Source organism: Dermacentor andersoni, chromosome 5 (genome assembly GCF_023375885.2).
Source record: "Dermacentor andersoni chromosome 5, qqDerAnde1_hic_scaffold, whole genome shotgun sequence".
Taxonomy (NCBI): Eukaryota; Metazoa; Arthropoda; class Arachnida; order Ixodida; family Ixodidae; genus Dermacentor; species Dermacentor andersoni.
Genome location: NC_092818.1, coordinates 156,413,603 through 156,464,429, shown reverse-complemented (window position 1 = coordinate 156,464,429; position 50,827 = coordinate 156,413,603). Strand labels below are relative to the sequence as shown.

The window sequence follows — 50,827 nt, the reverse complement described above, 5'->3', positions numbered from 1 at the left end:
ATCATAATTTATTTATAAGTACATCACAGGTTCTAGTCTGTTCCGATCATATGCCTAATTGGAGAGAGAGAGAGACTTTATTCAAAGTCCTTGCTGGGATCAAGGGTGGCGGGGGGCCGGGAGACTGGCCCCACCGGACCTTCGCTGGAATGACAGTGGTTCATTCAGATTTCTTTTTGTGTGCGTGTTTTATCAACTCCTGATGAGTTTGTTTTGGGGCTGCTGTTTTCTAGTCTAGGTAGATGCACAGTCACGCGACGTTTTTAATATTTCGCGTGCTTTATTTTTCAACCGCAATGAAATAACCACTCAATTAGCATCTCGCTGAAGACATCCCGCTTCGATGTTATTGTTGTATACAACTCGTAATTACATTTGCAGTTAGAAATGTATTCTAGCAGTCAGGCGATTATTCTTAAATAATCGATCATCACTGACCAAAACTACTGTCGGACGATCAACTGCACTGTGATCAATTAGCACTTGGTTCTTTTCCTATAACATCACCAATCCTTTTTTTTTTATCTTGAGTGTGATATAGTTGGGGGGACACAGCAAGCTGCGGTTGGTGAACCGGACTCGGGCGGCGGCAGCCAGCCATGGCTACCTGGACTGAGGAGACCACCCACCTTTGGGCTCAAGAAGCCTGGTAAAGCAATAAAGTTTATTTATCTCTTTCTCCGCGTATAATTCGGGTTTCGGTGTCGTCAAACTAACATCTAAACATTGCTATATGAAAACAATTTGCTAGTGTAAGTATTTAACTATTTGGTCTAGTAAAGACCATCCATTAGGGCTGCGGGTACTGGAAGGTCTACTTAGCCTACTCATTCCTTATTGGAATGTCCGACACACCGATCTGTGACTCGAGCAACTGTGAAGAGACGATCGAGCACGTGTTGTATTTTTGTAATCTCTATGACAACGAATGCGACGTTCTTCAGAGTGTGTTAAACCGATTAGATAACAGACCATTTTCACAGACTAAGACTCTCGGACCATGGCCCCACGCGTCGCAGGCTTACAAAGCGACGCGGGCACTGCTACGTTTCATGAAAGCGACTGGCCTCAGTGACCGGTTATAGGCGTGAAGTTATGGACATCCTCTCGTACTCACACCGATAGTACCTTCTTCCCTCCCTCTCCTTTCTTTTCTTCCCTTAAACCCCTTCTCTTGTGTAGGGTAGCAACCCGAACGTGCGTGTGGTTGACTTTCCTACCTTTCCTTCCTTCCTTTTGATCCTCCTCCTCCTCCGTGCATTCTAAAATATTACCGTTCCCCTGAAACGAACATGTCGCACGTGCCTAAGTGGTCTACACAATTATATACTTGTGCTTAAATTACAAAACCCTGGTCTTCATGTTTCTACGGCGACGGTAGCCTGTTTAAAATGGTGCTGACAAGCGGTTACCTTCTGTTGGTTACCCTGCCCATACCTTGAACTCTTAGTTTTATTGCTCGAATGCTGAACCCCCAGGCTATTACATTTGGATAATTATCTCAATATACTCCACAAAGTTTGTCGAAATACAAATGCTGCCTGTTCGTTTCAAGTAACAAATAAAGAAATCGTTGAACTTGATTCGGAAACCCCCATAGATGCTTATCATTGTGTTTTTCTCATTTTCGATCTTCTCACCGACTCCGCCTTGACTAGGGCCTAAATTAATATTGCCCTTCAAGACGGCCCTTGGCGACGCTTTTACAGTGGAGCTGTTAGAAGCTCGCTGGGTTTCTCTTGACGTTCGCAGCTAGCTGGAGGAGGGAGAGCTGAAAGAGAGTGAAGGCAGAGTATAAAAATAGCATCGCGCAGCATAGCGACGCGGCGAGCGTGAGTGGAGCCTAGCGGGGGAGGACACGAGCGAGGAAGGCAGCCCGGATGCGTGCCCTCTCCTGTGGCGCGCGAGACAGGGGGATCAGGTGAGGGAGGAGGGGCGTTCTTCTCAGGCGGCTGCTAGGGTGACTCGATGTCCTCCTCGCCCACTGCTCCGTACCGAGCGGAGACAATCACGGCGTCGCTGCGCCGTGCTCCCTATTGGGCTGCAGAAATAAGTGTATTTTCCCACATTAAACCGCTACTACTACTACTACTACTCTACTACGGTGTTGGCCACGCGAATCGTGGACGCCGTAGTAGATGCCTTTGGCGGACGCGGAGGGACGCTTTGCCGGCGCTCGTTTGTCTTGTGTGCAGTTTGGCACTACTTCACTGGCCTTCCCCAGGCTCCACTGATCTCTGGTGTCTGCAGTAGCAGAGCCGCGCATAATTATTTGGTTCTGGTGATTTTGAGTAGTTGCTCACGTAGTTATGATTGCACGGCTCAGGTATCACTGACTATTTTCACTGGCAACACCTCAGGGGTGGTGCTCTGCGGAAACAGTGAATAGGTTCGAATCACTGAGCGCTGGTGACTATAAAACATTTTTTTTACAGACGTATACTGGCAGATTACTGTTGGCCAACTCGCTCATAAAATACGGCTTCTCAACGCATAAAGGCGCCGCATACAAACCGAGATTCCTTTTACAGTTGTCCTAGGTTCAAGACTGCCTGACCACTGACGTAGAACACTCATGAAGGTCTAGATTTCAGGGTCTTTTGGTGAAGCTCGTTCCTTCTTTCTGGATTGTTCATTTCTCTTTATTAATAAAAAAGCACTTATACTTAGAAGGAAAATAAAACAAATTACGTGACCCATGGTGGGATCAAGCCTCGGCCCCACAGCACAGCAACTCGGTGCTCTAGCCATTAGGCCACAATCGCACGTATGCTTGTATCGTACCAATATGATCGCCGCGTGGGTCACAATGCGCAGCGCGGTTCTGCCAGAGCACATGCGAGACGGCCAGTTTCCTTTACTGCAACAGACGGAGGAATGAAATACGCAAGTCTTTAATTAACCGCTTCACAAATGCTTCGTTTCACATATGTTCCAAGATGTAGGTTGGATGTGCGCAATTTTGTTTTCGTTGACGTCAACTTAGTTTCAACCTTTGTCCCTGAAATCAAACTTCTTATCTGGACGTCTGAACAGCTGAGATATCCAGGAAATACTGTTGTATGAATCTGTTGAACTACGCTAGAATAACTCAATAACAAAATACAAGTTCCAATAGCATAACGGCATGAAATGAAGCACCTATGGCTGACGTCACTGTTAGAAAAAATAGAGAACAATTGCAGTCGTATATTCAAGTTTATTTCGCTGAGAGTTTTGAATGAAAAGTAAATTTTTACAACATAAAATTGTTCTGTATGTACAACATATTCACGATGATGCTAGGACATAGTAATTTACTGCATTTAATAAAGCCCAGTAAGCTATAAAATATGAAACCGGTTTCATCTATGAGTGTTTCATAGAACCCGTTTCCCCAATTTGGGTACTATTGAGTTTTAAGCAGCGGCATGCTGGAAAACCGCAAGAAACAAGTGCCCCTAGGTGTCTTGAAATTAGAGAGACTAGTGCAAATTCACAACACACCGTCATCGATGAAGCACTACTGTCCGTGATATGTAGCAGCACCATCCGCACTACATGTGTCTATAAACATCGTATGTGATTAAATACATGGAACATTGGGAGCTTGATGAATACCCTGTATATAGCTTTGTTGCTATGTGACATGAGATGGTATTTTTTTGTTCAGTGTTCTGAAGGTTTCAAGCTCCAGAACTTCTTTTTCTCTTTCCAGCGCCTTTTCGTAAAGCACAAGAGATTCGCATTGAACTAGCAGATTTTTCAGCATCTTTTTACTGTGGATCTATATTAAATAATACGGCAGTAAGCAAATATAACGTTCACAAAGACAGAACATGACACTGTGCATGGTATTCAGGGCGCCAACATGCAAGAAAAGCGAAAACAACTTTTTAGGACTCACTAGACGTGAAGCACCCTATTTTGAGGACTCAAACTGACGAAGCGACCTATACCATCCTAAGCAAAACAACACCAATCACAATTAATTTCAATGTTTTTTTTTTTTATAATAACCAACTACAAGGTGCAGGATCAGATATCACACCCAGCAGCCTCCATGCTGACTGCACATATTGCGATGACGTTAAAGTTATGATCATTTTACAAGGGTGGCGCTATTATGACAGCCAAAATATGCGAGTCTCAATGTGAGTTGCTATGTCTCACTATGCTAGAAGTGGATCCTCACTCACCTGTCCAGTGTTTATTAAATTTCAAAGGAGAACTCAGATTTCTTTTAAGCAGAGCCAGCACTTAATAGGATCATGATTAGCGTTTCCGTTCCCTCTAACATTTTTAAATTCGTACTAACGTTGAAGATTGCCGCGCCACCACTGCGCATGGCTGTGGCCGATGACGATGGTCTCATGACGCCGACGCAGTCCATCCCAAACGATAGCCCCGTCATGAATTAAATGCTGACCTGCACTGAAGGTCATGAATGAGTGAATTATTGCTCACACTTTTTTACAAGGACAAGCCTACCTTCTCTATCCCTTCTTGACATGGTAGCACATAACATTTGCAAAAAACGCGAGCTCGACTGAGAGCAACAGGTATACTGGCTTCACCTCAACCCTTCATCACTTTCGCAATACATTTTGAATTGCGAATAATGCATGCCTCCTGAATATCCTCCTTTCTGGATATTGGGGCAAACAACTCCGATGGTGCTTGTAGCGTCAGCACTGTGGAAAGTACCCGTTCAAAGTTATTTCACAGCACATGCGAAGAGTACACGCCGTCAACAATTGTCACTCTCAAGTGTTCAACAAGGCCGGCAAAGCCTGTCTTATCACCTGAACGTCACTTGCGTTATTTCACTGGCTCTTCTTTGGCTTCGGGTTGTCCACCCCTCCGGTCAGGCGCATAAGCCGCATACACAACCACATGCGCACACGCCTTAAGTCCTTGAGCGAATCGAAGGGGTCGCACGGCGAGGTCGTAGGCATGCACGTGGACAGCACGGGAAATGTGTGATTACGAAGAGCATGCCATAGGCTTTTCTCGTCGCAGGAGTGAAAAGCAGTTCATGTCGATGAGCTGGAGTAATAGTTATAATGCCCCATGGCTCATAACCGGCACGACTGCGGCGTGACCTCCGGTAACGCGGTGCCAGCGCCGGCTGCCGGCGAAAATGGCTCCTGTCCCACGACGACCGTAGGTATGATGTGGTGCGTCTTCTTGCCGTTTGCGGAGGCCCAGCCCTTGCTGCCGGCCACGCCACCGTGCTTAGGCTGATGGTGTCCGTGCACAGTCTTCTCTATTCCATTAAAGGCCAAGAAGGTCTTCTCGATGACGCCCGTGGGACACTCGCACAGGATAAACAGGCAGTAGCTCATCAGGCAGCTCCACACGAAGATCGAGAACGTCGTCGATATCTGCGCGCCAAAAGAAAGGAAATAATAACTCAGGAATGCACTTATCGTGTCATCTTGGAAGGACGAACTTATGTGATGTAGGCTTTCGCTTTCTACAGAGAACTGTTCTCGTGTGGCGGTGAAGGCCGAAGGATCGGAAAGGGGGCGATTTGGAACCTAGCCATTATTGAGCAACGTACATAAATAATGCGTTTCTCGTGTTTCGTCTCTTTCCTCTTTTTTTTTTTATGTGCGCTGCCCAAGAACGGTGAACGCCGGCGTTCAACGGCGCGGGCGATATGAAATGTCAATGCAACGCAACGTGTGGCGGAGCTCCGAACTTGCCCCGAAATGTTGTAATGTATTTACCCGGAGCTTATTTCAATCGAATAAACAATCCATATGCGCGGTTTTTTAAACCAGTAATCAGTTAGCTTTGTTTCGCATGTCGCGTTACATGGACTCGATGTTGGAAGTCACCTATATGAGTTATCGAAACTGATGATGTGATGCTGCAACGCAGCCTGCGTCGGGGCCGTCACTATAGCAGTTGCTTTCAAACGCAATTAAGAATGATGGTAAAAATAAAGGCTGCCTTGTGTATACCCCACCGGAATATACAACTTCCTTGCACCGCGTCTTTTTTTTTTTTAAGCCAGGGATTGTTGATTATTAAAGTGGAAAGCTGGGCTAGTTGGTGAGTAACTATCATACCTTGCTGGTGAAGCAGCGCACTGACACGGACACAGTGAAGACACACAAGAACAGACGACACTACGACATATGATTGCGAGTGCAGCGAGTGTCGTCTTGTGTGTCTTCACTGTGTCCGTGTCAGTGCGCTGCTTCACCAGCAAGGTGTGAAGATTGTTGCTTCTCACGTCACATTTTGCTGCCTCCATGTTGGAGGCCAGCTATATGAGTGCATGGTTGCGGCGATGAAAGGCTGATGGCATTGTCCAGCTACGCCACCTGAGTAGGAGCCCTGAAGCGGTCGAATGACAAAGGCGTCGGTGATGAATGGTCATAAGAACCACCAACAAACAAACGTTAGTACTTCCGATGAGCGCGATAAGTCGCTTAAATATGATGCCTTCGACGTATGAGTTTCTCAGATGAAAACATATGCAAAGGAATATCTATTTATTTCGCTGTACGTATAAGATTTTTCGCTTGCCATAAATCCTTGTTTTAGTATTAATGAAGCACGAAGGATGTGGACACTACCCTAAATTTTCTGGTGAATGGCAGTAACTTGTGGTAAGGGTCAAATGCTCCCAACAGGAGGCTTTGTACGTTGGTTCTTGTCTACAGCAAAAACAAAATAAGCAAAACAAAAAGACTTATCTAAGTAAGCTGCAGAAGACGGAGCTCAAAAGAGAAACCACTCTTGTAGGTTAGAGTATTTTGTTTCACCACGAAGGTACGTCTACGTGCTTGAAGGAACATTACACTTCTCAGGCCTTTACTATTCTGCATAAATTTTCTACTTTTCACAAGGTCTGCTTGTGGGTGCTCCAATTACTTTTTATGGTCTCGTTTTAATAAGGAAAGTATCTTCGTGCCCAGGTATCATGACCGTCTTCACAGTTTGCAAATTATTGTCTACGATGCACCATGAACAACGGAAGAGACTAAATGCGAGTGTAAGCGGAACCTATGCTATTAGAGGTCACACGAATGCTTCAGGCGACAAACAAAAGCATCAAAACGCTTTACGACAGGCCCCCACAAGTCTGTTCTTACTCGTTGCCGAACAGCTATCGCCGAATGCTCACAGGTGGACAAGCAGAGAATTTCAAGATTCACACAACTCACCACTCCGAGCATAGAGTAGTAAATCCGTTCCCTTGAGACGAAGCACATGACGACAAAGTACGGCAGGTGGACGAGGTAGACGCCGAACGATAGCCGGCTGAGGGGCACAAAAACGCCCCACGACAGGAAAGTGGCGATAAAACCTGCAAGTGAACAGCACGTGAGTTTCCAAACAAAGGACACAAAACTGGTTGCATTTAAGTGCCTGCGGTACTTGGCGCAAGATGCCGACATTACAGAAACACGGTGGAAAAGAGGTCAACACACTGAGCCAGCTTCGCAACAATGAGCACCGTAAAGGAAGTTCTTGAGAGTTGATGTTTGCGGGAGGCAATCGCAAAGCCTGGTCGAATGTTCCGGTCCTAATAAAACCAACGCGTATAACAGCTACATAACTGATTTAGTTCAATGCACCTACAATTATTGCAGCTGAAGCTTTAGCGAAGTATACTGCCAATCAAGTCCAACAGAAAACGACTTTGTGATGCATAGAATCAACACGACCTAGCAACAGCTGCGCTAACCTCTATGGCTACAGCTTGCTTTGATTCCGGTACCGTCATTAGGATCCTCGATTCCATAAGCGCAGTTTTAAATTCGCAGCACAAATTAAAAAAAAAGAGAACTACATTCGAACACGACAGCAACATGTAGTAACGGCACTTCACGTTTCCCGTAAAGGCAACCTGATTATGTCGACAATGTTGTGCCTTTCTCCCGTCAAATCATTATACGTATTGTGCACCTCCTATATTTTGCCACAGAAACTAAGGTGAGTTCACCCACCTCCTCGGCCGCGTGCGCAGGCAATGACGAGCCAGCTCAGGAAACCGGACCATAGCAGTCGGTCGAAGAAGGCGAACGCCACGTCCTCCCAGGCGCCGGGATTCACGATGCCGGCGTTCCAGTGACGACGAGCTAAGATGCAGGTGAGCGCACAGGCAACACTGGCACACCACAGCACGACCTCTGTAGCCTGCGCATACAACAGTGGAAAATAAACAACTGTTAGCTATAATGTGTTTTAAGTTCGCTATTTTCAATCTTCACATCCTTAGGTAAGTCGAAACGACTGTTGCTAATTACTGTGGGTGAGTTCTTTTAAATGTCGCTGCACTGACCACTTTGATTTGTGTGTGCGACTTTCTGCAGTTACTCTTAAAATGTTTGCGGTCGACCCACGATTTCATTTCAGTGAAGTGCATTTTATGCACCCAGACACGTACCCACGACATCTCAGCCTTCTTGTACTTCTGCAGAAGGAGAACGGTGACGCATCCCAAGAAGTAGCTCGCTCCATGGAACGTTGCCATCATGTAGACATCGTTGAACGTATCTGCCATAGTCCTGCAAGCGTTATGAAAAGAAATGCAAATAGACAATAAAGAAGTCTGTCTCGCTATGAAAAACAAACATTTTGACTAATCAAACTTCACGGTTTTGTAACATTTATGCCACGAGACGCATTGGCGTGTTACGCCTGTCCTGTTACAGCTGCTCTTTGGGATAACCTCACCACATCTTGCGCGAATGAATAGTGCTTGAGAGCCAATAAAAACCCTATGAACCATCAGCAGCCGTCTTTGGAGCCATTTTGAGAGTTCCGAGAACCCAGCACCGCCTGTCGACATATAAACCATGGCAATGCATCATTGCAAACTCCACAGCATTTAGCTGTTGCGCCTAACCTTCCGAGTCAGTCTAACCAAGGAAGCAATGGTCTAACATAGGTGCCAGCTTGTGCGTCCAAATGTCTCACTTGTCGAATGTTTCACTTTATTATTTCTTTGTTTTTGTTTCGCACGAATTTTAGCACTTTTTTCACACTTACGTGAGATCTGCGACCACCGAGGGGATGACCGGCAGGTATCTTCCTGTCTGCATTTGCCAGGCAGAGAATGCACTACAGAAGAGTGAGAGGGCCAGGAAAGTCCACATCATCCAAGATTGCCGCCTGCGAAAACCCACACATTATTGTGGTGTCAACCAGCTGTAGACAAGCGCCAAGGCTGACAAGGCTGACATGGTTTCATTTTTCAAAGAGGTACTCAGGGCTTTGGAAACTCCTGTGTGCAGGAACACTGATTAATTTCCACCAGGCAGTATTTTTAGTATGAAGCCAAATTTAACTTTATTGATATGTTATTTTGCATTACATTCCTCTCCATTTCTTTCATTCGGGATCTTGGGAATATAATTTCAACCGACCCACAGAGTAGTGCACATAGCGTGCATGTCATCTTTTTGCAGATCCCTTAGCCTATGTACGATGTTTTACAAGAATTAATTGTTGAGCTAGTTGTTTTGCATAGCTTAACAAGTAGGTTAGCGCACACCCGCCGTGGTTGCTCGGTGGCTATGGTGTTGGGCTACTCAGTACGAGGTCGCGGGATCGAATCCCGGCCACAGTGGCCGCATTTCAACGGGGGCGAAAACACCCGTGTACTTAGATTTAGGTGCCCGTTAAAGAGCCCCAGGTGGTACAAATTTCCGGCGACCCCCACTACGGCGCGGCTCATAATCAGATCGTGGTTTTCGACGTAAAACCCCATAATTTAATTTTTTTCTTTAAGTTAGCGCAATAAAAGACGCAGATGCAAGAAAAGGAGGCAAAGACGAGCGCTTGTCTTTGTCTCCCTTTCTTGTGTCTGCGTCTTTTACTCCGCTAATTTACTTGTTCTGCTATGTGCAATGCTCAGCGACTGAAACGTGATAATCAGAGCATCGTGGCGGCCGGTGCTTTTTGCGCCCCCAGTGAGCGTTGGGTGATCGCTGGGGAGCCAACGTGCAGTCAAAATGCGTCTCAAGGACTCTCGCTTTCGTCGTACACCGCAATGCGTCTGGTCGTAGTCCCCAGACGAAACCCGTGGGGCAATAGAATTCTGGCAGAAACAATACCATGGCGAATGTCGGCGTTATAATGCAATGAGAATTGCAACAACGTAGCAACACAGAGCATCGCCACCTCTGAAACACGTCATATATGACACACGTACGCAGCCTCTTGTGTTTCGCGCCTCAGGAAACACGCAGGGCCATCTAGAAGCACTACCACGATGTCCGGGCGCGGCGCGCGTTTGATTGTATAGTCAGACAAAACTGTCTGAATATATATATATATATATATATATATATATATATATATATATATATATATATATATATATATATATATATATATATATATATATATATGTAACCACCGAAGGAAATTTTAAAGTTTTTTTTTTGTCGCTGAACAACGGCACATACCCACACTCTAAAAAAGTTTGCACCCTTTAGGGCTTATCTTGCCCCACAACAATAATCGTCATCTATCTTGTCCGCATTTCTTTAACACTGCGAGACCCGGTACTGCCAGGTCACGAATGGCATGCATGCGCGTTATCAGCGTGACATAGCATTCTCGACAGGAAAGTAGTGAGCGCCGAGTTTCCGAGAAAGGGAGCGCAAGCAAGGCAGACGAAGATTATCGTTGTGTGTCAACGTAAGCCCCCAAAAGGTGCAAACGTTTTCAAGCGTGGAGTCACCTAAGCGGGTTTCAAAGAGGTTCATCGAAAAGCGGCACATATACCCAGTTGCAGACACCCACTGGCCCAAGTTCGGGTGAAATAGGTTCACTGAAGAACGGTACATACGCATTCGCCAATACCCAGTAACTCAGTTAATTTGTGTCATTTATTTTCTCTCAGGGTTGGTAACGTGAGCCTGTTTCCACGGCTGGAAACACGTTCATTAAAGAGTGGCGCATACTCAGTGTCACATACAGAGGAAGTCGAGTTGGCCCTGCAGTTTGTTTTTAACCCGGTTCACTCGGCACAGCGGCCCGATAATCTGCGTGTTTCACCATGGATACCCGTTGACCCACGCTGGAAAAAGAGAGGTTAAGTACGGACACACATACATAGATAAGAGACACACGGCAAACTGGGTGAATTTCTGGAGAAATGCTAATCGCATTGAAAAGCACCGGCAGCCATGTGCTGCCAGTATCCCGTCTTAATTGCTCAACACTGTACCTTGTATAATATTCGTACTGGAATATAAATTGTTAACCTGCGAAGTCATAATGTCTTAGGCCTTCAACCTCACTTTGCTGTTTTCACTGGTATATTTCCGATCTATAGCAACTGGCTGAATAAAATGAAAGCTTACTTTCTCAGAAGGGCCAAGATACAAATGCAGATGACGAACAACTGGAAGTCAGTAGACAGGTACCAAAGGTGGGCGAAGCATTCCTACAAGAGTGAAAGGAAAATTAGTGAAACTTATCAACGAATATGCTTATCAATGCTCTCGCATACGGCGGAGTTTAGTACGCGTGGTTACAAAAGTCATGCCTTTTGTTGTAGTTACGTGAGTGACATGATGAACACTCGACCTATAATTTTAGAGTAAATAATGTAACATTCTGAAATGATAACGGTAAGAGATGAACGGTAGTTCTTGAATCTTACTTTTACGTTTATTTTGCTAAAAAAAATAAATAAGGGCCACCAGTAGGTTTTGAAGCCGGTGTACTGAAAGTCACATCTTGTTTAAGATATTTTGTAAACTAAGCATCCAGGTAGTAATTCCAACATTACGCTTTGTGTTTATTGTGAATATTCAGGTTCTTTTAAATTACATTGAATCAAACACCTAGTGTTTCGGTGCAAGCGTAGGGAGGCTCATGTGCGTCATTCTTGACATAGTAACATATAGTCGTCAGCGATAATGGGTCATCACAATGGTCAAATTATAAGTCCCTTGCTGATCCAAAATTCGACCCTAGTTTTTTTTTTTTGAAGACTTATTTAGGTAAGTCTCCATACTCCCTGCAATTACCTCTTCAATCGTTCAACCGCATCAAGCTACTTGATTAAGCAAATATGTTTTTTTTACTAAGGCTCTCGTCATATAAAAGCGGAGGTGTTCATGTTATCTTGTTGTTTTTTTTTTTTCAGCTTTTCATGACGAAAATGACAAAACCATGTCCCTGAGTACAACAAGAAAGTTGTGTCCCGAGGTTGACGTCTTTCTGCTACGACATAATTTTCCGCTCTCATGGCAGAGTTGGCTTTGTCGTTATGACAGGTTGTTATTCATACAGGAAAGTTTGCTACGGCTACCACACCTATGATGCCGTGGTATTTGACGTGAGGAAGTTAAATTTTACTATTAAAATTCTCACTGCAACAATGGCAGCTTCCGTCTTGACGACTGAATTACGGGCCAAAAGACGGCAGATCCTTCTGGCATCAGAACAGAAATTTGCCTTGCTCTTTTTTTCTTTTTCTGACTGGTTTTCCTCTGACTTCTTTTTATAACGCACATCCATATCCATACAATATAAAAATATAGTTAAACAGAAAAGTGTACTGTATTGTATTACCAACCATATCAGTGGAATTGTAGAAGTTGCGGATTTGTAGAAGCAGCTGCCACCAACGCTGGGTACTTTCTTCGTAGTAGCCGTCGAAGAGTAACTTCGAGTTCGGACCCGAGAAGAGCAGAGGCACCAGAAAGAAAGCCAGGATTACGTAGGCGACGGGGACCATGACCCTGTGGTTGAATGAAATCGACAAAGCATGCCAAAGCTCTTGTTAACCATTCAAATCATTGCTTCGAAGCAACAATAATAGCTACGCAGGGAAGATATCGCTTCGATTCTTTCCCCTCGTGAATACCTTTGAGAAGAGCGTGCGAAGGCCCGTCATGAACGCTATGCTGACGCCTCCCAGTTCCGTGTGGAAAACGATTCGCATATACAGGGCATCCTAGCTAATTTTAGCTAGAGTTTTAAAATACGCAAATGCCACGTATAGCTGCACAGAACAAACGTAATGTTGTTTGCCGTCGCTTAAAGATGCTCAAACTATTTTTTTCATTCCGCCTAATTAGATAATTGATCTTAATTAATAAATCAGCTTCTGAAATATTATAATTAGCTGAAAAGTGTCAATTAAAAATTGTAGAGCGACTTGAAATACTCCCGATACAGCTTTCTGTTGCTCAATACGTGCTACATAAAAGTGTTTTTCCGAGCGTGAAAGAAGCCCGCAAATGCATGTAAAATTGCCGCGCTACTGGCCGCTCGAGGCACTTTGCGTGTATTCGCAATTATGATAGCTTATTATAATGTAATACAACCAGACTTTCCTCTGTCACTCATATCGAACTTGTTCTACTATGCAGTACAAAAAATAACATGGAAAACGATCTGAATATCAGCCATTACACAAGTAGACATGACCTCAATCTATTTAGTGCACTCGCACTTAGACATGCATGCATCTTGCGAAATTTCGAATTTCCTTCTCTGGATAAATATTTAATATGGGAATAGCTGTTGAGGACCTGCTTATAATGATCATTTTGTAATGATCATGCAAAAAAGTTGCACATTGCTCACACACACACACACCTGATAAGTCGACGAGTCAAAGCGACGGCAATGATTATCCAGGCATCCAAATCCACCTTGATCACGTTGTAAGCCAAAAGAAATCCGCTGGAAAGATACAGCGATAATATGCACTGAACTTAAATCATAATGCGCGTTGAAAACAAGCACACGCCAAGCATTATTCAGGATTTATAGCGTCACAAAGCCTTCACGTGATATTACCACAAAATGCGAAACCGTGAAATGATTACTCAGTGAAGTTATACTAAACCCTTAATTAATATCGCGCGATGGCCACTTCATCGCTTGAAACCATACATGACTGAACATATATTCCTCCTCAACTCTTCTGAAAACACTATTTCTCACCAGCGCATTTATAAAACATTGAAATATATCATTAACGTTAGTCAGAATATATATGAATACAATTTTCAGCGAACGAACATTACATGTTCACTCGTAGAAGCTCTCACGATCAGCGTCTTTCCTGCTGTCTTTTTTTTTATGTGGTTACGAATGCCACACATTAGTCGTCGCACAGCGTTGCGTTAAACATAATTTCCGCACCCTCATTTTCTCTCCATCGTTTGTTCATGTTGCGAGTGCCATACGTTCAACCCAAACAGAGAAGCGTTTGAAACTTCACTACTACAATTAATTTTTTTATTACACATTAAAACAGCTGCGCTTGTTGTTGTCGACGTACCTCAGGAAGAAAAATGTATCAACGCTGAGGAAGGCCGTTGAAAAGGTGCAAAAGTACCAGGTCCCTGTGGCTTCCAGGACGTTCGCAAACCTAGCTGTAAAAGACACAAATACCGAAAAGCTGTAGCCAATGCCTATGCTGCCTTATTACTTAATTCCGCGTGGTATATTTTTAGCAACAGTTCAATGCGCTCTTCATTATCTTCTTTCACACACGACATCCTTGTGATGCGGGAAAAAAAAGCAGCGAATTGCTTCAATGTAGTACCGGTTAAAATGTGGCGCTCCTTTAGCCTCTCACTTAGGCGGAACACAGATAAGCAGGGTCGCTGTGCCAATACTGAAGCGACTAACATGCGTCTCAATTATAAGAGCCAGCAACTTCATACATTATTAAAGGACTTTGTAGAGTCTGCTGCAAAGGAAATTTGATTTTTTACGATTTCGCACTTGTAAAGGACATACTTCGACGTATCTAGTTAAGGCCATCACCCTTGCTGTAATTTAGGAAATATAGAAAAAGGTTAACCGGCTTATTACCACCAAATAAGGTGACAACGGGGCTAGATGATCTTAGTCGCATGCAAGCTACAAGCTATTTGTTTGCAAATACAGGCGCAGTAAAACATCCGACGTCAACCACTGCCTTGACCGCTAAACCTAACACATGGCAATAAATGCGGTATGCTGCTAATAGCTCGTGAAAATTAGACTTTGCACCTGCCATGGCAGGTGCGGTGCTCAGCTTTGTCGTCAAATGCGCAAGAGTTGAAACATGAGTTAGAGGGATGATGCCTGTTTCTTACATTTCATTGTTTCCGTATCGACAACCCAGTTCTTGCAATCAAGTACAACACAAGACATCTGACGATCGTGCACAACTCATAGCTAGAAACTTGTGACCGAAAGCCATCCGGCGCCGGAGACATGGTTCCGCTGGCTAGATGATGACTGAATCGATAAAAACACATGTACTACGCCACAGTGTACCGCCTTTCTATATCATGCACTATTTTTTACGTGGACGAATTTTTCGTTCTGTACATAGTGCATAGCACCTATTTAGCTGAAACCACCAAACCCCTATCGAAATATTCAACACAACCAAACAGACCACCCAGGACCGATTTCCCTACAAAATCTTGACAATTCATTAACTGAAATATCGTATCAAAAATCTTCTATGAATCACGTGAGTATGCGCGGCTACTGAATAAACCTAGCTCAACATGCCGTTGTAGAACAGTCGAACAGAGAGAAATAAGGCGAGAAATTGGAAAACCGATGACAAGGTTAACGCAAAACGAAGCCCTACCAAAATTTTCAATAAGAACCGAACATACGCTTTTATAGGAATTGGGGGCCTTATACTTACAGATGACGGGGTCGAATGCCATGGACGTGTGGCCGAGGACAATCCAGAACAAGCTGAAGAAGCGAAGGCCATGCAGGAACCGGTAGCAGTACTGCTCGGAATGGGTGTTCCTCGACACGTACAGCAGGATGTTTGTGTTCCGGGTCACCGAAAAGGCGCTCAGCAGCTTCACCATAATTGCTGCATACGCAGTGATACTTATGTTTCCATTGCTACCACTTAGGATGAGTTAAAAGGGAAAACAAGATAATTTCATCCTGAACTCCATTACGCAACAACCTTTCGTTCAAGTCATCGTTCAAGAACTGATGAAATGAAAACAATTCTCTGTTAGTCATTGGGGACAACTGGCAACATCGATTTCATGCACGCTGCTTTCTTTTTCTTTTCTTTTTTTCACGTGGAACAAACTGGACGTTAAAATAACAAATCAGGAAAACATGAGGTTTGGTCGATCACTTCATTCTGCTTTTCACTTGGCAAGGATATTTCACTCACTAATTAGTTCAGCAAGACACCTCGCGCAAATTCAGACAAAAATTATTGTTTAAAATAAAAGTTGGAAGCGTTATCTTTATTTTTTCGCAGAGATGTTCGCTCAAGAAACAAAGTGCACCAATATGGGTATTGCATTATTGTAAAACTATAGCCGCTATATTCCGCAAATTACTGCTGTAATGTCTGTAGCCTTTTTTTTTCATAATTGTTTAACACTTTGTATTATGTTGGCGGTACACTTGTTGTTGCCGGGGAAGTTATAGACAGACACGAGAAGGAGAGCCAACACTGCTTTTGGGAGTGGGTCATCGTAGCTGCCGCATGCCGCCACGAGTGGTCGCATGGCGGATGGTGTGTAAATAAGGCAAACTAACTTCGTGCCACTCACTTCTCTTCATGTTCTTCTTCTTGGCGTACATGTCAAACGAGGTGCTGCAGATCAGTAAGAGGACATTCACAACTGCCAAGGCTCTGCAAAGAAAAATAAAAGGAAGACACACGCACGTTACGAACTAGACGCGCATAAGGACTGCGAGCAACACATACTTGTGGTTGTAGCTGATCCCGTTAGTTAAAAGGATAAAAAAAAGCAAGTATGCCAAGAAAGCTGCTAATGTGGTCATCAAGTACTCGTGTGCAGTAAAGCCAGAAAGAGGTGGCAAGTTATATTGCAGCCGTTTGATAACAAAGGCGCAAATTATTCATCAGTTGACGATTCCACAACAACAAAATTTTGCGGCTGACTGTGAGAACGTATCTGCGGTTGTGTCTCCCTGGCGAAAACTAAAAGTTTCAAAATTATAAATGACTCGAAGGTGCTTTATACACTCACGTATTTCAATATACTCTAAGGACCTGACACCAAATGTGATATGCATCTCAAGTAAACAGATAGTTGCGGGAGGACTAGATATCACTTTAAGGCTTGCTTTGCAAGGTAGCGTCTGTTTATTGACCTCAAAACGCCAACTTATTTCTAACATTGAACATTTACACCGTGAAGGCAACACCTACTATAAGTGGCAGCTATTTTCATTGTACTTGCGAGTTACTCAGTACGAGCAAATTCTACCAACTCCCTGGTAAAGGCAGTCCAGCGTGAACGTGGAACCCCACGGATGCGATAGCTGGCAATGGTCTTAAGCATTACACGCTTACATGAGTGTTATCTGGAAGGGCGTGATGGACACAGGCTCCCCGGTGACGCAGTCGTTCACTGTGACCTTGGCTACTCCTTCGCCAACTGCAATAAAATGGAAATCAGAGTCAAAGAACAGTCAACGAATCCGATTTGCCGAGCCTCTCTAACAGTTCACACGTTTCTAGCAGTTATTCACAGCAACCGCGCTTAACTTAACACGCTGCGCATTGTTGGCGACTCAACGGCCACACTGCTACCTAAAGACTGAAAAGCAGGCACCATACCGGTGTTTGTATTGTTAGATATTAATTGAACGCTGCTGATTCATTTCTACAAATGTTCTCACAGATGTATATAACGGGCCTCACTTGTGCTCGCAATGGCCTGGATATCTTCTTTGGAGCAGTCAGACATGGTGCATATTCCCACACGGAGGCCCCTGACACGATCGTCATCGAGAAGCTGGAAGAGCTCCGTAGTCTGCACGGGACAGGAGAACAGCAACCGGTTAGCAAGACAATGCACGCCTTGGTAAGGATATAAGGCAAGGATATACTATACTGGCACCTTATGTAAATAACATGTTAGGAGACGCACGTCTCTAGTGAATCGCATTTCGACAATGGTTCAGGCAAGCAATCGATTCACTCAGAAATTAACATTGCATTCGCTTCCTTCCAGACTTGTACGTAATGAAGTACATGAAATTAATTAAGTAATTTTTGTAATTTAACGATTACTTTGTTTACTCTGTGACATTCACTGTAATTCAGTTATTTTTCTTTTGTAACTCATTACGTGTAACCCCTTACTTTCTTGACAGGACAAGTTGCAACAGGCGACGCAGCTTTGAGAACGTGAATTTGGCGGGAACTACAATATAAAGCTGGATACCGTGCCACGCAGCAGCCTCACGAATGCGCATGGTCAGAGAGGTGAACCCAGGAGCTCAGTGTTTGTTTCCTCCCCTTAACCGCTCCACCATATGTTGACCAACGAATTGAATCGGTGGTGGAATTTCTAGATATCGACTGCCACTTAAGACGTTATTGCCAGGAAATCACCTACGGACGATTTGTTTTTCAGCTCTCCATTGGCCCACCGGCGAGCGTCTTCTCCAAGTCCCAGTAACAATGAAGGGCTGCACTTCTTAGAGGGCCCAGATGCTGAGCAACGACAGCCTTGTGTGCAAAGTGTCAGTGCGTTATAACACCACCCTACCACCCTGTGCGTACATCGAGTTAGTTTTCAGTGTCGCTGCTGATGTCTTCACAACAAAAACAAGAGAAGAAGACCAACGAAATTTTCTAAAACCACTTTAGTGAACATGGGCAATGCGCGAAAGTCTTCAGAGAATGCACGGAAAGTGCCAGGCCAACTCGCTAAGTTTGCTGAATCTGTCCAACATTAAGAAAAGTTCGAAGGAAAGTAACGTAGGAGGAATCGATTACTTTTGAGTAATTCCTGTTACTTTCGTGGTGCAGTAATTGGTAACTGTAATCAATTACATCTTTAATGAAGTAATTTCAATTGTAATCGGTTCCGTTTTATCTGTAAGGTGTACAAGTCTGTTTCCTTCCCACATATTAGAGAAAAGAAAGAAAGGAAGAAAAATAGAAGAAGAAAAAAAAGAAAGAAGATAGAAAGCCTACGAAACAATGCATCAGCACTTCATATGGTACATTGTTTTTATAGCATATATACTATATGCTTTTTTTTTTACTGTATTCATTGTGTCTACCTTTGCTTTTGAGCTTATCTCTCTGCTCCCGCTTTCTTCTCTTCGTGCCATGGGGGCTTAGTGACTAAAGCATTCTGCCCCTCAGTACGAAGTTCCGGATTCAATTCCCTGCCTCAGCGGCCATGTTTCGGCGAGAACGGAATGCAAAAACGCTCGTTTTTTCCAACGTTGGACGCATGTTACACAACACCAGGCGGTCAAAGTCTACTAGGAGCCATTCACTGCGCCGTCTTTCATCAGACCCTGTTTTGTTTCGCGCCGTGAAACACCATCAATCCAATCGGCATCCATTTCTTCTCTACTTTCTTGCAATCGGCAGGCGTCTATCCGTTTGATTCATACCTTGGGCTTGTTTAACTCCGATATTACTGCACGCGAAGGGGTGTCGCAACACCGTTGCCTGCATTAGGGTCGCTCTTTCAGCCTTATGCGAAATCCAAATAAACGTTCGGGAAGCCACTGGCAGCGTATCTTTGAATGTCCGTCACTGGTTGCGAAAACGTGAAAGATTCGCGGATTCGCACTTTCTCAATGTTGTTTCAACGGCCATCGAAAAACGGGGAGAAAAACCCACTCCGTTTCTGATTACCTGCGAGGAACAAATACGCGGATATACATGCTCGACGATCAGGAGCCGCAGCGTGGGAGCTGCCCGCGGCATGTTTGTCGCGTGCCCTGCGACGTGCCTGCGCCTCGCCAAGCTTCTCATTGCGAAGCCACGTTCCTCCCAGGTCGCGTGGCGTTCGAACGTCGACGAGAAAATCACACGGTGCGCGGTGATCACGCCAAGTATACAAGAGCCAGGCTTATTGCTACACGACAACATGGATGTGTGCTCGGTGTGGTGCGATCCCAGTCTTACGTGTTGTAACGGCAGAAAACGAAAGCAAATGGCGTGCTGGTCTCGGAGAACCTATCCACGCTCACGCGCATTACCTGCCGCCGCGGGCCACTTTAATTTTCCCTGTATCCGATGTTTGTTTGCACTACGTCCGGCGCCTTTTCGAGTTGCACTATGTTCGAGATCAGCCCGCATTTTTAGGATACAAAATTGACGCGTCCTAGCGCGTGACCTTATTGTGACCTCGGGTCCGTCTAGGCAAAGAAATGCTTTGCATTCAAAATAAATAAATCATGGGGCTTTAGGTGCCGAAACCACGGTATGATTAGGAGTCATGCCGTAGTGAGGGACTGCGGGTTAATTTTGACCACCTGAGGTTCCTTAACATGCACCCAATGCACGATACACGGGCGGTTTTTTTTTTACATTTTACTTCATCGAAATACGCCAATAGCACTATCACAGAGAGGGGAGGACCTAAAGACCATAGGGATCTAATCCCGGCCCCAGTGGTCGGGATCTGATATGCGCGCTCGTGCTTATATATAGCAGCGCAACCCCATAGCCACTAAGCCCCCACGGCAGGTGGGCGCTCTAAAATGATGGCGAAATGCCTATTTTGCGCATGACTCCGATGCAACGACACCGTATGGGCTGTAGTGAATAAACGCAAACTATCTGACGGGCTGGGATGGCGCAATTAAAATTACCTGCGCGTCGTACCGCATAGTAATGTGCGCTATGCCCCCCAAGGCGCTACATTTCGCGCGTCGTTCAGTCTTATGGATTGCCATAACAGATACATGGCTACCTCTGCCTTAACTATGTTAATAATCCACATCCTGTTTTCTCACAACCTGGAAGCGTACGCGCACATCACGTGTCCTTTCTACCTATCTCTTTCTCGTCCAACAATTGCGAAAACAGTACAGCACGAAATCAATAAGACGCATTATGCGAAATGATAAGTAAAACTAGTATGGACATGATTAACACCAAAGTTTCAGAAGACGTCCTGCATGGTTGAAACTGGTCCAAGAACGGGGCGCCCAAGTTATATCTCATAACCTGGAAATCGTCCAGGAAAACTCAGCTGCAGCTACACAAAGGCCCTACTGCTGTTTAAATAGATATGATTCTAGTGACGCTTGTTCGTACAGTACGTGTAATGTTTCGCGTGACCTACAGAAATTAATTACTAGCCTTGAATGGTCGTATCTATACGTTCATTGAACGTAACTGATTTTGTGTAATGTACGTAGCACTACAATAGAAAAAAATGGCACTTTTTTTCTTTCTTTCTTCCTTTTTTTTTTATCTTACATGCTACAACTGATTGCGATTTCATTTTATTTGCCGAGGGCCGAAAGTCTCAAGGTGATAACCGTCGGAAGGAAATTTGAGCCTTCTACAGCCGCGTTCTCACAAATAAAGCAGCCTGTGCAGATTCCATCACTAAAGGAATGGTTCAGCGTTCCCAGGATACCTAACGGTCATTCCGTGCGTATCACACATTCTGGCATTGAATTCAACTCGGCATACGCATCGAATACGAAAGCTTCATATCTTCGATGGCCAAGAACATCAGGTCCGATCGAGCAAAGGAACTTATGTCTTCTACAGTCCCGAAGCACCAGCCATATTAAAGTAAATTTCAAATTGAGACCTTTGATGCTGCGTAAACAAAGAAAAAAAGGAGGTTAATTTACTTTTTGTTTCCGGCTACGACAACTCATTTTCATTCAGTGCTTCCTGTCCGACACATGGCCTTCCGAACACAAGTCTTTGGTCGCGATGACCTTTGGCAGATGGCTGCCGCAAAGTTTCCCAGGCGCGCAGTGATGTTGTGTACTTTACGAGGTACTTGTACATACTTAATACGCTACCCGAGGGGGCTCTCCAGGTTTCGAAATAATCACGAACGCCACTTGCTGGCTTCCATGTTGTCCTTGATGAAGGTTTACTTTTTCTCCGGTTTTCCTGGATACGGCTACTACCCGTACTACTATGAGTGCAATAGACGTCATGTACCGTTGAGGTCATTAGATCGACTCTTGCCTATATGACACCATATGTATCTGGAGTAGTATGTCAGGCGAAACGCCAGGCTAACGTCTCCAGCATATTACTAAAGCTTGTTTCCTTTTCTCTTTCTTGCCTATAGTGCCTACGAACTCACTCACATTCACTCGCAACATGGCACGCAATCATGGCATCCGTTCGGCTTCCCCTAAGCGCCGTCTTAGATGGCAGTTGCGTACAATTGCTATCGCATGATAGTCGTGGTTATATGAATACTTAATCCACTTCTCCCCAGTACAACAATTGCTAGAAAATGACAAATTAGACAACATGAGTTAGTTCACATTTTAATTAATGCGGGCAGTGACACCCTTAGTGCGTAGCCCTTGGTTCATGATTTTCTACTATATTATATATCATTGTTCTCAAATCATCAGAGAGTAGGGAATGAAGAGAAGAAAAAAGTATTAGCGCCTGCAGCATCTTCTGTGCACCTATCCTCTTACTAGAAGAACTGTATTTTATTGTGTTCTGACAGCCTGTCATGCTTTCTTTTTTTAGAAACTCACGTATTGCGACAAGTAGAAAAACATCTCGTAAATGTGAACGTTGATACGCAACTCCCTCTATTCGCTTTTCGACCGCCTCAATGCATTAATAAATCTATGAGTGACGTCATCCACTTATTTTATATTCGGAACGCTGTCTGCTGCCTGTTACGTTTCACTTTGTGCGGCAACGAATGGAACGGATGCCAGACGTTTGAGACACGACGTGCCTGATCGTCACGCTCGTCAACATGAAAACACTTGTCCGTCGGGTGTGTGCGACGGGATTATGCTCAAAATGTGCAAACCCTACTCTCCTCTGTCCTACGTTCAACCTCTCTGCGACAATGAGTGGTTTCCCTCCGTGTTCCTCTATGCGGGTTGACCCGACGTGTCCTCACGAGGACATCTATCAGGCAGCAAGAGAAAATGAGGTTGCCCGGATGGTGGAGGGAATAAGAAAACCAGCGAGCCGCCACGTGGAGCACAGAGGCAGAATTTGTTTTTACATCCCGTCGTCTTCCCTGCCGAACCCTCTCCGACAGTCAATCTGGTTCGAGCTCCAAGCGAACGCTGCTTAAGGTCACACAACCCGTCCCCGCACAACTGGTGGCAACCTTAACATACTAAATGCAGAACAGGGACAAGCACCTTCGTCAAGTTGCCGTAACAGGAGCTTTTTTGCTGCTGCTCCTAAATTCGTCTCTTGCGTTCCGCAAAGAGAAAACGTACAACAAATAAATCTTACTGCGTGCACGGGTATACTTGTGGCACGCCAGCTTAACCGCAGTGAAAGAAGGAAGACCAAGGCACACGTGTCAAGCCAGTCGCGCCACAAGTGAATACCAAATGCAGGTCTTCAACAAGTACGCAGCAGTATAAATGTGTTTCGCCACGTGGCGACGCCGTTGCATGCGTCCAGCACGCATCCTATCGGAAAGCAGGGAGAACGTCACTTGAAATATAAAACCACCGGCTGAATATAAAGCTGTGCGAAGTCATGTCAGTTCCGTGCAGCGTCACAAGAATTGTCACTGTGAACCAACGCAGATCCCCATGCACAGTTTTTCTTGTAGTCGACAGCAAAAAGTAACAAACCTCGGTTCAAACACCTTAATTTGTATTTGGAAACTGCGTATAGCCCACGCTATTTCTGGTTCAGCGACATTATTTAAGCAACGAACTGAAGCGTAAACAATATGGCTTTATATATAGGATTGCAAATACACAGTGGGTTGGCAGGTTTCGTCGTCCTGCTTGCCCCATAAATTTAACACAGCCGTCGTGAACATCTTTGAGGCCATTTGCTACCCTTCTCCAGAGTTTATGGCAAAGCTTTATATCAAATGTAGCGTTCAGAAGCTCGGAATGGTGAGCAGAACTGCCTGTCTGAACATCTATGGTTTTGGAGCTAAGAAACCCCTACAGCGCGGCCACCACGCGGCCCGATGACAGGTCCGATGATAGGTCCCATTGCTTCGAAATTTTCTACCAGACGTGCGCTTCGTCTTCATTCCAGTCTCGAGACTATATATTCAGGCAACTTACAAGAAAGTACGTCACTTGATTCCGAGCAATAAGGCTGCCGAACGTGTGCGTTCCATCGGCACGATGGCCTCGCTGCAATTTCTCAACATGTACAGTCGCTGCATGGAATTTACGCAAAGAGTGTCGATAGCGGGAGCGTGGGACTGCCCGACCCTCTTTATCGGCTTGCCACGCAGCGCTTCGTCCTCGTGCGATAAATCTTTCCGACTACGTTGCACGGTCTCGGCGCAACAGAGAATTTGTCGTTTAGTAGTCTCGACACGCATTCCGGAGCCGCAAACGATGGCCTGTGTGCGGCCGACCTCCGCCGAGCTCGCGTGGCGCACGCATGGTCTGTCGATTGTTTGGGTGCCCTTGTCATTTATTTCCCTTTGCGTGCCCACATTTCCCCTGCTTGCCGTAAGCCGCCACAAGGCTTCGACGCGCCGATGTCTGGCATTTAGTCGTCCACTTGTGTGAGTACTCGCCATGTGACCGTCGTTTCGAAGGCCCTGTTACATTAATTTCCGAAATAATGAAACCTTCTATCTTGCACCTTTCTTCCTCTCTTTCTTTTTGTCTTTCTTTCTTTATTTATTTTTAAAGGGGAAAGGGGTGGAGGGAAGGGGCAGATGATTTTCACGGATACGCCACTGACACAACTTAGAACGTGAAATTGCGGAAGTTTGGTGAGACGAACCGGGTTGTGAACCGAGAGGCGTGCAGGCACAGTGAGAAAATTGAGCCGAACTTCAGAGAAGAACAAATTTCACCAGAAACATATGCAAGTTGCTCCCTGTATTTGTCCCAATTAACAACATGGCTAATTTTGGAGTCGCGCATATGGAAGTCGGCAGTAAACACAAAAATTGGATAGTGATCACTTCCCATGCGGTCAGGTGCAGTTGACCACTTCACGTGGACGTCAGATGAATGCAAGGTTAGGTCTATAGATGTGGCTGAGGCTGGAGGCCGGAAGAAAGTGGGACTTCCGTCATTGGCCACGCACAAGTCCAAACTATCGATAACTTCTACAAAATGATTTCTGGTAAGATGGCTGCTACCACGGCGGTCAAGTTGCCTAATCATTTTCCGACTCCGGATTTAAAACTCAGGAACCTTTGCGCAGCGCGCAGAAGGGCGGAGCGACAACTGATGCGGAAGAAGGACGACAGATCCTTGAAGACGACCTTCAATAGGCTTAACTCTGCCATTCGACGCCATACGAACAAGCTCTGTCGGTCGCAGTGGGCGTCCTTCTGCGCTAGCTTGACGGTTTTCTCACCGATGACGAGAATTTGGCGAGTCATTGGCAGTCTTGCTGGTGCTTCTCGTCCTAGTAAACCTTTTGAAGCGCTTGCACTGCGCAAGCAGAAACCTCTCGTGTGCTTGGCAGAGGAATTGGCAGATGCATTTGTAAGTGCAAGTTCAGGAATTCATCCCTGCGCTCCGCCTGCAACATCTACGTCTGTGATGGACGCCCCGTTTACACTTCGAGAGCTACAGACAGCACTCAGCAGCCTGCGGCGTCGATGTGCACCAGGTCCTGACGGCATCACCAACCAGATGATGCAGAACCTCCCTCTGGAACACCGGAAGATGCTCCTAAGCTATCTCAATCGAGTGTGGGAGACTGGCGACGTTCCTCCTTCATGGAAGGTGGCTTGTGTTGTCCCAGTGCTGAAGCTCGGCAAAGAAATGACAGACTTGGCCTCGTATCGTCCTGTATCACTGACGTCGTGCGTGGCTAAGCTCATGGAAAAGCTGGCAAGTAAGCGTTTATCTTGGTGGCTCGAAGATAGAAGGGCTCTACCAACATGCATGACTGGATTCCGAACAGGTTTAAGCGCGCAAGATAGCGTCTTGGACTTGATAAGCCATATTGAACATCATAGAGCTTTCGGTCTTTCAACACTAGTTATTTTCCTAGACGTATCAAAGGCTTATGATAGCGTCCTTCAGAGCTCAATACTAAATAGTTTGCAGGCGATGGGCGTACAGGGCTATCTTCTGCGATTCATTCACTCATTTATCAGTGATCGTAAAATTCAAGTGCGGTTAGGAAGTACCACAAGCACCGAAAGGGCGGTATCACGAGGTGTACCTCAGGGAAGTGTTCTTTCCCCAACGCTCTTTAACGTTGTAATGGCTGGTCTTCCCGCTGAAGTGCAAAACATTGCAGGCATGTCCATATGTCGATATACGCGGACGACATTTGCCTTTGGTTAACCGGATATCAACACAAGCGTTTAGCTCTGATTGCTCGACAGGCATTACATTTAGTTCAAAATTACCTTCAAGGTGTTGGGTTGACTCTCTCGGTGGAAAAATCTGGCTTCATCATGTTTCCAGGTAGAGGAAGAAGGTATGCGCGGCTGAAGATAGACCTTGATCAATCTTGCCTTCGACAATTGAAACACAAGCGCTTTTTGGGCGTCATTATTGACTACCGTCTACAGTGGCGACGAGCTGTGGACTCGGTTGTGACATCGATATCTTCGCGTCTCAATGTGATCCGTAGAGTTGCAAGTGAGCAATGGGGAAATCACCCTTCCTCAATCATCAGGTTGCACGATGCACTAGTGACCAGTCGGATAATGTATCAGCTCCCTTTAATTTCCCCCTCGATATCACAGCTGGAACGACTTGAGGTTCTACACAGAAAGGGCCTGAGAAGGGCTCTTGGCGTTCCGCAGACTGCTCCTAACAAAGCAGTACTTTGTGAATCTCTATCGAGACCTCTTAGCCTAATCGCTTCACAAAGGTTATTGATGCAAATTGGCCGCCTCAAACAGACGGCAGCCGGCCGAGCCCTTCTACAGCGCCTTCGAAAGAGATCTGAGTCCCGAGCGTACTTGGCACTAAATACTCTTGGTTACCTGGGTCTTGACGCTAGAGGTCGAACTAAGAGGTTGAAACCACCGTGGTCATTCGCGAGCCTCGATTGTTCGTTGACAATTCCTCACGTACGCGCTAAGCGGAATTCTCCTCTGGCGGCAACGCGTTCGCTGGTACTGGAACATCTTGAGTCTGAATATGCACGCCATCTTCAAATCTTTACTGATGGCTCTGTGGACAAGGTCAAAGGATCTAGTGCAGCTGCTTTTCACATTCCCTCTTTGAAGTATGATTGGTCTGTTCGCTTCACTGCAGTCGTGTCCTCCACAACGGCCGAAAGCGTTGCCATTGAGGCAGCTCTAAAGAAACTACGGTTTTGCACGCCTCAACCTGTTGTTATTCTTACAGATTCAAAATCTGCCCTTCAAAGGTTAGAGCACGGGTTCCCTACTGATGCCTTATGTCTTAGCTCCCTACGCTCGGTGCACAATCTCCATATCAAAGGCTTCTCCATACGTTTCCAATGGGTGCCCTCGCACACAGGTATCATAGGCAACGAGATGGCGGACAGCCTTGCCCATAGAGCGCTGTCTGGGAATCCATTGAGAAGAGTGCCTCAAGAGGACAACAGACTCTTCAGAGAAGCAGTGTTGTGCCACTTCAGTTCTTTGTGGAGCTCACCTCACAAGCCAAGTGTGATCAAGGGCCTCAAAAGAAACCAAGCCACCTTACTGCTCCGCATTCGCACGGGCTCTGCTCGAACCCCTGCGTGGATGTATAAGACTGGCCTGGCGTTATCACCATTATGTTCAACGTGTGGTGTGTGCGGTGACATAGAACATTACCTAATGTGCTGTACTGTGTATAACGCGGAAAGGAGGGTGTTATTCGGGTCCCTCAAAAAGACAGGAGTTCCTCACGGCTCTTTTCAAGACATTGTTTTCCCGCGCGGGAACCGGTTGTGTAGGAAGGAGGTCTCTCGCCTTCTTTTAAATTACCTACAGGACACAGATTTGGCCTCCACATGGTGAACTGAGGAGTGACCATTTGTATTTGTGAGGTCTGTGTCTGATTATGTGCTTTACTTATTTTAAGTGTCGCTACGGTGGAGCAATTGCCGGCAGCAACTGCAAGGCTAATCCCACCAGTAGCCTACAACAACTCAACTCAACTCAACTCAACTCAAGAACAAATTTGTTTGCTCATACACAGCCCAACAATAGTTTACACTTGACTTCGTCCAGCTTTTCGCGCTGTTCTAGAGGGCTTTACTTGGAAAGTTGACTAGACGCGACTGCTGACGTTAGCTAAACACACGAGAAAAAAAGTGATCGTCGGTTGCTTCTGCGATTGACACGGCATTTGATTAGTGCCTCGAAGACAGCAGCTCGAAAGAAACCAACCTTTAATTACTCTAACTATAGAATTCTCAGGCCTCCCTACTGAGAGGCTATGCAAAATTCGTTGGTAAGATTGTTTTTGTGCTGATTCAAGGGGAAAGGGCAGATCGCTAAAATATGATCGCTCTACGCCTCTAGAAAGTTAAATTAGGTACTATATACTATCTAATTAGACGCTATATTCCCCACATGGACAAAGTATGAGGGAGTCCGGCGTCTTGCCGCATGCCTGTTGGTAGCCGCGAAAATTCTGCAACCAGCAGCTATGAGCATGATATATCTTATCAATGATCTCAGAAAAGAAGCGGCGAATCTGCTTGTGCTTTTTAAAGATTCATCAGAACGTGAAGAGCACGTGCAACGTCGCTTTTCGCTATTTCTCGCCTTATTGTTTTCCGCCTTACGACTGTCAATTTCTACTCCTCATGCGTAACGAACGCGCAACTCATACCGATTACATCTTAACGGAGAATATTGATTCCCTTAGCACAAAAAGACCACCAGGAGTGCGGTGCGCCTGAAAAACTGCATAAACCTTTACGAATACATGCTTGTGCAGATGAGCTCACTGAAGGCCTGACTCCCGTTGGGCCAGGGAAGCAGAATTTACTTACACGGACGCTCTTCTCGGAGACTCTGAGAGCGCTATATAATGAACATCTCATGTTTAAAACAAACCCAACCCCGAAGATCCTGTATCTGACCATGAAGTCAGGGCAGTAACAAAACCGCTGTCCGATGTTCGCAGGACCATGTAACAAATTTCGTGCCGCTGGTTCTCAGGACCTTCCTCTCCGCGACTGCCCCTCAGGGCGGCGTAGCTCCGACCTCGTAGTCAACGACGAGCTCAGACGTTCTGTCGTTTTCTTCTTTTTTTTCGTCTATTTTTCCTCCACTTTTTTGTCCACTATTTGAGGTCACAGAAGTCTGCGTATTCCCGTTCATCTCAGGTCCATGTCGCAGGCGTCATTATTGTGACCTCCTCGCGAGAGCCCTGAATTGCTCAACGATACACGAAGCAACGGTTGCTTCCGTTCATTTGTCACCGGCATCGAAGGCACTGCGCTTTTATTAGCTTCAGTCACGTCGACGCTATCGCAAGGCAAACACAGAGCCAAGGACGCTCTAAAGAAAGTGAAAGAGAGCCGGAGGCTAGATACAGCAGGCACTGGCCATCTCCGTTCAAAGAAAGCCTATATTGCTTGTTTACCATGTCGCTGGCGGCTAGGGCAGCCGGCTACGCCGGGAGCTTAAACTAGTACGTAGTCTACGCTCGACGCGGAAGTCTACAAGATCTAATCGCATTCTGCTTCGCTCACGCGAAGTAGGCGAGATGGCGTCACGATAACGGGCCGAAGGAAAACGCTTGGATGGGAAAACGCTATGCTTGGATAAGCTCTCCGCGGTCGCGTGCTACCATGGGCAAGCAACGTCACACTGGGCACTGCTACAGCTATTGCGAAGAGGTGCTGCACGCCGCATTGCACGTCGTCGAAAGTACATCGGTCCCCATGTTGTAGCTGGACAGGTTTCTTTCGCGGTTGCGTTATAGAAGTTAGAACGCCGCCATTCATGGCGAAATATACTGTCGTCGCTTCATGACTTCCCCAAAACAGCAGTAAGATCATTCTCTTTAAAGCAATAAGCCGCTTTAATAAATGAAACAAAAGCAGCAAAGCAATATTATACGCCTGACGAGTAACACCTTTTGTTTGGTAACGTGGGAAACAAAACTATCGCAATAAAAGCAAGGGAATACTGAAATGCGAATTAACGTTCTGCGCATACCTTAACGAAGTCAAAGAGGCCGCAATTGATTTTCCTTCCTCCTGCGGTGTCAATGCTCAACAGGTGATGTGGCTGCTTGGTCCACAGAGTAAGACAAAAAACAGACGGCAACTCACCCGCTTGTTGGTCATGAGGAATGCCGGCAGCATGTGGTCGAAGAGAGACGTGTCGTTGACAAGCTTGATGTATATGTTGCAGTATTGCCCGCTCACTTGCACGTGGCCAAACTGGTCGTGCACCACCGTCTCGACACACTCGTCGTAGGCGCCGATGTCCGAGATGGTGCCCTGGAACAGCCCAGTGGGGTACTTGCCGCTCGCATCAATCACTGCATGGAATCATATGGAAAAACACTTAACTTTTTTTTAATGACACCTGAACATAGGCCTCGCTGCCGGCACGCTTGGCGTGTTACTCCAAGTGAATGGGATGATAAATTGAATAATACGCATAGGATATAACTTGGACGCATAACACAGACAAGAAACTCCACAAACAAAAACTATCTTTGAGGCAAGTGTCTCGTAGAAGAGTTAAAAGCTTCGTAGCGCTAAACGCACATGCGATGCTATAGTTTATGGTCCGAGAAACTGTCGCTGCTGAAAGTGCTATTCATGAGGTAGATTCACTGCAAACATTAAGACGGTCCTTTGAAGCGTGAAGAGGCTACAAAAGTAGCCTCTTCACACTGCTGATGCTACCACTACTGCTGATGCTACCACTACTGCTATGGGCTACGTGTGAGCGCGAAACACGTAGATAACATAATGCAATAAATCAACGTATATGTACCGTGACACTGGGCAAAACTAATACACCGCACCGACTAAGCAGTCATTGTAAATTGCCAAAAATTCAAAATGAACGCTTCATTCACCGTTGTCGAGTTCCTTTTACATGTTCCGGTCACAACATTAATAGACCAAGCAGAAATGTGTGCCATGTAGTCATCGATTAAGCGGACAGAGCCACAAAGAGCGCATATTTATCACAACTACAGCACATGCATCGTGCAGTGTTGAATGAAGCAGGCGGACGCCAGGTTGCTCCCGCGACGCCACTGCGTCCGAAATGCGTTCCATTTGGCTGAAGCTTGAAGCGTCATGAGTACTGCCGCGCTGTCCTAAGACCGTCTAGACGCGTGCACCTCTGCGCTCAATACCTCCAGGCATAATCTTCCAAGGATGATGAAAAGACTCGCACGCAAGGTCACTTGATTGCACTCGACGGGGATAAAAATGCGTTCCCTCAACACCGCACTGGAGGGGGCCACATGACTTGATAAGTTTCACAACTTCGTCTGATTCGCGTTCACGAATCTGAGCTTCTCGTGCATCATGCTTTCCCCATTGACTTAACGCTTGAACAATCCTGGCCTTCTCCTAGTTTTCAGTGACTCGCCGTGCCGGCTTACATCCTGAAAGACAAAAGCAAAATAAGAACACAGATAGAAATCCGGTGCCGCAACTGATCAGGCGAGGGATGCATACTCCAAGGATCACGACCAAAGATGCAACTTTATTGGTATCCTCTACAGCTAGTGGTAGTAGTACCACTAGCAATAGCAGCAGTTAACAGCGGTAGCTTACTAGTGGCAGTGTACGTTAGCTTGCCAAGCCAGCAGGAGCTGATGTAATGGAAGGAATGGCGCACCATGCGTCAGCGTCATGTTAACCTATCGTTCTCCTCGAGGCAATTGTTAGAAATGTATGCTTCACAGCTGTGAGGTGTCGTGCTGGGTACTACGTTACATAAATGTAAAAGTATTTGTGAATGTGACCCAGCGAGAATACAAGCCCAGCACAACAGCAGTAACGCTTGTCTGTGTAATCATTAACGAGAGTCGTGGAACGATTTCGCATGACACCTCAAGTTGCAAGCGTTCAGGAAGAGATCACTTTCACCGAGAAGAGATTAACGGGCGCAAGGCCCATCTGATAGCGCGTATCTAGACTGAGAAACGTTTCGCAAAGTTACTGGCCTCGCTTGTGGTTCCGAGTTACGCAACTCAGTGCCGTCGTTTTGGTAACGATCACAGATCCGATCGCAGTTGCTTGGTCGGTATTCACCTGAACAAGGGCACAAAATCACACGATGGTTCGGAGAAGGTCAAGCTCGTTTGCTCAACGCATCCGCTTATCATATCGCCTGCGATATGCCGTTCATATAGCCGTGGAGCTGTGGATATTAATTTCCTTTCGTAGTCATAAGAAATTTTAACTTGCAGAGAAAACCCCAAAATGGATCGTTCGCTCGGTCTACAGCTTAGCGGCTTTGCTGAAAAATAACGGCGAAGTGTGCATGTTCGCCCAAGGATCTACACTTCCCGTGCTATTCGAGATGAGCCCGGGGCATCGACCGAGCACGGCGAATAACGAACGACTGCGCAAGGAATGGCATGCATTTGATCGGCCTTCTTACCGACATCTGATACGATCGATTTTGCGGCGGCGTTGCACTGTTACGGCATTCGCTTTCACCCAACCTGTTTCTCCTTTCATATTTTTATTTAGTCCACTGAACAAGGCGAAGGCAAAGCTACATGTACAGTTCAATCTGGCTTTGCGTAAGCGTTTCCTGCGCTGTTGCTTTCTATAGGCCCAGTATCTTGCCTCCCGCGACCTTTCGAGAACGGCGCGAGCTGTTATATATACCCAGTGAGGAACGAAAAATGAAACAACGATTTTTTTTTCTATTGCACTTCGGTAAAGGTGCATTTGTGGTCCCTCAGCGCTTTCTATAGATGGCCTTCGGAAGCAGGCATGCTATTACGTCGAATGTGCACGCCCGGCAACGAGAACTCCTTTTTGAGCTGATATTTCAATCAAGGTGCTTCCGCCTCACGGTCACATGTAGGGGAGGCTCCAAGCGGGGCCGGTAGCGACCTTCGCCTAATCGCCTATCATTTCGACGTGGAAACGACAACAGCGTCGTCGCCAGTTTGTCAGATGGAATCGCACTGCCGCCTTTCCTCTTACTGCGAGATCCCGCGGGCCGGGCAAAGGAAACCGCCCTGGACTAAATGAGACCACTTGAGGAAATGCAAAAGACGGTGTTTACGCTGCATTTGAAAGCTTCTTATGAGTTCGCGTCTCGCGGAGTCATTCGGCATGCGCTTGTGCTAGGATGGCAGATTGGTACATGCCCGGAAGCGTATATACAAAAACTGACTTTATTTTTGTTCTTGTCTTCATTTTCTTCTTCTTTTACGTTGCCAGTTGATGTGGAGCTCATTTGTACTTCGAAGTGATTATGCATGCGCCGTGCTACAAAGCTACCATTGATATGTCGTAATGGGAACAACGAGGCAAGATAAATATTAAATGTTCAAGCAAAGAAAACACCGCGCTAATTCAGGGAACCCAACCCTTACGTTGTCGTCTAGCGGAGTAACGCGCCTTTCTTCCTATTATGCATTCTGATTGTAAAAAGCGAGAAGACGGAAATAAGAAGAAGAAATAAGCATAAGTGTGTGTGTGTGTGTGTGTGTGTGTGTGTGTGTGTGTGTGTGTGTGTGTGTGTGTGTGTGTGTGTGTGTGTGTGGTGTGTGTGTGTGTGTGTGTGTGTGTGTGTGTGTGTGTGTGTGTGTGTGTGTGTGTGTGTGTGTGTGTGTGTGTGTGTGTGTGTGTGTGTGTGTGTGTGTGTGTGTGTGTGTGTGTGTGTGTGTGTGTGTGTGTGTGTGTGTGTGTGTGTGTGTGTGTGTGTGTGTGTGTGTGTGTGTGTGTGTGTGTGTGTGTGTGTGTGTGTGTGTGTGTGTGTGTGTGTGTGTGTGTGTGTGTGTGTGTGTGTGTGTGTGTGTGTGTGTGTGTGTGTGTGTGTGTGTGTGTGTGTGTGTGTGTGTGTGTGTGTGTGTGTGTGTGTGTGTGTGTGTGTGTGTGTGTGTGTGTGTGTGTGTGTGTGTGTGTGTGTGTGTGTGTGTGTGTGTCAGTTATTTCTGATCATGCACCGTTGTTCCAAGTACAACATAATAAGTGGGTGGCTGCTTCCGTTCTCAATTTGTTCGATCACTGACAACGATATCGTCCAAATTCGAAAAATGATCGAATGAACCAGGAGCGTGCTACCATCTATTTGGACATGGCGTTTTGACAACAGAACGTAAAAACGTTTTCTGCCAACGAAATAGAAAGACAATATATAAGATTAGATCCTTCGATGAGATCGTGAACAATGTAACGAGAATGTTGCACAACCTTGAAGGCAAGCGGCAGCATCGAATTAGGGCACGCTTTTAAGCGCTAATGTGGGTAGTGAACACATCACCTCATCACCTCCTTTCTTCAACTTTGTTGTAGAAAACCTTCTGATATGGCGCAGTAGGCAGACATATCCGAGTAAGCAAGTAATATCCACGTCTCCATGTTATATCTGAGCTGGAGTCGATAACGGAGTGCTGTAAGTGCGTTCTATATGAGAGTAGGGCCCCACCCTACATCATTGCCACTTGGTGTAACAAATCAATGACTGATGAAGGAGACACAAAGAGCCTTCTGACTGCACGCACACGCACACGCTACACATGGGCAGTGTTAACGTTTGACGAATCAGTGTCTGGTTCAACCTGAGTACGCGATAATATTGCTGGAGGCGCGAGGTATGAGCTCGCGACCTGTGCACCAGACCCCCCGAAGTAGCAGAAACGTCACCCTCGTACCGGAGCTTACCCATAGTAGATTAAAAGGACAACCTTGAAATGACAGTACTGTAGCGTTGCGAGCTCATTAAATTTCTGAAGCGTAGCTAAAATCAGAGCGTGCGTCTAGGGATATTACGTCGTACGTCACGCTATATAGTCGCAGGTGTAACGGCGTTGCCTTATGGAAACAAGGTCGCCTCCTTCAGGACAGTTTGTCTTGCGTACAGCAGCATTTCAATCGTCGAACTATAGACAAGCAGTGATTGCACTATTTTTGTGCAGCCTGCATATAGATAGGTATATTTGGCAAGGTTGCCACCGGAAGAACGGCTGAATTGGAAGCGCGCAATGAAAGCCGAAAAGACGCGAAAGGAGACCGTTAAGAAAGAACTGTGCTTCCGAATATATCTATCTTTTTAAGCAGTAGAACGGAAACATGTGGCGCTCGAAGAAATGTTCGTGAGCAAACACGCCAAAGACATCGAGCGTCGAAAGCGATTTTACTCTAATGCTCTCTTCACGCTCTCTAATATTACCGACGCAACCGACGGCGCGTTCTTTTTTCTCTCTCTCTCTTCTTTCTTTCTTTCTCTCTTTTGTTTTCTCCCATTTTCTTAATTTCTTTAGTCTTGCGCATGATCGTATGCAAAACACAAAGATTTCGTACCTCACCAAGTATCTGGATGCTTTTCTACGGTGTCAAATAAAATGAGTTTTCTTTCCTTACGGCAACCTAAACGCAAAGTGGCAGCGCGTTTTCATGCTTGGTAAGACTGCTCGAAACTGACTGTCAGCATTCGTTTGCACGACTTCTGGGATTCATCACGATCCAACGCATACGTATAAGCCTTTCAAACACCCCCGACGCATGCGTCACGGATTTTGCCAGCGAAAAGTACAGGCACAGCTTCCATGAATGTGGGAGCTTTTTGGCAACAAAATTAAGCCAAGTGGCATTCTCGGTGGCTGTAGTAGAAAGAAGCACTTGCGACACCTTGACTGACAACCACCTTGCGCCCTGTGCGTAAATAAGGAAAAAGTTTTCATGGTAATTCAAAGAACAGCGCCCTACTGTTCAAAGTCAGATCAGGGTGTTTGAGAACGCGTGGCTATGGGGGAAAGAAATGAGATGAATTCGACTCATGCGTGTAGCACGTGGAAATGGCGCATAAACAATCGAGAACATTCTGTTATAATGTCAGAGTAATCCATCCAGTGATAAATGAAGAAGCAGTATAGGCTTGACCGGGGCGTTTTGATTTTAAGGATCATCTGGTAGACAAGTGAAATCGCTGTGTAGACTAATAAAACTAGACTAGAAGTGGCGCAGAAGAAGGGATATGCACTCAGCGCGCACATGTCGAGACTCAGTGTATAGTGTGGGGTGCAACTTGTTCACTCCTTTTGTCTCTGTATAGTGGGTCTAGAACTGTACGCGAATTTCGTTTACTCTTTCTAGCGAACTCTGCAGTATTCTAGCTTTGTTGAACCAATGGCATTGTTTCTTCTTGTCTTAAAATATTTATCTTCTTAACGTTGCTACTATGTGAAAAGAAGCATCCGCACCATTACAAAGTGACAAAACCTCTTTGTCGTATTTTCATTTCAAATAAAAAAAAGTACGCAATAAAGTCAATTTTTCACAGGGAATAATGTGGCTTAGAGTATAAAGATATTTAGCTATAAAGGTTAGAGAAGAAGACTGACAGCATGTTTCACTGTTCCGTTTCAAAGGGGATGCTCATAGCATCGGCATTATCCACGTGAACTCTTTCAACGACGTAACACCTCGCTGGATCGTTCACTTCGTAACAGTGGCAAAAAAAGCGCATTTTCGAACTCCCGTGGGTACATGTTTATGTTCCCGCAATTTATTGCTGGCGCCAATGGTGACCATATTATAGCACTCATTTGAAAGGTTGATAGCGTTGACCTCACCTAAGTGCGAGAAAAGTTGGTTTCGTGCTCCCTCTACCTTCCTCTTTTTCTTTTTTTCTTTTTCTTCAGCGCCAACATCATCCGGGCATAGCAGTCACTAATGCGGTCACCGGGGAATCTACGGAAACTGTCAGAGAGCGCCAAAAAGCAACAGCGTATCCGTCTATTCTGGCATACGAGAAAAGAGAAAATAATCTTGCATGCCCTTTTTGCTAATGTAGAAAAACCGGTCTCCCTGCAAAAATTGTGCTGCAAGCTGCCTTAGTTCCATGAAACGTGGCAGTTTTTCTGCCGAGAAAGAGATGAATGGATCCCTTTTCGAGCGCGTAGCAAACAACATACAGCTACGAAGGAATTCAACGGAGGAAGCGTAAAAGCGCCCCAGCGTGACCTCCTAAAAGCGCTTGAGATGCTCGCGCGCGAGGAATGTTGCTACCGGGAGATGTGCACAGAGCATTTCTCACCCGCGATTGTGATACCGTCGTATCACGCTTATGACACATGCCGTCTTGGCATTTGGCGCCAAGGGCTAGTGCTTCGCACTCTGACCCCTAAACGTCGAGAACGCGCCGACACGCAGACGTACCAAGGACGGCGAGCACCTTGTCGAGAAAATTTAAGCGGCACGTTCAGCAAAAGAAGGTCGCCCACCCACAGAAGCGACTCTAGATTCGCATTCAGTGCACCAGTTGGGGAGTCCCAAAGCCATGACGCTGCTGAGACCTTTCGCAATGAAGGTCGGAAGAGTGAGCAAAAACACTTCTAAAGCAGACAAAACATCATGTGACACTCGCAGAAAAAAGAACAGTTTTTCTCCTTTCTTACATTTCAAGCTCAGTTTCCACAACACCTGAACACGTAAATCAGAAGAAGAAACAGCAATCCTTACTGAGAATTCTGCACAAAAGTGTTCTTTACAATAAAGGCGTCTAGACAGTGTATTCTTCCTTCAAACCGAAGAAAGACTACATTAAGCTGATGTCCTGATGTAAGAAAGTTCCAGAATTAACGAAGTCAATGAATGTTCAGTCCAGCTGTGTACACCAGATATGCATACATAAACCTCTTGCGGAGCAGCTAGACAATAAAAAAAATGGGGGCGTCATATAATGACTGCGTGGCCAACGTGCAACGTATTTGGCTATGTCTACGTGCATGCGGAATACTGGCGAACTCTTGAAGGGAAACCTTCGGTGCCCAACTTCGCCCTCATAGAACTCATTTTTGTTTCAGGATTAACGCGTCCCGTGATAAAACCTAAATCTTCAATCCTTTATTGCGAGGCAATTAATGCTTGCTAGCTAGTTTTGTACGAGCTCCCGTCATCAAGTGACGTAGATATTCAGTCGACCTTCCAGCGAAAACTCGCCTCTTGCAAGAGGCTTCCCGGTCTCATTGTTAAGCGTCATGGGCGTGAAGGAGACAAACAAGTGACAGCTTTGCTGCCGGGGCTATTCATCCATGAAAACATCTTTTTGCGCGTTAAGGTAAACACGCTGCACTCAAAAGACCGCTCCTTGACGCAGGCGGGAGCACATAGAGCACGCTTTCTTAAGAATTATTTCCGCGAAATGCGGCTTGAGGCGTATATGAACGCGCACGTAAGAAAGACGTTTTCTTCCAGCCTGTATACCTCTCTGTCACCGGTAAGCAACGTGCTTGCTTTCAGTAACAATATTAAAACGCACCTAAAGGCACTTACAACGACACGCACCACCTGTGTCGTTGTCAATGTGTCCTCTTTGGGGTTATGTCTTTCAGCAAATGCTAACTAGGCCAAAAAGCAGTTCTGTTAAAGAGCTAAATTGTACGCATTACTATGGACTGTACGACGACATCTGCTTGCTTTTTCGGTGTCGGAATGATTATTATAATCTCTCAGCACTTGAATATTGTAGTTCTAACTTCTAACTTCTAACTTCTAATATTCTAACTTCATTATGAGACTCTGCTCTTTGCATTTTTATATATTGGTCGAGTCGACGCGTTGCAACCAGCATGGTTATCGATGTAGCGCATGCTGTGAAACTATACGGAAACGTTCATTGCTTAACACCTGTCTTGAGCTTTCCATTAGCAACCACCAGACTGCAGTGCTCACGCTCTCTGAAAGAAAAATCCCGAAATGTCACAGGTCAACGTGCTGTGGCCCTTCGCCACTCGGCTAAGTAATGAACCCGAGCGCTATCGCGCATGATCTCTCCTCTCGCGTACACACAAAACCATACAGAACACAAAGTGCACACTCACGTCTTACAGCCCAGGGCTCCAGCTTTCGAATGTCGCGCATAAACCGCAGCAGGCCTATGGTGCACTCGGCCGACACCTCTGTCCTCATGAGTCGACGCACCAGCGGTGAGCCTTCGGCCGATCGCATGGCCTCAGCGATCAGCACCCGAGCCCTATCCATCATGTTCGGCGCACGTGTCGAAGTAGTTGTCGTCGTCGACGTTGTCGGTGCGATCGAAGTCGGGTCCCAAGCTGCGGCCGCGGAGAAGACACCCTTGGTGTCAGTAGCAATGTCTCCCATACCGGGTGAAACATCGACGTTGGCAGACCACGCTACCTGTCCGCACAGGATCAACGCCGCGGAAATCACGACGAGGGAAGGCCGATTACGAAGGAGCCTGGGTGAAAAGGCCATCTCGAGAGACTCGTGTTTCCCAATGCTCAGCACAGCACTGCTACTAATATCAGACTGCTCGCTTCGTCGCCTTTCAGTCCTTTCCTGCGCGGATTTAGGAATACGGTCTAGATGTGACGAATGCCTTTAAGGACTGAGCAAGCAGGCGTCTTTCACGGCCCAGAGCTTGTTGAGAGTCACTCCACGGAAAGATGTCTATTATATCCAGTTCTACGGAGAAAAAACACCCGCGTCGTAGCGCTGCTCTCAGAAGGCAGCCGAGTATAACTTATCTCCGCTAAAACCGGAAGAAAATTAAGATCTGCGACTGACGAAGTACGAATATTGCTCCTTCTCAAATGTTTCAATCCGCTGAAGCGTGCACGTAGTGAAACTCCACGTTGACGGGACTTCCTTTCTTTTTTCCTCTCCTTCGCAGCGGTGGTTTCTTTCTCCTGGTAATGTCAGCCTCGTCCTTCGCTGTAAAGCTTCCGAAGCGAATTCGATGCCGTCTACCGCGCGACTCCGCGCACCGTACCTACGTCGGTCACCCTTCACCCGTCAAAAAAAGTAGAACCACTGGTTCCTCTTCGGAAATGCGCTCGCGCTTTAAGACGATGCCCTTCGCCCGGCAAACCTTTACTGGGCAGCCAAAGGAGAGAGACACTCTCCACACACACCCCCTCCCCCTGTATCCTTTCCTTCTCGCTGCTGAGTTGGCTTGTTGTCTGTGTTTTCCCATTCGATAATGCGTTCTTTGTCTATAAACTCCTCTCTTTTTCCTCCTCCAACGGTCCTCTCCCCTTCACGGTTTCTTCACTTGCCCCGTTGCCGTTATGTACTGGATTACCCGCTTATTTGCGTCATCGCAGTGAGAAAGAGACCCTTTTTTTAGGAAGCAGCCTCTCCATCGGCTCAGTCTGATAGAGTAAAAGGACACAATGCGCGTAGGTGAAGGGAGAGGGGAGTGATATTTCTGGCAGGAAAGCATCGAGGTGGAAGAGTACGGCTACTGGAGGCACGCGCTGTGACGAACGCTCGGTTTGTGCGCCACGCTTCGCTGGCGTTACTATACGTGCACGGGGCAGGTGTGGCCTTGGCGTGATCTACGCTGCCGGCGAGAGCGCCAGCTTGACGATGTTCTCGCGAGATTAACGAAAGATAGCGAAAGCGTAAGTGAAGGAGAGTGCGATAAAGACCGGAAAAAAATGGAAGCGGGAAGAGAGCGCTAAGAAGGTAAATAACAGCCAACAAAACGGACTTGGGACGGCGAATAAAAACTACCACATGGGCTACATATTTACTTTTCGTTCTTTTATCACATGGTGAGAGAACGGATATTGTGCAGGGAAACCTCGAAGGATTCCCTGGTCGGAGCAACGTATACATCAGCAGGGGAAATTCAGAAGGCGCTTATTTATTCAAAAAAAAAGAATGAGGAGTAAATAAGCAAGGAATCATACAGCAGCGAAGAGGATACTGGTCTCCACAACCTGCCTTCGTAGAAGACCTTACCTTAAGGCAAGAGGCTTCTGTAGGACAAAGTGGAGACGCATTGGAAAGAAAGACCGGACGTTCTTTCTTTCCGACGAAAAAAAAAATGAAAGAAAGAAGCGAAGCGACCGCCCCGTGTCAAATCGGCGACTGGTGCAAGGTGTACGCGGAACCGATCGCTCTGGCTGGAATGCCCAGTGGAGAGACTTGCGTCACAAGCTCTCTCTCTCCCTTCTTTCCTCCTTGTTCACTTTGCCTCCTCTCTCTCACCGTGCGGTGATCAGCCGCGATGCGATGTTTGCTTGGCTGTGTACCGCTATGACTTCCACGTGCCTCCCTCAGGCCGGCGGGCGCGAGTTGCCCCGCGAGCAACGACCGCGCGGACGCTGAATCGAGGGTGGGCTGCTGCTTGTGGTGCGGAGCCGGCGTTCAGCGCACACTTGCACGCCGCTTGCTGTCAGCCGCGAGTCTGCGTTTGCGGTGTTCTCATTACTTCCACGTGGGCGAACTCTTCCGCAGGAATTTATCCTAGCTCCGCCGGCAATTAAATTTCGTGGGAGCGAGGGAACGTGCCACTGTCTTGGTGAGAAAAGAGAGAAGGGCTTCTTGAAGCGGATCAGATGACATTAGATGATTAAGCCGGAAAATCTTGACGTAGCAACGGCTAATTGCTTCCGTGAATATAAAACTGGCAGTGCTTGAACTCAGTTGCTGAGCCGAAAGCGCTGCGATCAAAACTAAGTCTTTCAACAAAAAAAAATCACGCTTTCTTCCCCTGCCCTCGAGATGATTAACGAGCAAAGCTTTTATTCACCTGAGAGCCCATACCACGCCGAAAATAAACGAAGGACAGAGACTCACCACCGTGTTTACCTATCGCCAGGCGTTCGTCTTGCGACCAGCTATGGTTTTGTCAACGATAAGCACCACGAATAGGTATCAATATGCAATGTGTTAGAAGTGCGTCAACGTCTGCATGGCATAATGCCACAACTCGTCAAAAGGCAATTCCCATTTCTGTAGCCACTGTCGCTGGTGTGGTTGTGCACCGAATTTCACAAATATGATGCAAATATGATTTTGCAATATTTGTCACTACATATAGACAATATATATATACCCTAAATATACCTGAAGCATCCAATATTCATAAAGAAAGTGCCGTTGGGTGTAAGCCACCGGATACGTGCCCCCCCCCCCCCCCTCTCCATCGCCTCCGAAAGTGCTGTGTAGCAGAATGCCCCCTGACTAAACCCGCCTTCCCCTCCCCCCTCCCCCTCCTTTGTCTCCGGTCAACTCGCGCACGCTCTGTATTTTCGCATCAGAAAAATCGACTTAATATGCACATGCCTACGAGGAAACACTTCGCCAGTGTTACAGATATATAACAATTCCTGAAGAAACATATTTGGACAAAAGTGACCTAGAAAGATACAACAAAAAACAATGTCTGCCCAGAAAGCACGCCGGAAGTAAGCGTCAGGAATCAATTTACTCACCAATCCTGACGTTACTACTGCATTGTTTCATTACATGCATTAGGCGGCATTGCGAAGGCACTTTTACAAAAGGGGATTAAGGGTTCGCGTTTCCGAGGTACTGCGGGGGGATAAGTTGTTGGCTCGGTGTTTTGGTTTTCCCTGTTAAGTACAGTATAACATGCAAATGCTGCAACATCTCCAATGCCTCGTGCAAACCACAAAAAAGGAGAACGAGTTTTACAGGTGTGATACTCCGCCACTTCCAACCTAATTGTTTAACAAGCGACCGCCATTCAAACATTGCATTCAGGACATGCAGCCCGCCATTCCACTCTTAGATGTATTCTATTCGAGTGCAGTAGACCTCGATGGGGCAGCAGAAGATACCAACTCGGACGTATTAGCCAAGAGTTGGGCGGCACAAATATGCGAAAAGACTAAAATACATTTAAATACAACAGAAATAATGCACGGGATGAGTGTCTGTATACTAGCATAAAAAAGGGGATTATTCTTATGTTTCTATACATTTTTCTTCTCTAAATGTCGCCGTCTCGCAGAGCCTGTCTCGCACGAAGTGTTGAGGCAGGCCTTGCTCGCTTCCATTACCTCAGCCCTCGAGAAACCCTGCGGCAAATAAAGCAATAATGCCTGCCCGATCCTACCGGATGCTTGAAAACTTGGCACCGGTTAGCGCGCAGACGTAAATGTGTAGGCCCCGCTCCGCCCCTTCTCCACGTCGTGCAAAAGCCTCAGCTGCTAAGCCGGTTGATTACCTTTGCCTGCGCCTAACCTCCCTGCCTTTCCGTCTTCCCTTCTCTCTCTCTCTCTCTCTTTACCTGCGCCAGCTCACCCTCCTAGTTGGCACGTGCGAGGTCTCTTTGACAGCAAGGCAACCTGCTATGACAGTGACGTCGATGCGTATCGTCAGCTTCGTGGATGCTTTCTGCGCAAGTGTCGACAATTAACAGCTGATGAGAGTTCTTGCATCATAGCGCCGCTGGGACGTCCACGTCTTATTCGAAGTATATACCACATGTGCGCTTTTTTTTTTTTTGCTTTTGGTTTTTCTGTGAGCACCGATGCGCGGGAATGGGCAGCCGTCACTTCCTTGTCAGGTGTCTCCAGAGCAGGGCGTCGCTGAGTGTCGCTGTTCAGCATCTGAATATCATTGGTTCGAGTTTTGCTAAACGCGTGAAAAACTACTTACCCAATGCGACCACTTTTCTTTTCTTTTTCTTTTTTCAAGAGTGAAGCTGTATATGACTCGGATCCTGGGATTTCTTCGTCTCCGCCGATAGAGCAATCGACAGAAAGCTATTCCACCAAGGGAAGCAAAAGGCGCCTATCTACATTGGAACTATGCACGTGAGAACACACCCCAGTATTCTTTTCAATAAATAAAAGCACAAAACAAGGATCAAGGCCACATGACAGGTGATAAGGCGCGTTCGAACAATGCGAAGCCCGTAGCGTTCGCCGCACGCATTTCCCGGTAAATATTACGGTTGCATAAGCTGCAGTTGCTGGAAAGCGGAAACTGTAGTAAACGAAGCAGGGAGTGACGTCACTACACTTTCATGTGTAAAAGAACAACTCGCCTGGCAATTGATTTATGTTGTGATAGCGCTATTGGAAGGCCACGCATGTTATGACTCCCGAAGAGCAGCGTGAACACGATGAGTGGCGACGGGAACAGCAACGTCCTTTGCACAACGACCTCGTGCTCAAACTAGTCAGGGCGTAGCGGTTCCTGCCCAAAGCCAGTCATGCACAGTTAGGGCGCCTTTTACACTGTATCTTTTAGTTAGGTACGTTGCATTTAATTGTCTTCTTGTCAATCATTTCGTGTAGTGCATTGTTCAATCATTCAAGGCTACGTCACATTGGTCTATCGGATCAGGTGATACCACAGCTTCGCTGTCCAACCACCTTCACAGCCTATATTGGAGACCGATTTTTTTCAGTACTAAAGATATTAGACGTAACGTATGTTAAGGCACTTTCCGTGTATTCATTAGCCAGCTTCTTTAACGCTCGGAGAAACACTTTTATGTAGCACGTATAGAGCAACTGAAAGCTCTGTCGGGAGTTTCTCATGTTGGTCTGCAACTTTCTCATTTACGCTTCTAATCTAAATATAATAATTGAGAAGTCCATTAATTAATTAAGACTAATTGTCTAATTAAGCGGAATGCAAAAGATAATCTGAGTATCCCCAAGCGACGGCAAACAACATTACCTTGTTTCTGTGCAGCTACGTCGCACTTGCATATTTTTAATGTTTGGCTCAAATAGAGTGATACACCCTGTATAAGGATGAGAAATGGGCATCAAAACAACCCACGATTGCATAGACTTCTACTTTTCTAGAGTCAAGCAGGCGAAAACTCTATCCACGTTTACTACAAAGCGCTTGCGGACACATTTCCAAAATTCCACAGGCCGTCCGGAGGAGCTCTTTTCCAAGAATGAAATATATAAGTCGAGATCCCATTTATAGAACCGTTTGCAGAGAGTTCGAAAAAACGAAATTCTCTCCACTCGTTAGGCACAGGAGTTTTGGATTTATGGCGCGCGCGATCTTTATACTTTAGGAGAGTTATAAGTTTAGCTGAGAACCAGTGGACATATTTAGAGTGTTTAGTACTGTACTGGGGAACTTATTTGAGCATATTGCACAAAAGAAGATTCGTAAATTGATCTACTTGATCATCAACATTGGTTTTGACTGTGTTTTGTCTGTGACCATGCAGTGACCAAACGGGGGTGGACAATAAATCATATAAACCAACATAATCCCCACGCTTGAAAACAAAGCGAGAGGATTCATTAGTGCCATGGGTGGAGCTCTACGTCAGAGCTGACACAGAGTCTTTAGTGACAGGTGAAACTTGGCGAGACGGACAAGGGAACTGTCAGAACTAGAGACACCTATAACTTGAGCATTCGAGAGACAAAGGTCTAAGACTGGAATTGGCGATCAAGCTATGTCGCTGAAGTGAACAGGACAGAAAGTCCAACAGGGTGCATTCGTTTTCCATTTAATGATTGCGATGAGAACATCTAAGCATGTTACAATCAATTCCAGGTGTATTAAGATTACCAAGGAGGACTACCCTTTTCTCGCTATGGGAAAATACGACACTTTCAATAGAAGAGATGACCTCATCAAACAAGACAGGAGACATATTTGGCGGTACACAGAAAGTTCCGACTAACAATTTTTCACAGCGTGCCAGGCCGATTTCGAGACAAACCGACTGATGTACACTTTCTAACTGTTCTTTACACATCTCTGTGTACCGACAACAACAATCAGTACGCCACCAGCTCTTCGTGCGAAAGCACTGCTAGCCTACCTACCTGGATTTCGCCTCTGTCTGTGGGAAGCAGGGAGGTACCCTAACGCCGGTTCCTCAGGACCATTAATAAAGTTCTTTGTCTGTCTGTCTCTCTATACGCGCGTTTTTTCACGCGCGATTCGCGTGCACAGCCTCTTCTTCTTCTTTTCACACATGTATGAAATAAATACGAAAAGTGAATCGGTATTGTCGTCGGAAATGCCTAAAGAAGACATTCGTCGCGCCAAGCACAGCGAACCACAACGAGCTCGGCGACCCAGGCAGTGGGAGTCGACCGACCAAGATGATGTGGCCAAGTGATTGCGACGGCACCAACAAAAGAAAGTTGTGGCAGAAATGTACTGTTGTTTCGCTTATTTTTTTGAAAAAGAACACCGTGTTAAGCATTGAAGCACAAAAGTAATTAAAGCAGCCATGAATTTCGTCGCATACTTTGGAAATGAGTATCTCTAAACTGGTGTCATCCTGAAGATTCGTACCAAGAGTATCGCCTTGCGAACTCAGCAGCTACAGTTCGTAAATCGCAACATGTGCCGTAAAGCCATCAATTAATAACCTCATTAGTAAATTATGTTAATTAGCACATTATGTATTTACACATCTTGCGCAAACTGTGTCCGCTTACTTGAGTAATCCAGCTGAAGCACTATATAACTTTGCCATCTTCTACAGGCAATATTTAAAATTTTTGTATATATAGATTTAAAAAAAAACACCCAGTATGTACATGTACGCTGCCAGCAGCCCTTTTGTAATGCTTTCGCTTTGCAGACATTATGCGTTCATCCTTGCTGAAAACGTTTACCATTTAACAAAAAAATATCGGAGGACTTAACTCTTGCGTTTATACCTTTATCGGTGGGTGCCACATGCATTCCAAGTTTGCACTATCATAAAGTTGTTACTTCGGTGAAGAATGCCCTTGGATAAAGTGACGGCTAACGGTATTCTCGCAAGCGAATGTGAGAAGATTATAAAAAAGGACGATGATTGTGCACAGTGTAGCGCAACAGAAAAAAAAAGCGCCGCCTAGACATCCGCGCGAACGTTGAGCCCTTAGCAGAATAGCGATGAAGGAAACGGGTCATTGACGTAAATCTGGAGCATAAACGGGGAAAAGCTTATCAGAATTGCCTAATTATACTTTGGATGCCACACACAATCGCTGTGCAGCCAGTTTCTAAATATATTCTAGTCCCGAAACTCCGCGTGGGATCCTGAATCACAAACAGCGAAGTTTCTAATTCTGCCCTTCTGCTGATCCAATCTTAAACTGGTCAAATGCGTTTAATTACGTACGGTTGCCATGACTGTTTATCCTCACTTCTTTCTCCTCGGTTTGATTTGGTTTGGTTTGGTGCCTGTAGATATAGCACAATCCAACACGGGCAATTGGCCATGAATCGGGTGGCAGTGGGTCGAAAAAGAATAAATACCTAAATAGGATTTTTTTTAACTAAAAATGAGATATTAAATGAATTCTAATCATTAATAATAATTTTCATGCTATAGTTTCTTAAAATTATAAGTTAGTATTTTTGGTTTCTTGCTGTGGAAAATAAAACAGTAAAATTAGCATGGAAGCCTCCTTGTTTCCATTGGCTTCTCCAAACCGTCATCTTGCGTCATCTTCTTTCTCGTCCACCCGTTTTTCTTTTTCACCCCTCCTAGGGTGGCAGCGGAGAACGTTGCGTACGGCAGCGAATTCTAGTTGTCCGTTATTCAAGTACGCCTCGGCCACGAACACGTGATGGAAAGGATCATTCAGTAACACGTTGGTCTGGGTGCTACTTGAGTAGTCATCTTCGATTTAACAAACGAGCCCCCCCCCCCCCCCCCCCCCCCATTGTCAAACCTACACAGAATCCCCGGATAGCCACATTCGGTGTAAGCACAAGAGGTAGCGAGTCAATCGGCCTCCTCGTTCCCGACGATACCTACGTGCGAAGGTATCTGGTGGCCAACGAGGGATACTCCACGAGACGTGATTTTTCTGGCAGACTCAATGACGCTACGCACAACTGGACGATCAGCGTCCCTTCTCTGTAGCCCGCTGAGGGCAGCGGGGGAATCCGCGAGGATGACAACCTTCAATGTCCTTAATACTTCTTGCCCGTACTTCACAGCAGCATCAATCACTGCTAGCTCCGCAGTTGTTGATGAGGCTGGATGCGGTGTTGGAAACACCCGTGGGATGTCAGTTGAAGAGCAGGAGAAAGCTGCAGAGGGCGCCTTGGCCGTCGCTGTGTACGGATGCGTCCGTAAATACTTTAACATAATGTCCAAATCTTTTGAATACGTGTGAATAGGAACAGCTGCGTCTGTAAATATACGTTCTCATTATGATCAAATATTTTTTTAATAATTGGGTCTGGGAACAGATGCGCCCGTAAATACTTTAAGATTGTTAAAGTCCAAATCTTTTGAATAAGTGGGACTGGCACAATTGAAATAACACCGGAACGGGCAGTGTAGACTTTTTGTGTACTTCTGTAATTCCAAGATAAACGGGGAATAGACAATTCCTAAAAAAAACAAATACGTGGCCCAGTTTATTTCAACCTGTTCTAAATTCAAGTTAATCTAAACAGGTACAGTTGGACTGCTTGGTATAAGCGCGACTCTTTCAAAAAAACAAGGACGCGCACAAGTAAAACAGACAAAGCACTTTGTGGCTGTCGGTACCCCGTGCGTAAACCACTGCGGTTGCTATACGGCTACGTCGCGTGGCGCTGCTGAACTCGAGGTCACTGGTTCGATCCCGGCCAATGCGACCACATTTCGATGGGACCTAAATGCAAAAAAGGCTCTTGTACTTAGGCTTGGGTGCACATTAAGTAACTCCAAGTTCTTTAATGTGACACTGAACGTAGCGTTGTAGAGCACGCTGCGCCGCTCTGTCAACGAGTCCTTTCCAGCTAAACACGATCACGCGCAAAAAAAAAAAAAAAGCTTCCTAGACGCAGCATCCGCCAGTGGGTATTATTTGTTATTATTTATAGACGCACACAGCAACTGTGTCCTGTCATCGGAATAACTTATAATAGTGGTACCATCTGCCGCAGCAATTAGAAGTAGAGAAAAAGTGCTTTTGTTTTGTTTTGTTTTGTTTTGTTTTACTCTGCCGTTACCGCAGACGACACGCATGTCTGGTTGCGATGGTGACTTCAAATATTATTCGGTCCACAATTTTACCTTCTTTAGACTGATAATGCACGGCCGCGTATTCTCCCAAGCGTCCTGAGTTGGCGAACAATCTGCTTAGTTGATCCTAATGCTCCCTTTGTGCTTTTAATAAAGCATGCTTTGTAGAGGGCTGTGTAATGACAGAAACATTCTGTTGTTTGTGAATATCGAAACGTTAAACTTGTGTGGTATGAATAATGAGAAGGCAGTATATCATTCGAAAAATATTCTATATTTGAGCCAATTCGCTATTGGCGCGATTTAATTCGTATTCTGTTCGGTCGCAGAAGCTACTATTCCCGCACCCTTATTTATTTCCTTCACAAAACGTATTGGCCGCCATCCTCTGTGGAGCGGTACCGCCTGGGCAAATTGCGTAATACATGGCTTCCTTCATCCGAGTTCCAACAAGAAGTGATGAAACGCTATGTAATAGAACGTGACGTTTTTCCCACACTGATACATATGCGCGAAAAAATATGTGGCAAACCATTCGTTGCTGTGTCGTCGCCCGTATCGAAAAAATCAAATCACACAGCTGACGTCATTATCGAAGACGTTCTCGCAAGCATAGCCAATGGAAGAAGCAAGCACTGTTTTCATAGTATTATAGGTCTTGAGTAAGCGAAAGGATGAATTGTTTCTTTTTCTTTTTTTGTTGCCGCTGCTTTATGGTTGTAGTATTGTTTTTGTGGCTTACTTCGAAATGTGAAGGTCGTGCGTCTTCGTGCGCGCTTGACTGAAGTAACTTCAAGGTGTATCATTCATTCTTTTTCTCTTCTTCGTCTCTACATCCTACTTTTTCCCTTCGGTGTCGAATGAACAATTTCAGCTGCTTAAACGCTAACTTCAGGACACAGGATTTCTTTCTTTTTTTTTTCACTACCTATTACCAAGACTACCAAGCTTTTCGTGGCGACAAGCGGTGTTTATTGCCGGAGTCCTACTCCGACGTGACTCCCGGATATAACAGCGAAAAACACGCCGTCCGTGCCGGCAACTTCACTACACAGGTGCATCTACTGCATGCTGTTTGAAGCCTGCACTTACACGACATCAAGGGAGTGATATTAAGTTTGCAGACAACCTTCGAAACCTCTCGTCGAAGTCGGGACCAGTAGACAAAACGATTGGCGCAGCAAGACCAGCGTTTACAGTGAGGCGCACACAGACAACAGTTATATTTACCAGCAGCTGTGCAAGGTAGCAGTAACCGTTGTTTGCACAGCAGTCAGCCAGCGTATCGGTGTTTTCGCTACCGCACTAAGTCCCTAAACTGCCTGTATGCTAAAAACAGGTCTAAACATGGTGCTTTTGAAAGCACAGCAAGCGAAAGAAACTAGTCATTGTGGTGTTACAAGGCTATAAGAAATAAGGAATGAAATGAATACAGGCAAGATGGTTTAGTTGGGACGTCCATTGCTGGTGAATGCACACGCAAAAAAACTAGGAAAGAGCGAAAGCGAATTACGAACACGCCGACTGGCCCAGTTTGTATATTTTTAAACAAAATACATGACTGAGGTGATTGGCCAATCATAGGTAACATTTACAACATTCCTTGAGAACGTAGGCGTCATGAATGTGGACGCGACGGAGGGTTGACTACGATCCAACATTGAACGTCACAGCGCGAAGACACATTTACATGCAACCGTCATCACAGCTTAATTAATTTCACTACATTACAAACGCGTCCTACGACGCTCCTATTACCATATAATAAAACAATAAACCATGATAAAAAGAAACAAGAACGCATATTCGAGCGCCACTATCTATTGGGCCTCTGAAAAAAAAATATATTTTTCTCGTCACAAGAAATAATACCTTTTTGTACCTACTCACATGAGTAGTCGACACGTACATCTATCTAATGGTACATCACATATTTTTAAGCCGAGCACCAAAGCTACCTTTTTGACCATGAACACGAAGCATTTCGCCGAAAAATATAACTTCACAGTTGTTTCTCAGGCGATAGGGTGAACCTTCAAAACTTAAGGTATTTTTCGGCTATGCTATGCCAGCCGGGCTACTACCCGATCTTTAATTTGTGGCTTCTGGATCTTACCGCGTTCCAAGAAAAATATTCCCACTTTGCAATTTTACCGACTTTTGCCGAT

General features: G+C 45.7%; 1 protein-coding gene across 1 annotated transcript; it reads right to left on the bottom strand.

Moving 5' to 3' along the window:
* Positions 1–3,179: 3,179 nt before the first annotated feature.
* LOC126531442 (nose resistant to fluoxetine protein 6-like) lies at positions 3,180–39,799 on the bottom strand. The gene is made up of 15 exons (XM_050178962.3): positions 38,803–39,799; positions 30,095–30,306; positions 17,642–17,753; positions 17,291–17,375; positions 16,521–16,603; positions 15,635–15,814; positions 14,261–14,354; positions 13,570–13,656; positions 12,542–12,707; positions 11,319–11,401; positions 8,995–9,117; positions 8,390–8,510; positions 7,950–8,139; positions 7,164–7,306; positions 3,180–5,366 (listed from the first exon to the last, which is right to left on the bottom strand). Exons 1-15 carry the CDS (start codon positions 39,194–39,196, stop codon positions 5,058–5,060), a joined length of 2,382 nt encoding a protein of 793 aa, XP_050034919.2. The 5' UTR covers positions 39,197–39,799; the 3' UTR covers positions 3,180–5,057.
* Between the last annotated feature and the right edge of the window lie 11,028 nt (positions 39,800–50,827).

Bases quoted from the DNA above. Each gene is read 5' to 3' on its own strand.
- LOC126531442 (XM_050178962.3), bottom strand. From the start codon at position 39,196: ATGGCCTTTTCACCCAGGCTCCTTCGTAATCGGCCTTCCCTCGTCGTG. The intron at 11,402-12,541 runs GTTGGTAATACA...TCACTCTTGTAG, and splicing joins TCTACAATTCCACTGATATG to GAATGCTTCGCCCACCTTTG. The intron at 8,511-8,994 runs GTAAGTGTGAAA...TAACGCTTGCAG, and splicing joins TCGGTGGTCGCAGATCTCAC to GACTATGGCAGATACGTTCA.